Raw genomic sequence first — 72,089 nt, 5'->3', positions numbered from 1 at the left:
GAGTTTTGTGCTAAGCTAATTCAAGTTCCCTTTGACGTCACGAAGAACGTTTTAATGAGTAAAGATTCAATCTTTGATTGAAATTATCTCATTCAAGGTACCAATTATATCATTAGACCTATTATGTCACTGGACCATTTTGATGTACAGAGATTAAATCTTTGAAAGAAAATGAGAGTTTTGAGTTAAACATATTCGAGTTCCCTTTGACGTCACAAAGAGTGTTTTAATGAGTGAAAGTTGAATCTTTAAATGAAATTTCCTCAATCAAGGTACCTATTATGTCACTAGATCTATTTAATGTTTAAAGATTGAATTTTTGAAATAAAATGAGAGTTTTGAGTAAAATTCATTCGAGTTCCCTTCGACATTCTGAAGAGGGATTTTATGAGTAAAGGTTGAATCTTTGAGTGAAATTATCTCAATCAAGGTACCTATTATGTCACTAGACCTTTTTAACTTCTAAAGGTGAAATCTTTAAATGAAAATTAGAGTTCCGAGTTTAACTTATTCGAGTTCCCTATAAAGTTGCGAAGAGTGTTTTAATCCCTAAAAATTTAATCTTTGAAAGAAAATATCTCAATCAAGGTATTATGTCACTAGACCTTTTTAATCTTTAAAGATTGAATCTTTGAAAGAAAATTAGAGTTTTGAGTTAAACTTATTTGAGAGTACCCTTTGACGTCCAGAAGAGTGCTTTAATGAGTAAAGATTGAATCTTTAAAAGAAAATACATCAATCAAGGTACCTATTATACCACTCGACTATTATAATGTATAAAAATTGAATCACTGAAAGAAAATGAGAGTTTTCAGTTAAACTTATTCAAGTTCCGTTTGACGTCCCAAAGAGTGTTTTAATGAGTAGAGATTGAATCTTTGAATGAAAATACCTCAATCGAGGTATCTATTATGCCACTAGATCATTTTAATGTATAAAGATTAAATCTTTGAAAAAAATGAGAGTTTTTTGTTAAACTCGTTCGAGTTCCCTTTGACTTCACGAAGAGTGTTTTAATGAGTAAGGATTGAATCTTTGAATGAAATTACCTCAATCTAGGTACCTGTTATGTCCCTAGACATCTTTAATATATAAAAAATTGAATCTTTGAAAGAAAATGAGAGTTTTGAGTTAATCTTATTCGAGTTCACTTTGACGTCACGAAGGGTGTTTTAATGAGTAAAGATTGAATCTTTGAGTGAAATTACTTCAATCAAGGTACCTATTATGTCACTGGACCTCTTTAATGGTTCAAGATTGAATCTTTGAAAGAAAAGCGAGAGTTTTGAGTTAAACTTATTCGAGTTTCCTTCGGCATTCCGAAGACTGTTTTCATGAGTAAAGATTGAATCTTTGAAAGAAATTATCTCAATCAAGGTACCTATTTGTCACTAATTCTTTTTAACGTATAAAGATTGAATCTTTGAATGAAAATTAGAGTTTTGAGATTAACTTTTTCGAGTTCCATATAGAGTTGCGAAGAGTGCTTTAATGATAAAAGGAGGAATCTTTGAAAGAAAAATACCTCAATCAAGGTACATATTATGTCAGTATACCTTTTTAATCTATAAAGATTAAATCTTAGAAAGAAAATGAGAGTTTTGGGTCAAGCTTGTTTGAGTTCCCTTTGACGTCCAGAAGAGTGCTTTAATGAGAAAAGATTGAATCTTTGAATGAATGTACCTCAGTCAAGGTACTTATTACGTCACTGAACCATTGTATTACACAATTTCTAAATCTTTGAAAGAAAATGGGAGTTTTGAGTTAAACCTATTCGATTTTCTTTTGACGTTATAAAGAGTGTTTTAGAGAGTAAAGGCTGAATCTGTGATGAAATTACATCAATCAAGATAACTATTATGTCATCAGACCTTTTAATGTATAAGGATTGAATCCTTGAAAACAAATGAGAGTTTTGAGTTTAACTTTTTCAAATTCCATCTGAAGTCGCGAAGAGTGTTTTAATGACTAAAGATTGAATCCTTGTACGAGAATACCCCAATCAAGGTACCTATTATGTCACTAGACCATTTTAATGTATAAACATTAAAGCTTTGAATGAAATTACGTCAATGAAGGTACCCAATATGTCACTAGACCATTTGAATGTATAAAGATAAAATCTTTGAAAGAAAATTAGAGTTTTGAGTTCAACATATTCGAGTTCGCTATGACGTCACGAAGTGTGTTTTAATGAATAAAGATTGAATCTTTGAATGAAATTACCTCAATCAAGGTACCTATTATGTCACTAGGCCTTTTTAATGTATAAAGATTGAGTCATTGAAAGAAAATGAGAGTTTTGAGTTTAACATATTCGAGTTCCCTATAAAGTCGCGAAGAGTGTTTTAATGACTAAAGATTGAATCTTTGAATGAAAATGCCTCAATCAATGAACCTATTATGTCACTAGACCATTTTAATGTATAAATATTAAATCTTTAAAAGAAAATGAGAGTTTTGAGTTAAACTTATTTGAGTTCCCTTGGAGATCACGAAGAGTGTTTCAGTGAGAAAAGATTAAATCTTTGAATGATTACTTCAATCAAGGTATTAACTATGTCACTAGACCTTTTAATCGTATAAAGACTGAATCTTTGAAAAAAAATGAGAGCTTTGAGTTTAACTCGTTCAAGTTCCCTATGAAGTCGCGATGAGTGTTTTAAAGACTAAAGATAAATTTTTCGAATGAAAATGCCTCAATCAATGTGCCTATTATGTCACTAGACCATTTTGTAGTATAAAGGTTAAATCTTTGAAAGAAAATGAGAGTCTTTATTTAAACTAATTCGAATTCGCCTTGACGTAACGAAAAGTGTTTTAATGAGTAAAGATTGAGTCTTTGAATTGAATTACCTCAATTTGGGGACTTATTATGTCTCTAGACCATTTTAATGTATAAAGATTGAATCTTTTAAAGAAAATTTGAGTTTTGAGTTTAACTTATTCAAGCTCCTTAGGAAGTCGCGAACAGTGTTTCAACGACTGAAGATTAAATCTTTGTATGAAAAAACCCCAATCGAGGTGCCTTTTATGTCACTCCACCTTTTTAATGTATAAAGATTGAATCTTTGAAAGAAAATGTGAGAATTGAGTTAAACTTAATCGAGTTCCCATTGACGTCCCGAAGAGTGTTTTAAAGGGTAAAAAATGAATCTTTGAATGAAAATACTACAATCAAGGTACATATTATGTCAGTAGACCGTTTTAACGTAAAAAGATTAAATCTTTGAAAGAAAATGAGAGGTTTGTGCTAAGCTTATTCAAGTTCCCTTTGATGTCACGAAGAACGTTTTAATGAGTAAAGATTCAATCTTTGATTGAAATTATCTCATTCAAGGTACCAATTATGTCATTAGACCTATTATGTCACTGGACCATTTTAATGTACAGAGATTAAATCTTTGAAAGAAAATTAGAGTTTTGAGTTAAACATATTCGAGTTCCCTTTGACGTCACAAAGAGTGTTTTAATGAGTGAAAGTTGAATCTTTAAATGAAATTTCCTCAATCAAGGTACCTATTATGTCACTAGATCTATTTAATGTTTAAAGATTGAATTTTTGAAATAAAATGCGAGTTTTGAGTCAAATTCATTCGAGTTCCCTTCGACATTCCGAAGAGGGATTTTATGAGTAAAGGTTGAATCTTTGAATGAAATTATCTCAATCAAGGTACCTATTATGTCACTAGACCTTTTTAACTTCTAAAGGTGAAATCTTTGAATGAAAATTAGAGTTCCGAGTTTAACTTATTCGAGTTCCCTATGAAGTTGCGAAGAGTGTTTTAATCCCTAAAAATTTAATCGTTGAAAGAAAATATCTCAATCAAGGTACTTATTATGTCACTAGACCTTTTTAATCTATAAAGATTGAATCTTTGAAAGAAAATTAGAGTTTTGAGTTAAACTTTTTTGAGAGTACCCTTTGACGTCCAGAAGAGTGCTTTAATGAGTAAAGATTGAATCTTTAAAAGAAAATACATCAATCAAGGTACCTATTATACCACTCGACTATTATAATGTATAAAAATTGAATCACTGAAAGAAAATGAGAGTTTTTAGTTAAACTTATTCAAGTTCCGATTGACGTCCCGAAGAGTGTTTTAATGAGTAGAGATTGAATCTTTGAATGAAAATACCTCAATCGAGGTATCTATTATGCCACTAGACCATTTTAATGTATAAAGATTAAATCTTTGAAAAAAATGAGAGTTTTTGGTTAAACTCGTTCGAGTTCCCTTTGACTTCACGAAGAGTGTTTTAATGAGTAAGGATTGAATCTTTGAATGAAATTACCTCAATCTAGGTACCTGTTATGTCCCTAGAAATTTTTAATATATAAAGAATTGAATCTTTGAAAGAAAATGAAAGTTTTGAGTTAATCTTATTCGAGTTCGCTTTGACGTCACGAATAGTGTTTTAATGAGTAAAGATTGAATCTTTGAGTGAAATTACTTCAATCAAGGTACCTATTATGTCACTGGACCTCTTTAATGGTTCAAGATTGAATCTTTGAAAGAAATGCGAGAGTTTTGAGTTAAACTTATTCGAGTTTCCTTCGGCATTCCGAAGACTGTTTTCATGAGTAAAGATTGAATCTTTGAAAGACATTATCTCAATCAAGGTACCTATTATGTCACTAGTCCTTTTTAACGTATAAAGATTGAATCTTTGAATGAAAATTAGAGTTTTGAGATTAACTTTTTCGAGTTCCATATAGAGTTGCGAAGAGTGCTTTAATGATAAAAGGAGAAATCTTTGAAAGAAAAATACCTCAATGAAGGTACCTATTATGTCAGTATACCTTTTTAATCTATAAAGATTAAATCTTAGAAAGAAAATGAGAGTTTTGAGTTAAGCTTGTTTGGGTTCCCTTTGACGTCCAGAAGAGTGCTTTAATGAGAAAAGATTGAATCTTTGAATGCAAGTACCTCAGTCAAGGTACTTATTACGTCACTGAACCATTGTATTGCACAATTTCTAAATCTTTGAAAAAAAATGGGAGTTTTGAATTAAACCTATTCGATTTTCTTTTGACGTTATAAAGAGTGTTTTAGAGAGTAAAGACCGAATCTGTGATGAACTTACATCAATCAAGGTAACTATTACGTCATCAGACCTTTTAATGTATAAGGATTGAATCCTTGAAACCAAATGAGAGTTTTGAGTTTAACTTTTTCAAGTTCCATCTGAGTCGCGAAGAGTGTTTTAATGACAAAAGATTGAATCCTTGTACGAGAATACCCCAATCAAGGTACCTATTATGTCACTAGACCATTTTAATGTATAAACATTAAAGCTTTGAATTAAATTACGTCAATGAAGGTGCCCAATATGTCACTAGACCATTTGAATGTATAAAGATAAAATCTTTGAAAGAAAATTAGAGTTTTGAGTTCAACATATTCGAGTTCGCTTTGACGTCACGAAGTGTGTTTTAATGAATAAAGATTGAATCTTTGAATGAAATTACCTCAATCAAGGTACCTATTATGTCACTAGGCCTTTTTAATGTATAAATATTAAATCTTTAAAAGAAAATAAGAGTTTTGAGTTAAATTTATTTGAGTTCCCTTTGAAATCACGAAGAATGTTTCAGTGAGTAAAGATTGAATCTTTGAATAAAATTACTTCAATCAAGGTATTAACTATGTCACTAGACCTTTTAATAGTATAAAGACTGAATCTTTGAAAGAAAATGAGAGTTTTGAGTTTAACTCGTTCAAGTTCCCTATGAAGTCGCGATGAGTGTTTTAAAGACTCAAGATAAATTTTTTGAATGAAAATGCCTCAATCAGAGTGCCAATTATGTCGCTAGACCATTTTGTTGTATAAAGATTAAATCTTTGAAAGAAAATGAGAGTCTTTTTTTAAACTAATTCGAATTCGCCTTGACGTAACGAAAAGTGTTTTAATGAGTAAAGATTGAGTCTTTGAATTGAATTACCTCAATTTGGGGACTTATTATGTCCCTAGACCATTTTAATGTATAAAGATTGAATCTTTTAAAGAAAATTTGAGTTTTGAGTTTAACTTACTCAAGCTCCTTAGGAAGTCGCGAACAGTGTTTCAACGATTGAAGATTAAATCTTTGTATGAAAATACCCCAATCAAGGTGCCTTTTATGTCACTCCACCTTTTTAATGTATAATGATTGAATCTTTGAAAGAAAATGTGAGATTTGAGTTGAACTTAATCGAGTTCCCATTGACATCCCAAAGAGTGTTTTAATGAGTGAAAGTTGAATCTTTAAATGAAATTTCCTCAATCAAGGTACCTATTATGTCACTAGATCTATTTAATGTTTAAAGATTTAATTTTTGAAATAAAATGAGAATTTTGAGTCAAATTCATTCGAGTTCCCTTCGACATTCCGAAGAGGGATTTTATAAGTAAAGGTTGAATCTTTGAATGAAATTATCTCAATCAAGGTACCTACAATGTCACTAGACCTTTTTAACTTCTAAAGGTGAAATCTTTGAATGAAAATTAGAGTTCCGAGTTTAACTTATTTGAGTTCCCTATGAAGTTGCGAAGAGTGTTTTAATCCCTAAAGATTTATTCTTTGAAAGAAAATATCTCAATCAAGGTACCTATTATGTCACTAGACCTTTTTAATCTATAAAGATTGAATCTTTAAAAGAAAATTAGAGTTTTGAGTTAAACTTATTTGAGAGAACCCTTTGACGTCCAGAAGAATGGTTTAATGAGTAAAGACTGAATCTTTGAAAGAAAATAAATCAATCAAGGTACCTATTATACCACTCGACTATTACAATGTATAAAAATTGAATCATTGAAAGAAAATGAGAGTTTTTAGTTAAACTTATTCAAGTTCTGATTGACGTCCCGAAGAGTGTTTTAATGAGTAGAGATTGAATCTTTGAATAAAAATACCTCAATCGAGATATCTATTATGCCACTAGACCATTTTAATGTATAAAGATTAAATCTTTGAAGAAAATGAGAGCTTTTTGTTAAACTCGTTCGAGTTCTCTTTGACTTCACGAAGAGTGTTTTAATGAGTAAGGATTGAATCTTTGAATGAAATTACCTCAATCTAGGTACCTGTTATATCCCTAGACATTTTTAATATATAAAGATTTGAATCTTTGAAAGAAAATGAGAGTTTTGAGTTAATCTTATTCGAGTTCGCTTTGACTCGCTTTGACATCACGAATAGTGTTTTAATGAGTAAAGATTGAATCTTTGAGTGAAATCACTTCAATCAAGGTACCTATTATGTCACTGGACCTCTTTAATGGTTCTAGATTGAATCTTTGTAGGAAAAGCGAGAGTTTTGAGTTAAACTTATTCGAGTTTCCTTCGACGTTCCGAAGAGTGTTTTCATGAGTAAAGATTGAATCTTTGAAAGAAATTATCTCAATCAAGGTACCTATTATGTCACTAGTCCTTTTTAACGTATAAAGATTGAATCTTTGAATGAAAATTAGAGTTTTGAGATTAACTTTTTCGAGTTCCCTATAGAGTTGCGAAGAGTGCTTTAATGACAAAAGGAGGAATCTTTGAAAGAAAAATACCTCAATCAAGGTACTTATTATGTCAGTATACCTTTGTAATCTATAAAGATTAAATCTTAGAAAGAAAATGAGAGTTTTGAGTTAAGCTTGTTCGAGTTCCCTTTGACGTCCAGAAGAGTGCTTTAATGAGAAAAGATTGAATATTTGAATGAAAGTACCTCCGTCAAGGTACTTATTACGTCACTGAACCATTGTATTACACAATTTCTAAATCTCTGAAAGAAAATGGGAGTTTTGAGTTAAACCTATTCGAGTTTCTTTTGACGTTATAAAGAGTGTTTTAGAGAGTAAAGACTGAATCTGTGATGAAATTACATCAATCAAGGTAACTATTACGTCATCAGACCTTTTAATGTATAAAGATTGAATCCTTGAAAACAAATGAGTGTTTTGAGTTTAACTTTTTCAAATTCCATCTGAAGTCGCGAAGAGTGTTTTAATGACTAAAGATTGAATCTTTGTACGAGAATACCCCAATCAAGGTACCTATTATGTCACTAGACCATTTTAATGTATAAACATTAAAGCTTTGAATGAAATTACGTCAATGAAGGTACCCAATATGTCACTAGATCATTTGAATGTATAAAGATTAAATCTTTGAAAGAAAATTAGAGTTTTGAGTTCAACATATTCGAGTTCGCTTTGACGTCATGAAGTGTGTTTTAATGAATAAAGATTGAATCTTTGAATGAAATTACCTCAATCAAGGTACCTATTATGTCACTAGGCCTTTTTAATGTATAAAGATTGAGTCATTGAAAGGAAATGAGAGTTTTGAGTTTAACATATTCGAGTTCCCTATAAAGTCGCGAAGAGTGTTTGAATGACTAAAGTTTGAATCTTTGAATGAAAATGCCTCAATCAATGAACCTACTATGTCACTAGACTATTTTAATGTATAAATATTAAATCTTTAAAAGAAAATGAGAGTTTTGAGTTAAACTTATTTGAGTTCCCTTTGAGATCACGAAGAGTGTTTCAGTGAGTAAAGATTGAATCTTTGAATGAAATTACTTCAATCAAGGTATTAACTATGTCACTAGACCTTTTAATCGTATAAAGACTGAATCTTTGAAAGAAAATGAGAGCTTTTAGTTTAACTCGTTCAAGTTCCCTATGAAGTCGCGATAAGTGTTTTAAAGACTAAAGATAAATTTTTCGAACGAAAATACCTCAATCAATGTGCCTATTATGTCACTAGACCATTTTATTGTATAAAGATTAAATCTTTGAAAGAAAATGAGAGTCTTGATTTAAACTTATTCGAATTCGCTTTGACGTGACGAAGAGTGTTTTAATGAGTAAAGATTGAATCTTTGAGTGAAATTACTTCAATCAAGGTACCTATTATGTCACTGGACCTCTTTAATGGTTCAAGATTGAATCTTTGAAAGAAAAGCGAGAGTTTTGAGTTAAACATATTCGAGTTTCCTTCGACATTCCGAAGACTGTTTTCATGAGTAAAGATTGAATCTTTGAAAAAAATTATCTCAATCAAGGTACCTATTATGTCACTAGTCCTTTTTAACGTATAAAGATTGAATCTTTGAATGAAAATTAGGGTTTTGAGATTAACTTTTTCGTGTTCCCTATAGAGTTGCGAAGAGTGCTTTAATAACAAAAGGAGGAATCTTTGAAAGAAAAATACCTCAATCGAGATACCTATTATGTCAGTATACCTTTTTAATCTATAAAGATTAAATCTTAGAAAGAAAATGAGAGTTTTGAGTTAAGCTTGTTCGAGATCCCTTTAACGTCTAGAAGAGTGCTTTAATGAGAAAAGATTGAATCTTTGAATGAAAGTACCTCAGTCAAGGTACTTATTACGTCACTGAACCATTGTATTACACAATTTCTAAATCTTTGAAAGAAAATGGGAGTTTTGAGTTAAACCTATTCGAGTTTCTTTTGACGTTATAAAGAGTGTTTTAGAGAGTAAAGACTGAATCTGTGATAAAATTACATCAATCAAGGTAACCTATTATGTCACTAGGCCTTTTTAATGTATAAAGATTGAGTCATTGAAAGAAAATAAGAGTTTTGAGTTTAATATATTCGAGTTCCCTATAAAGTCGCGAAGAGTGTTTTAATGACTAAAGATTGAATCTTTGAATGAAAATGCCTCAATCAATGAACCTATTATGTCACTAGACCATTTTAATGTATAAATATTAAATCTTTAAAAGAAAATGAGAGTTTTGAGTTAAACTTATTTGATTTCCCTTTGAGATCACGAAGAGTGTTTCAGTGAGTAAAGATTGAATCTTTGAATGAAATTACTTCAATCAAGGTATTAACTATGTCACTAGACCTTTTAATCGTATAAAGACTGAATCTTTGAAAGAAAATGAGAGCTTTGAGTTTAACTCGTTCAAGTTCCCTATGAAGTCGCGATGAGTGTTTTAAAGGCTAAAGTTAAATTTTTCGAACGAAAATACCTCAATCAATGTGCCTATTATGTCACTAGACCATTTTATGGTATAAAGATTAAATCTTTGAAAGAAAATGAGAGTCTTGATTTAAACTTCTTCGAATTCGCTTTAACGTAACGAAGAGTGTTTTAATGAGTAAAAATTGAATCTTTGAGTGAAATTACTTCAATCAAGGTACCTATTATGTCACTGGACCTCTTTAATGGTTCAAGATTGAATCTTTGAAAGAAAAGCGAGAGTTTTGAGTTAAACTTATTCGAGTTTCCTTCGACATTCCGAAGACTGTTTTCATGAGTAAAGATTAAATCTTTGAAAGAAATTATCTCAATCAAGGTACCTATTATGTCACTAGTCCTTTTTAACGTATAAAGATTGAATCTTTGAATGAAAATTAGAGTTTTGAGATTAACTTTTTCGAGTTCCCTATAGAGTTGCGGAGAGTGCTTTAATGACAAAAGGAGGAATCTTTGAAAGAAAAATACGTCAATCAAGATACCTATTATGTCAGTATACCTTTTTAATCTATAAAGATTAAATCTTAGAAAGAAAATGAGAGTTTTGAGTTAAGCTTGTTCGAGGTCCCTTTGACGTCCAGAAGAGTGCTTTAATGAGAAAAGATTGAATCTTTGAATGAAAGTACCTCAGTTAAGGTACTTATTACGTCACTGAACCATTGTATTACACAATTTCTAAATCTTTGAAAGAAAATGGGAGTTTTGAGTTAAACCTATTCGAGTTTCTTTTGACGTTATAAAGAGTGTTTTAGAGAGTAAAGACTGAATCTGTGATGAAATTACATCAATCAAGGTAACTATTACGTCTTCAGACCTTTTAATGTATAAAGATTGAATCCTTGAAAACAAATGAGAGTTTTGAGTTTAACTTTTTCAAGTTCCATCTAAAGTTGCGAAGAGTGTTTTAATGACTAAAGATTGAATCTTTGTACGAGAATACCCCAATCAAGGTACCTATTATGTCACTAGACCATTTTAATGTATAAACATTAAAGTTATGAATGAAATTACGTCAATGATGGTACCCAATATGTCACTAGACCATTTAAATGTATAAAGATTAAATCTTTGAGAGAAAATTAGAGTTTTGAGTTCAACATATTCGAGTTCGCTTTGACGTCACGAAGTGTGTTTTAATGAATAAAGATTGAATCTTTGAATGAAATTACCTCAATCAAGGTACCTATTATGTCACTAGGCCTTTTTAATATATAAAGATTGAGTCATTGAAAGGAAATGAGAGTTTTGAGTTTAACATATTCGAGTTCCCTATAAAGTCGCGAAGAGTGTTTTAATGACTAAAGTTTGAATCTTTGAATGAAAATGCCTCAATCAATGAACCTATTATGTCACTAGACTATTTTAATGTATAAATATTAAATCTTTAAAAGAAAATGAGAGTTTTGAGTTAAACTTATTTGAGTTCCCTTTGAGATCACGAAGAGTGTTTCAGTGAGTAAAGATTGAATCTTTGAATGAAATTACTTCAATCAAGGTATTAACTATGTCACTAGACCTTTTAATCGTATAAAGACTGAATCTTTGAAAGAAAATGAGAGCTTTGAGTTTAACTCGTTCAAGTTCCCTATGAAGTCGCGATGAGTGTTTTAAAGACTAAAGATAAATTTTTCGAACGAAAATACCTCAATCAATGTGCCTATTATGTCACTAGACCATTTTATTGTATAAAGATTAAATCTTTGAAAGAAAATGAGAGTCTTGATTTAAACTTATTCGAATTCGCTTTGACGTGACGAAGAGTGTTTTAATGAGTAAAGATTGAATCTTTGAGTGAAATTACTTCAATCAAGGTACCTATTATGTCACTGGACCTCTTTAATGGTTCAAGATTGAATCTTTGAAAGAAAAGCGAGAGTTTTGAGTTAAACTTATTCGAGTTTCCTTCGACATTCCGAAGACTGTTTTCATGAGTAAAGATTGAATCTTTGAAAGAAATTATCTCAATCAAAGTACCTATTATGTCACTAGTCCTTTTTAACGTATAAAGATTGAATCTTTGAATGAAAATTAGGGTTTTGAGATTAACTTTTTCGTGTTCCCTATAGAGTTGCGAAGAGTGCTTTAATGACAAAAGGAGGAATCTTTGAAAGAAAAATACCTCAATCGAGATACCTATTATGTCAGTATACCTTTTTAATCTATAAAGATTAAATCTTAGAAAGAAAATGAGAGTTTTGAGTTAAGCTTGTTCGAGATCCCTTTGACGTCTAGAAGAGTGCTTTAATGAGAAAAGATTGAATCTTTGAATGAAAGTACCTCAGTCAAGGTACTTATTACGTCACTGAACCATTGTATTACACAATTTCTAAATCTTTGAAAGAAAATGGGAGTTTTGAGTTAAACCTATTCAAGTTTCTTTTGACGTTATAAAGAGTGTTTTAGAGAGTAAAGACTGAATCTGTGATGAAATTACATCAATCAAGGTAACCTATTATGTCACTAGGCCTTTTTAATGTATAAAGATTGAGTCATTGAAAGAAAATGAGAGTTTTGAGTTTAATATATTCGAGTTCCCTATAAAGTCGCGAAGAGTGTTTTAATGACTAAAGATTGAATCTTTGAATGAAAATGCCTCAATCAATGAACCTATTATGTCACTAGACCATTTTAATATATAAATATTAAATCTTTAAAAGAAAATGAGAGTTTTGAGTTAAACTTATTTGATTTCCCTTTGAGATCACGAAGAGTGTTTCAGTGAGTAAAGATTGAATCTTTGAATGAAATTACTTCAATCAAGGTATTAACTATGTCACTAGACCTTTTAATCGGATAAAGACTGAATCTTTGAAAGATAATGAGAGCTTTGAGTTTAACTCGTTCAAGTTCCCAATAAAGTCGCGATGAGTGTTTTAAAGACTAAAGATAAATTTTTCGAATGAAAATACCTCAATCTATGTGCCTATTATGTCACTAGACCATTTTATTGTATAAAGATTAAATATTTGAAAGAAAATGAGAGTCTTGATTTAAACTTATTCGAATTCGCTTCGACGTAACGAAGAGTGTTTTAATGAGTAAAGATTGAGTCTTGGAATTTAATTACCTCAATTTGGGGACTTATTATGTCTCTAGACCATTTTAATGTATAAAGATTGAATCTTTTAAAGAAAATTTGAGTTTTGAGTTTAACTTCTTCAAAGAAAATGAGAGTTTTAACGAAGTGTGTTTTAATGAATAAAGATTGAATCTTTGAATGAAATTACCTCAATCAAGGTACTTATTATGTCACTAGGCCTTTTTAATGTATAAAGATTGAGTCATTGAAAGAAAATGAGAGTTTTGAGTTTAACATATTCGAGTTCCCCATAAAGTCGCGAAGAGTGTTTTAATGACTAAAGATTGAATCTTTGAATGAAAATATCTCAATCAATGAACCTATTATGTCACTAGACCATTTTAATGTATAAATATTAAATCTTTAAAAGAAAATGAGAGTTTTGAGTAAAAATTGTTTGAGTTCCCTTTGAGATCACGAAGAGTGTTTCAGTGAGTAAAGATTGAATCTTTGAATGAAATTACTTCAATCAAGGTATTAACTATGTCACTAGACCTTTTAATCGTATAAAGACTGAATCTTTGAAAGAAAATGAGAGCTTTGAGTTTAACTCGTTCAAGTTCCCTATGAAGCCGCGATGAGTGTTTTAAAGACAAAAGATAAATTTTTCGAATGGAAATACCTCAATCAATATGCCTATTATGTCACTAGACCATTTTATTGTATAAAGATTAAATCTTTGAAAGAAAATGAGAGTCTTAATTTAAACTTATTCGAATTCGCTTTGACGTAACGAAGAGTGTTTTAATGAGTAAAGATTGAGTCTTTGAATTGAATTACCTCAATTTGGGGACTTATTATGTCTCTAGACCATTTTAAGGTAGAAAGATTGAATCTTTTAAAGAAAATTTGAGTTTTAAGTTTAACTTGTTCAAGCTCCCTAGGAAGTCGCGAACAGTGTTTCAATGACTGAAGATTAAATCTTTGTATGAAAATACCCCAATCAAGGTACCTTTTATGTCACTCCACCTTTTTAATGTATAAAGATTGAATCTTTGAAAGAAAATGTGAGATTTGAGTTAAACTTAATCGAGTTCCCATTGACGTCCCGAAGAGTGTTTTAAAGAGTAAAAAATGAATCTTTGAATGAAAATGCAACAATCAAAGTACATATTATGTCAGTAGACCGTTTTAACATAAAAAGATTAAATCTTTGAAAGAAAATGAGAGTTTTGTGCTAAGCTTATTCAAGTTCCCTTTGACGTCACGAAGAACGTTTTAATGAGTAAAGATTCAATCTTTGATTGAAATTACCTCATTCAAGGTACCAATTATGTCATTAGACCTATTATGTCACTGGACCATTTTAATGTACAGAGATTAAATCTTTGAAAGAAAATGAGAGTTTTGAGTGAAACATATTCGAGTTCCCTTTGACGTCACTAAGAGTGTTTTAACGAGTGAAAGTTGAATCTTTAAATGAAATTTCCTCAATCAAGGTACCTGTTATGTCACTAGATCTATTTAATGTTTAAAGATTGAATCTTTGAAATAAAATGAGAGTTTTGAGTCAAATTCATTCGAGTTCCCTTCGACATTCCGAATAGGGATTTTATGAGTAAAGGTTGAATCTTTGAATGAAATTATCTCAATCAAGGTACTTATTATGTCACTAGACCTTTTTAACTTATAAAGGTTAAATCTTTGAATAAAAATTAGAGTTCTGAGTTTAACTTATTCGAGTTCCCTATGAAGTTGCGAAGAGTGTTTTAATCCCTAAAGATTTAATCTTTGAAAGAAAATATCTCAATCAAGGTACCTGTTATGTCACTAGACCTTTTTAATCTATAAAAATTGAATCTTTGAAAGAAAATTAGAGTTTTGAGTTAAACTTATTTGAGAGTACCCTATGACGTCCAGAAGAGTGCTTTAATGAGGAAAGATTGAATCTTTGAAAGAAAATACATCAATCAAGGTACCTATTATACCACTCGACTATTACAATGTATAAAAATTGAATCAATGAAAGAAAATGAGAGTTTTTAGTTAAACTTATTCAAGTTCCGATTGACGTCCCGAAGAGTGTTTTAATGAGTAGAGATTGAATCTTTAAATGAAAATACCTCAATCGAGATATCTATTATGCCACTAGACCATTTTAATGTATAATGATTAAATCTTTGAAGAAAATGAGAGTTTTTTGTTAAACTCGTTCGAGTTCCCTTTAACTTCACGAAGAGTGTTTTAATGGGTAAGGATTGAATCTTTGAATGAAATTACGTCAATCTAGGTACCTGTTATGTCCCTAGACATTTTTAATATATAAAGAATGGAATCTTTGAAAGAAAATGAGAGTTTTGAGTTAATCTTATTTGAGTTCGCTTTGACGTCACGAATAGCGTTTTAATGAGTAAAGATTGAATCTTTGAGTGAAATTATTTCAATCAAGGTACCTATTATGTCACTGGACCTCTTTAATGGTTCAAGATTGAATCTTTGAAAGAAAAGCAAGAGTTTTGAGTAAAACTTATTCGAGTTTCCTTCGACGTTCCGAAGAGTGTTTTCATGAGTAAAGATTGAATCTTTGAAAGAAATTATCTCAATCAAGGTATCTATTATGTCACTAGTCCTTTTTAACGTATAAAGATTGAATCTTTGAATGAAAATTAGAGTTTTGAGATTAACTTTTTCGAGTTCCCTATAGAGTTGCGAAGAGTGCTTTAATGACAAAGGGAGGAATCTTTGAAAGAAAAATACCTCAATCAAGGTACCTATTATGTCAGTATACCTTTTTAATCTATAAAGATTAAATCTTAGAAAGAAAATGAGAGTTTTGAGTTAAGCTTGTTCGAGTTCCCTTTGACGTCCAGAAGAGTGCTTTAATGAGAAAAGATTGAATCTTTGAATGAAAGAACCTCAGTCAAGCTACTTATTACGTCACTGAACCATTGTATTACACAATTTCTAAATCTTTGAAAGAAAATGAGAGTTTTGAGTTAAACCTATTCGAGTTTCTTTTGACGTTATAAAGAGTGTTTTAGAGAGTAAAGATTGAATCTGTGATGAAATTACATCAATCGAGGTAACTATTACGTCATCAGACCTTTTAATGTATAAAGATTGAATCCTTGAAAACAAATGAGAGTTTTGAGTTTAACTTTTTCAAGTTCCATCTGAAGTCGCGAAGAGTGTTTTAATGACTAAAGATTGAATCCTTGTACGAGAATACCCCAATCAAGGTACCTATTATGTCAGTGGACCATTTTAATGTATAAACGTTAAAGCTTTGAATGAAATTACGTCAATGAAGGTACCCAATATGTCACTAGACCATTTGAATGTATAAAGATTAAATCTTTGGAAGAAAATTAGAGTTTTGAGTTCAACATATTCGAGTTCGCTTTGACGTCACGAAGTGTGTTTTAATGAATAAAGATTGAATCTTTATTCATTAAAACACACTTCGTGACGTCAAAGCGAACTCGAATCTTTGAATGAAATTACCTCAATCAAGGTACCTATTATGTCACTAGGCCTTTTTAATGTATAAAGATTGAGTCATTGAAAGAAAATGAGAGTTTTGAGTTTAACATATTCGAGTTCCCTATAAAGTCGCGAAGAGTGTTTTAATGACTAAAGATTGAATCTTTGAATGAAAATGCATCAATCAATGAACCTATTATGTCACTAGACCATTTTAATGTATAAATGTTAAATCTTTAAAAGAAAATGAGAGTTTTGAGTTAAACTTATTTGAATTCCCTTTGAGATCACGAAGAGTGTTTCAGTGAGTAAAGATTGAATCTTTGAATGAAATTACTTCAATCAAGGTATTAACTATCTCACTAGACCTTTTAATCGTATAAAGACTGAATCTTTGAAAGAAAATGAGAGCTTTGAGTTTAACTCGTTCAAGTTCCCAATGAAATCGCGATGAGTGTTTTAAAGACTAAAGATAAATTTTTCGAATGAAAATACCTCAATCAATGTGCCTATTATGTCACTAGACCATTTTATTATATAAAGATTAAATCTTTGAAAGAAAATGAGAGTCTTGATTTAAACTTATTCGAATTCGCTTTGACGTAACGAAGAGTGTTTTAATGAGTAAAGATTGAGTCCTTGAATTGAATTACCTCAATTTGGGGACTTATTATGTCACTAGACCATTTTATTGTATAAAGATTGAATCTTTTAAAGAAAATTTGAGTTTTGAGTATAACTTGTTCAAGCTCCCTAGGAAGTCGCGAACAGTGTTTCAATGACTGAAGATTAAATCTTTGTATGAAAATACCCCAATAAAGGTACCTTTTATGTCACTCCACCTTTTTAATGTATAAAGATTGAATCTTTGAAAGAAAATGTGAGATTTGAGTTAAACTTAATCGAGTTCCCATTGACGTCCCGAAGAGTGTTTTAAAGAGTAAAAAATGAATCTTTGAATGAAAATACAACAATCAAGGTACATATTATGTCAGTAGACCGTTTTAACGTAAAAAGATTAAATCTTTGAAAGCAAATGAGAGTTTTGTGCTAAGCTTATTCAAGTTTCCTTTAACGTCACGAAGAACGTTTTAATGAGTAAAGATTCAATCTTTGAATAAAATTACCTCATTCAAGGTACCAATTATGTCATTAGACCTATTATGTCGCTGGACCATTTTAATGTACAGAGATTAAATCTTTGAAAGAAAATGAGAGTTTTGAGTTAAATATATTCGAGTTCCCTTTGACGTCACAAAGAGTGTTTGAATGAGTGAAAGTTGAATCTTTAAATGAAATTTCCTCAATCAAGGTACATATTATGTCACCAGATCTATTTAATGTTTAAAGATTGAATCTTTGAAATAAAATGAGAGTTTTGAGTCAAATTCATTCGAGTTCCCTTCGACATTCCGAAGAGGGATTTTATGAGTAAAGGTTGAATCTTTGAATAAAATTATCTCAATCATCATCAAAAAGGGGGAGATTGTTGGCCTAAAGATTTTTATCTAAAGGTCAATCTTATGTTTTGATGATTACAAACCATTAATGATGTTTAAGTACTAATATTTTCATTGAGTGATATATAGTTAATCAATATTCAATCCTTAATGTTGAGTTAGAGAATCCATTCCAAATACTCAAGCTATGGATTCAAGGAAGCCTCAAAGTGCAAGAAATCAAAGAAAAACTCTGACTTCAAAGATCACACAAAGCATTTCAAAGAAACAAAGCAAGTCTTCATCAAGCCTAAACGATCATGTTCAAAGAATGAAGAAAAGGGTAGATAGGATGGTGAGAGCTTAAGATTTAATGTCAAAGTTTATTTGAATATATTTTGAAGCTCAATTTTAGGATCATGCATACTCATTCTAAATTCAGTTTTAAACTGCCTAAAATTTTCTCAATCTTTTTTTTTTAGCCGCCTCCATTTTAGAAAAAGAGCCTGCTCCATTTTTTTTAATGGAGCCGCCTCCATTTGAAATTGAGCCGCCTCCACTTCTTGCAAGGAGCCAGCTCCTTTAAGGGTTTTGAATTACAATGGCAATTTTTCTGCATTTAATTCTTCCAACTACTTCTAACAGCTATATTGAGGTGCGAATAAATATTTATACAGAGGTGTTGTCCAAAAAAAACTTCATTACACCGCTTGAAAGAATATTTTAAGCAGAGCATTCAAGAACATTCAATAGATATAAATTCCTTCTCTGAGCTTTCATTGAGTACTGCATTCTCTCATTCTAGATCTTGAGCTTCATTAATATTCTTATCTACTCTAGTTGTGAGCTTACACTTATACATCTATATTGAGAGAGAGATTCAATCTTGTATTTCAAATTACAAACTTTGCTACGATCTTGTAAGGGTTGGTGTGACCCAAAACGAAGTCTAGGAGAAGGGTGTTCTCCTAGCAAGGAAGAGAAGCAAGTCTTGCTTCAAATTGAAGGTTTGCTCTCCACCATTAAGGAGAAGCTTTAGTGAAATTGGGAAGTCTCAAGGGAGGACCTTGAGCCGAGGAGTAGGAGTTTCCGAACCTCGCTAAATTGCCGGGTCACTGTTTGCAATCTCTTATCTCTATCTCTCTTACTTATGCAATATACTGCTTGAATATTTCAATTGATTTGTGCTTAACAGTTTATTAGATTTAACAATTTTAAATTGCAAAAAAAATTGGCCCTTGACTCTATACACCCTTCCCCCCCCCCCCCCCCCCCCCCCCATAGAGTCAATTAGTGACTAACAAAATCTATTAATTATAAGTAATTCACAATTAAATCATAGAAGCATAAATACACACAGTCAAATAAATAACCCAATCTTGGCATTCCAACATCATATCAAATCAACAAGTATAATACGAAATATCAGTTAATTAAAATAAGACAATTAATCAAAACACCCAATTAAATCAAATAAATAATTTAAAATAAAATAAAAGTAATTAATCCTAATAAATAATTCTTTTAAAATATAAGGGTATTACACATCTCTCTCTGGATTGTCCAATAATCCATCTAAAAGTTCAGAGTTCTTTTCTGGCTTTAATTACTCCAATAAGATTGTGATGTCCTCATTTTTGGGAGTGGGAATTAGATCCTTGCCAATCAAACACTTGGGAGTTCCCCTCATCTCTACTGGCATTAAAGCTGCTGATTACAACATCTTGATTGATAAGATCACAGCAAGAGTCAATCACTGGGCATCCAAAAGTCTCTCTTATCCAGAAAGTTGGTGCTTATAAAATCAGTTCCTGTTTCCACACAAATGTACTGGTCTAGTATTTTCATTCTACCCTAGAAGGTGATTGATGATATCAACTCACTTCTAAGAAGGTTCCTATGGTCTGGTCCTGGCCTTAAGAAGATTGGTGCCAGAATTGCTTGGGGTTCAGTGTGCAAGCCCAAGGATGAGGGTGGGCTTGGGATCCCTAACTTGGAATTGGTCAATAAGGCAGCCATCATGAGGCATACATGGGAGCTCATTACTGGAAGTAACCAAAGAATTTGGGTACTGTAGTGCTGATCATATCTCTTAAAGGATAATAATTTTTGGACAAAGAATATCCCATAAATGTGCTCTTGGAGCTGGAGGAAAATACTTCAGCTTCAATAGAGGTCCCCTCATTGACGTCTTCAATGAAAAAATCATTCAAGCATTAGGATCTTCACTCACCACTAAAGTAAGCTCCTACATCCACTCCACAAATTGGGCATTTCCGCATCAACTAATCACTATTATTCCCGAGCTTACCTTGTTACAGCCACCAAGGCCAACTTCACAAGATAAAATCGTTTGGAAGGAGAGTCCCACTGGGGAATATTCACTCAAACCCACCATGTATGCCCTCTCACCAACCCATTCAGCTGTTCACTGGTCCAAGTTAGTATGGGACTCAATTGCAATTCCAAGACAGAAGTTGATATTATGGATTGCAGTACATAATTGGTTATCACCTTGGACAACAAGATCATGTCTAAAACTGAGCCCAAATCATGTCATCCCTACTCCTCCAAACCAGAATCTCATTCCCATTTATTTTTTGAATGTGAGTTCACTTCCCCAATATGGCAATTCATTCAGGACAGATGCAGATGCTACACAAGAAGTGATAACTGATCACAATTCATCATTTGGGCAAGTCAGCAAGAGCCCTAGAATTTTAATCTGTAAATTGGCCCTTGTAGCCATGGTGTATATCACATGGTAAGAGAGGAATAACAGGCTTTACAAGAACATACCTTCGTTGCAAGCAGCTGTTCTCAAATTGGTAGTGAACTCCATTGCCGGAATCCTCAAAGCTTCAAAAAAAAGAACCGATCTCAGTCCTTGCGAAAAAATGAAGCTTGGTTTCAGATCACCCAAGGCCACCTCCTCGACCACCTGACTAAGGAAATGGGGTGATCACCGCAATCGTTGATTACCCTATGTAACATAGGCCGGATTGTGGAAGGCATCCATTGCTAACTGCGAATGTGTAGTTACCAATTAAGTAGCAGTTTTAAGTAGTGTTCGTGGGTTCATGGCTTAGCCCTCTAGATCAAAATCCTCTCTTGCGCAACAGTAGGACTGGTCACAGCCAGTGAGTTAAAATTGTAAAAGTTAAAAATTAAAAAAGCAAAACTTTTGTATATACATACACACATACATACGAGACCAAATCAAAATCGACCAACTTTTTGCTCTTTTTTTTCTCTCTCTACACAAATATTTTCCTAACTTACAACTTATTGTATATCACAACATTTCCCTAACCTACATCCCAACTTTCTCCTTACCAACATCACACTTATTGTACAAATACATAAATAAACATATCTTAGTACAAATTGTATATCCCAACATTTTCCTAACCTACATCTCAACTTTTCCCTTACCAACATCTTAACTTTTTTCTTACCAACATCACACGATTCATTGCTTTATCTTGTTTGGATACACGTTAGAAAAATGTTGGGATACTAGTAAGGAGAAAGTTGTGATGTACGTTAGGAAAATATTGTGATGCAAGACCAACGTCCCAACAAAAAGAAGAAAAAAAAACGTCCCAACATTTTCCTAACAAGAGAAATAGATGAATAGTAGACCGTATTCTAAGAAAATATTGGGATGTACATTAAAAAATATTGGGATGTTGTTAAGGAGAAAGTTGGAATGTATAGATTTTGTATATATGCACTAAAAACTGACTTACTCTCTTTTGTCTTTTTTGACTAAGTGATGTGGCAAACTTTGTATGTATACACTAATACGTCTTCAGTAAAAATTGACTTACTTTCTTTTCTCTTTTTTGACTAATTGACGTGGCAAAATGGTATCCACATATCACTTATAGGCTGGGACATATTCCCCTGTTGCGCTGGAGAGGATTTTGATCCTAGGTCTTGGGTTGGGTTACATTTGCTTAAACTTTCCCAAAAAAAAAAATGTTTGGCTGAACTTTGGGAAAAAATAAATAATAATAATAATTTCAACCCAACTCATTAATTCGGATTAACCCGTCCCAATTGGACCCAATCTCCTTTGACCCAACAAGCGACCTCTCGACTCTCACCATTTCCTCTCTTGCGTTATCTACCTTATCTGAGCAATCGACAGACTATCCCAAACTCTCTTTCTCCTCTCTCTCCAAAACAATGGCGTCTCTGGCGCAGCAATTCGGTGGCCTGAAATGTTCACCACTCTCCACCTCTCGGCTCTCGAAACCCTTCAACAATCACTCTACAAAGCAAACCCAGAAGCCCAATTTGGTGAGAATAGTCTCGGCAGTGGCCATATCGAATGCACAGACCAAAGAGAGACAGAGACTCAAAGAGATGTTCGAACATGCCTACGAGAGGTGTCGTACGGTCCCACTCGAAGGCGTCTCCTTCACTGTCGATGACTTCCACTCCGCCCTCGACAAGTACGACTTCAATTCGGAACTTGGCACCAAGGTCTACTCTCTATATATATGTGCGTGTGTGTATGTAAATATATTCAGTTCAAAATTTCAAATATTATGCGAAATTAGAATGTATTCGTTGCTGGGTTTGAGCTAAAAATGTCTCTCAGACACACTTACAAACACTTTCCCATTGTATTTATCTTTATAATTTTCTGTTGAAAAAAATAGAGTTTGGTGCTAATGATGTGAATCAGTTGATGGGTTTCTTCAGAATTCGCTAGTGGCTATGTGCTATTAAACTCATAAAACTCATGTTTGCTATTAGCTGGTTTAAGTTAGTGACAATGTTTATCTGGATTTTAATTTTGTGAATGATTGATTAATTGGAGCTTTATACATGGAATCATATATAGATATGGTCAATCCAAGTTTTCAAATATTATGTAAAATTAGAATGTATTAGTTAATGGGTTTGAGCTTAAATGTCTCTCAGACGCACTTACAAACACTTTCCTATTCTATTTTTCTTTAGAATTTTCTATTAGAAAGACATAGAATTAGGTTCTATTGTTGTGAATCAGTTAATGGGTTTCTTCAGCATTCGCCCCTGAATTATGTGAAATTAGCTAGTGGTAATGTGCTATTTAAATTGATAATTTTTTTGTTTGCCATTATTGGGTTTAAGTTGGTGACTTTGAGGAAACGTTTTCCCGGGATTTTAATTTCATGAATGATTGATTAATTGGAGTTATTCAGGTCATGTATTTCTGGAGTTCGTTTGGTTGCTGGGAAAAAAGAAATGTAAAGGAAGAAGAGAAGTTTACAAGAGCCCTGCAAAATCCATGAAATTAACCCAGCTGAGCGTATTAGGGCTAGTTGGGCAAAGTTTTACAGATTGGAACAGATTAGTTTATGTTTATTTATGATTTTTTAACAGAAGTTCAACAGAGGCCCAAATGCACTTTATTTGTTATTCTTGGAAAAACAGTTATTTTCAACTGCTAGTACTTTTTAGAAATTTAATGGAAGGGTAATAATTTGATCTCCTTCTTATTGGATGTGTCCAATCTTGGAAGTATCTCCAAAATGCTTCGCCTACGTTTATCATAGATGGGTTTAGCTGCATGACATAGTTTCTTACTGAATCGTATATGATTTTGATCTTGTTTAGTTACATATCTTATGACCATTCAAATACTTTCTTTAGGTCAGAGGAACAGTATTCTGTACAGACAATAATGGAGCACTAGTTGACATTACGGCCAAATCTTCAGCATATTTACCTGTCCGAGAAGCATCCATTTACAATATTAAGCATGTTCAAGAGGCAGGCATAGTTCCTGGTTTGACTGAGGAGTTTGTAATTATTGGCGAAAATGAAGCTGATGATAGCCTAATCTTGAGCTTACGGTCAATCCAGTATGACCTTGCATGGGAACGATGTAGACAGCTTCAAGCTGAAGATGTTGTTGTCAAGGGTAAGGTGGGTATCTGCAAGGCAGAAACTATGACTTTATTTATTTATTTATTTTCCTTCATGTTTTGAATAAATTATAATACAAAGTTAAATTGGGCAAAGGTATAATACAAAGTTAATGAGTATTATTCTTGGTGATCCTAAGATCGTATGCTTGTTGATTTATTACACTGTTCAACTTTTGCTCATTGAGTCCCTTGTTATGACATTTTCCTGCTGTCAAAACTGATTGTCTTGTACTATTTGCATGCTAAAAGTTTATTGTTTGATGACTAGTTCTTCTCTCATTTCTTGAGAATGTATGCAGGTTGTTGGTGCAAACAAAGGTGGAATTGTGGCAGTGGTGGAGAGCCTCCGTGGGTTTGTTCCATTCTCACAGATATCAACGGTTAGTTCTTCAACATGATATGCACATTTCCATTAGTAATGCTTTTATAATTGAATTCAGCATTCCCCATGTGATTTTGTGCAACAAATCTGATAATCCTGTTTGTTACTTTGTTCACCAAAGCAACATTCTCCCTTATTTCATACAAAGCAATAACAAAGCCATGAATTATAGCCATATTATTTGTCAGTTCTATGTTATGATCTGACATGAACTTGGTTTTTCTCCTCAAAGTTTCGGGCATGTACGCATCACATTTGACAATTCATCTAGAGACTGATAGGCTTCTATTGTCAAGTGTTTCTGAAAGGCTTTTAAAAAAATATACATACATATATATATATATATAACGGAAGGTTTGTTTGTAATAGTAATAAATTATTTCCATCTCAATTATGAAGAAGATTGAATCCCTGATCTTCTGGGCCATTTTTGTCACTATATGCCCGGTCTGAAAAATGGCAGTGTTTTTTGTGAATGCAGGAAAGTATAATGCACATTTCTGGCAAATGATAGTCTCTGGTGTTTACGCTGAATAGAATAGAAGATGGTTGTATTCATCTTCTGCCCTTGTGATAGTATAATTTGAAACATACATGGACATATATATTATATTGAAGCTGAATGGCTGTAATGTTAACAATATACTGTGGACTTAATTGGCTTGAGTCTTTTAGCCTTGTTATAGAATATTGTTTTCCGATCCTTATGGACTAATATGATTTTGTTCTTTACTGTTCAATATTTGTAAGGATCTTTAAGCATATTGCAAAAGATGCGAGTAAGTTATTCAATAAGCTTGTGCGTTATTCTGAATGATTTCAGATTCGTAGTAATTGATTCTTTCATTCTCTTCTCTTCTTCTTCCCACAATTTTTGTGACAACTCATCACTTATTTGAGTTCCCTTCTTTTACTTTATATCTTGTTTTCCTATTCAACTTCTTAATTAATTTACTCCTGCTTTCCACTAAGTCTCATCTTATGTTGCATTTGGGAGCATGGAACCTGTCCCTTGGAATTGGAATGCGAGGAAAATTATTTAAAAGTTCCAACTTATTTTCTTCCAATTCCAAGGCACTAAATCCAAGTTACCAAACATAGGTTTAGTGTTATCTTGAATTCCAAAGTCATTATTATTGCTTCTTATTTGTATCAGAAATCAGTTGCAGAGGAGCTTCTTGAAAAGGAGATTCCTCTTAAGTTTGTGGAGGTGGATGAGGAACAGTCTAGGCTTGTCCTGAGTAACCGTAAAGCCATGGCTGACAGCCAGGCACAGCTTGGAATTGGATCAGTTGTCATTGGAACTGTCCAGAGCCTGAAACCATATGGTGCCTTCATCGACATTGGTGGAATAAATGGCCTTCTCCATGTTAGTCAGATCAGTCATGATCGTGTCTCAGACATTGCAACAGTACTTCAACCTGGCGACACACTCAAGGTATGCCTCAGCCTATGATATTTTATTTCAGTCATTGGTTGAAAATATCTGTTCATCCTTAGAAATTAATATTTGTATAATAAATCTCTTAATGTAGGTCATGATACTGAGCCATGATCGTGAGAGAGGCCGGGTGAGTCTGTCTACTAAGAAGTTAGAACCTACTCCCGGGGACATGATTCGGAATCCAAAGCTTGTTTTTGAGAAGGTAATTTTTAAGAGAAACTTTTTGTTTTTCTTTTTATCTTCTCTATTCTTGTTTTTATTTCTATGTTTTTTCTAGAGGTTTGACTAATATAAGTTGATGAAGATTTTGATATGACCAATATTTTGTAATTAGTCATCTAGATACACTTCAGTTCCTTTTTGATCTCCTATATATTACATGCTTCCTTCCCACCTTATGTGGGTAGAGAGATATAACTGTAAATGTTTTTGACTTTTTTTCCCTTGGATAGGCGGAGGAGATGGCCCAGACATTCAGGCAGAGAATAGCTCAAGCAGAAGCCATGGCTCGTGCTGACATGCTGAGATTCCAGCCTGAGGTATCTGTTCAGTTATTCCTTCAATTAATTTTCCCCCCCTCTCGGTGCAAATAAGAAAAGAGAGTTGCTGACAAGATATATATATATATATATATATATAAATAAATAAAAGTTGGTTTTGGCTCTCCATTCTATTGAACAAAGGTGGATCTTTCCAAGTAATGAATATAAAATTTATGTTGCTGCAATTGGTCTATTTCCCTCTTCGTTTATTTGCTACCTTTATCATAAATTTTGTTCAAATCACATTCACCCTCTCTCTAGCTATTTTACTTGTATCTCGTTCAGCAGTATCAGAAGTACAGATGACTAGTATGGTAGGGTCTATTGTCTTTTCATGTTTTATTCAGGTCAATTTATTGCAAGGGTATGCATCATATCAGATTCATAGCAGTGGGTATAGATTTTACTGGTTTGGTGACTAGGATTTATTCAATGTTATGATGATAATGCATCAGACTTCTATATCAACGTCTCAGCATTTCCATAAGTCATTACTATGTTTTTTTTTTTTATATTTTAACCTCATTACTAGGTTTGTGATTCTTGTTATGGATGTGTTTTATATAAAGTTAGTCCTTCTTGAAGAAACTAATTCAGTCTCTTTCCCTACTTTTGCAGAGTGGATTGACTCTTAACTCCGATGGGATATTAGGTCCGCTTACTACGGACTTGCCTGCAGAGGGCCTAGATTTAAGCGATATTCCTGCGGATGTAGATTCTTGATTGGAAGTTACATAATCTTTTTTTATGTTTTCTTTGTAGTTACATTTTTTTTTTCAAGGGTGGTTGGTAAAATCTCAAGTCATTGTGCTAAATAGACCACACCTTCATTCTTGTAATGATCTGTGCCTTGAGTTCTTACACTATATTTGCATGTGCTCATAGGGCTGACACAATATCAGGACAGTTACTGTACTTGTTCAAGTACCTCTGATTGTATCTTGGAATGCAACTTGCACCATCATGTGGTCTCAATGCAAAAATGATTCAAAATGTCTTACTGAAGCTGGCTCCTGCTGGCTGGCACACTAACCAGAGCATTGACTGAGCTTATGGCTTTCATTAATGGATTTTATAGACGTTAGGTGTTCTAGTTTAATGGTAAAGTATAAAGTATTTGCTAATATTGATCCTATGTGCACTGGTGGGACAGGTTGACCAAATAGAGAGAAGAACTTTTGACATTATTATCACAAAGGGATTATTATTTTTTGACTAGGAGTCATTTTTTGGTGTAATGGTAACTATTCGTGTAAGAGCAATGACTTGTGCAAATAATTTCAAAGATTAGGTTTATATCCAGTCTATTCCTTCTAGTGCCCTCGATCTGGATACTTTTCGATTGGAATATGCACCTGCATTGTTATGTAGAAATTAGTTATTCCCATATTTGAACAAATGCCTGTAAATCTGGAATTGATGATTTCATGTTTATCAGCTTGAGCTTCAAATAAGGAAAAGTACTTTAGAAATGCTTGCATGAAAATCCCAGTTGTGATTTTGTTTTGGGTAAATATCCCCGAAGTCATGTTGGAAGCAGGGAGAATAATGCAAAATATACAGCTCTGCTGTTGTCAAATTTTTACCCTAGTAAACTACTTTTGAGGAAAACCCAGTCCTTTATAACAGGGTAATAGGCTTCCTAGTTATTGAATCATTCTGCAAAAGGAGTTGGATACTAAGTTAGTCCAAAACTTTCAAATTTTATGTTTGATACTTTGGACCATGATATCCACAACACAAATAGTAATATATAGGTGTTGCCTGTAACAGAGATGCAGAAAGCTATCAACATCCAACTCCCCAACTAGGATCCAAATGTATTCAACAATGAAGAGTCAGAGATACAAGGTCCGAAAGACTGCATTTATATGAGTGAGACATCAACATCCGACTGCATTTATGTGAGTGTGGCATCATGACGGTAGTGCAAAAAAAAACAAAAAATCTCTATTACATGTGTATGTATTCAAAACAATAATTTTTGCCCATCCATACAATGACTTCTACATGAAACACATGGTTGTAGCCTTGCACTAAAAGATTCAGTATCAGAGACACCAATATCATTTTTCTTGTACAAAGGTGTCAATGTAAGGACCAGTTATGGAGACCGGTTTTCGAACTTCTGCTTTCTTCCTCTCATAAGATGACTAAGTTTCTTGTTTCTTGTTTGTTTTTTTGCCTTTCTTCTGTTTTTGCTTCAACTGAGTAAGCCCTGCAGCTGCGATTTTTACGTTGCCAATAATTGCAGCAACCAGCTCAGGATCTGTACATGCCTTCATCAGTTCCTTCTCTCTGTTTGTTGCTTCTGGCACGTGACCGAACAAGTTCATGGCCATTTTCGCAGCTGCATAGAAAATTATTAATGAAAAAGGGTCAAGCCAACAAGATAGTAGTTTAACGGTTCATAATATGGTCATGTATCAGTCACAATCTTACAAGAGTATGTAACATTGAGTGAATTTCCACAGCAGTAGTTGGAATTACTGAATTTCTTTCCATTAAGAAAATAAAATTGAAAACTACTACATCCAATAAAAAAAGATTTGGCCACAAAAGAGAAAACTATAAACAAGCAAGTAGTAAATTAATAAAGAAAAAAGAAAAAGAAAAAAAAAAAACTGAAAATTGAATAAATTAAATACCTTTTCCTCTCTTTGCCGTGCCAGGAATTATCTTAACACGATATTTGTATGATTGTACTGCACTATAAGGACCACAAACAGGCACAGCATATAGGAGAATATCATTAGGCAGTGGATTACCAGTCAAGTAATCCACGTCATTTAATTTCTCTTTCTCTTCTTCACCTATCTCATTAATGTCTTCTTCCTCCATGGCTATCTTGTCCATCTCATTAGCAGTATTATCCAAACTGCCGTTGGGATTATCCTTGAGTCCACCATTTGCATGATCATGCACAAGCACTTCGGGGTGTGCTTGACAATCTCGAGACAGATGACCTGGCTTTTTACATTTATAACATAATTTTGGAGCATCATCAAGGCCTGCCATTAGAAGCAAATGTATGTTAAAATTATACATATATTATTAAAAGGTAGCTTACTCTTGATCGTAACCAAAAAATAGAGAAAAACATAATCATGTATTGGCTAAACCTTTCACAAATAACAAAGACTTAATCCAACTAATGGAATTATCAGAGAGCTTGACCCACAAAATTAATGAAGATGATAACACCATGATCATTCACTCTAAAGACTGCATGGATACATGTTATTAAGAGCTTAAACAAGGAAACAGTCCATACAACCTGTAAAACCACCACCAACAAAGAGGTGAGACAAACATGGAGGTGAAATTATCAACTATTCTACTTTCGGCTCTAAAGATGCAAGAAATTTTCTCTTCTATTCTTGGAAAGTTTTTCTTAGACTCCAAACAACCCTGCCTCTTCTAGGCTTCTCTCCTTCTATTTATAGTAGTTTATATTCTACCTAAAGCTATTTGCTTGGTTTCCGGGTTGGGCCTCGATGGGCCTGACTCTTCTTTTTGGGATTTATTCCTTGAGGATCCATTTCCTTATTAGATACGATTGGGCCGAGTTTGATTTAATTTAAACCTATTGGGCTAAAATGGCCCAATGGGTTTTTGGTCTTTCATCTGCCCCCTAATTTCGCTCTATTATTTAGGGCGAAATTAATGAATGATGATGATGGTAAAACTGGCGGTTGAGTGTGATGGCGTGGGGGAGCGTGGACGGCTGGCGCACGTATCTGCGCTTCAGGTCTTGTGCTATCCTTATTACTTCGTCCCTGATATGCCTGCGTCACCCCCCTAATAAGCTTGATGTGACTCCATGTTTCTTTCTCTTCTGCCATTTTCAGCTTCGCACCCTTTTTCTGAGTTTAGTCAACAAGCTTCCTTCCGGCGAGGGTTTAGGATTTCCGGCTTATTGTCTTCTCGACAACAATTCCTTCTGTTTCGTGCTCCTTCTCCATCCTTCAAGGTTAGTTTTATTCTATTCTTCTTTTTCCACCAAAGTTTTTTCCTTCTTTCTTTTTTGTTGGCATCTCCTAGTCTCTACTTTTTCTTCCCGCCGTTGAGTGTTATTCTTTAAACATGGTGTTCGACCTTGACGCTCTTCGCGTTTGTTGCAATATTCCTGATGATGTTACCACTCGGCTATACTTAAACGAGGAGGGTGCTAGTTCCGGTAGGGGCCTTGCCGGCGGTGAGATTTTATTCACCGCGTCCCAGCTATGTGTACTTATGTTTCCTCTCCACCCAATGTTTCATTCCATCCTCATGAAATTAGGACTTGCTACATTGCAAGTAAACCCAAATTTTTATAGGATAGTGTCTACTTTGATCCTTCTGAATCAAGCTAGGGGTTACAGCTAGGTGTGTTTGATCTTCTATTCTGTTACAAGGTCGTTAGGATTAGTAAGACCGGCGTTTGGTATCATTTCCATCCAATTACCGATCAAAAAATCTGTAACGACAATCCTGACTCGGACAAAAATTAGAAAAAAACATCTTATCGCTGTTGGGGATAATTAGAAGTCCCCTCAGTCAGTTCGGATGAACATTCCTAGGAAGTTTGGGATTTGCACTTTGCTTGTTTATTCCCCTTACAAACATCACAAATATGAGTGCACATGTCCCACTTGCCTTCCTCTTTTCTATGACTTTCTTGCTCATCATTTGGGGCTTTCTGCAGATCTTTTAGACTTTGAGCTGTGCAGGACGAGGCTTAAGGTCTTGAGGGAGTCCGTTTGGAACGACATCCCTTCCCTCAATTCTTTCTTAACTGAAAAAGGTTTGAAGAGTATTGCCATTGAAGGTTCAGAGATGGAGGACACTCAGATTCTTACCTTTAGGAGGTCAAGGAGGACTGCTCAGGCAGGTACTTAGGCTTCTGGGGACCATCAGGCTCGTCCGGACCCGAATCCTGTTTCTACTACTTTGCCATCTCCCTCTGTCTCGGATACATCCCGAGAGAAAAGGGCGGCGAATAGAGATGCTGAAGAAGGTGAAGAGTCTCATGTTTTGAGGTGTAGGGTGACTCCTATCCAAAGGAACCAGGGGATTGTGATAAGGGACCCCTAACCGACTGATCCTTCACCGGATGCCAGTGCCTCCGGACCTCCTGCTACTCCTCTCACCCCTTGGAGGCATCTCTTTATGAGGGATGATAGGATTGCTATGTCAATGGAGGACACCATGTTCAAGGATGGGCCCACTGCCCTGGCCTATTACAAAAATATGTGGACTCCCAAGGACTTGGAAGCTTAGGCCCGACTTAGTAGGGAGGAGACGTTCTCCCGGATTCCAATGGGTGGTGTTGAGGTATTTTTTCTATTGTCCTTCCTTCTCCCCCAGTTGTGTACTTTTTTCTAAAAATTAGCTCATCACTTATTCACTTGACTTCTTAGATGCCTCTGCTGGTCTTGCAGACTCTCTTTGGGATCGCTGCCATGCAGATGACGATCGAGTAGGGTGACAGGAGGATTATTAGGCTCTGCTCCAAGGTGAAAAAGGCTGAGGAAGATTTGCAGAGCACTGAGGCTCAAGCAAAGGCAGCTAAAGAGAAATGTGTTGCTGCCGAAAGTGAGCGTGCTGAGATGGTCGGCCAATTAGAGGTCGAACGAGGGGCTCGGCTTGCTCTGGAGCATAAAATTTATGAATTGGTTGGGGAGAGGGCCTATCTTCTGGAGCTCATTGGCAGGGTGGAAAATAGAAAGAAAGCTATGCACGAACAGATTTCCCGAATTGGGGCCATTCATTATGCCAATGGCTACAGGGATGGGTTCATGGACCATACCAATCCGTCCAACCCTGGCAAAGCGTACAACGGTCCTGAGGATTGTGATAGTGATATGAAGATCGATCCTCCCGACTTCTACAAGGATCCCTCTCCTGATGAGGTTGAAGGGGTCTTCACTGAGTGCAAGAATGTTGTTGCAGCTACAACTGGCCCTCTAACTCTGCCTCCTTCCTCCTCTGACAAGGGTGGGCTTACTCTAGCTCTTGTTACTTCTGGCTCTAGCCCCGAGGCAGCAGTTGAATTGGACTCTCTCTCTCTCATGAGGAGAATATTGGAGAGAATGCATAGATAGCTGGCCATTGTCATTTTTCACTCTCTTTTTTTTTTTGTGAATGAAGTAAAAGAAAAAACGCCTTGTACACTTTTGAACAATTAATGTTAGATATTTTTGTCAATTTCCTTTTTGCTTTGCTTTCCTTATTTTAGAAATTTCTCCTAGTGTTTTGCAATCGGCCACTCTTGCCATTTGCCACTTTACTTTTATTTTGAGAAATTTTTCCAAGTGTTTGGCGATCGGCCACTCTTGCCATTTGCCGCTTCACTTTTATTTTTTAGAAATTTCTGTAAGTGTTTGGCGATCGGCCACTCTTGCCATTTGCCACTTTACTTTTATTTTTTTGAAATTTCTCCAAGTGTTTGGCGATCGGCCACTCTTGCCATTTGCCACTTTACTTTTATTTTGAGAAATTTTTCTAAGTGTTTGGCAATCGGCCACTATTGCCATTTGCCACTTTACTTTTATTTTTCAGAAATTTCTGTAAGGTGTTTGGTGATCGGGCACTCTTGCCATTTTGCCACTTTACTTTTATTTTGAGAAATTTTCAAAGTGTTTGGTGATCGGCCACGCTTGCCATTTTGCCACTTTACTTTTATTTTGAGAAATTTTTGGAAGTGTTTGGTGATCGACCCCTCTTGCCATTTGCCACTTCACTTTTGATATCATGCACAAACGGTTCAGTAAGCTTCTCTTTTTCAACAATGTTTCTTTTTCATAGCTTTCAACATCATTTCCGTACATTCATATAGATCTAACCGCAAGGAAAACTAAATAAAAATCAAGAGATAATGCAACTCTATTGGTAATAACTCTTTAGATAGGTTGCATTCCATGGTTTGTCAACTTACCTTCCAGCTAATGTCGTCTCCAAGCTCTATGCCCCCTTCCCCACGACTTCTGTAATTTTGTAAGGCCCTTCCCATGGAGATTTCATTTTTTGGGATAATGCCCCACTACCCTCTTCAGTACCAATTCCCCGAGGGCGAAGTTTTTGTGCCTTGCCTTTTTGTTGTGGCTGTTCACGAGTGTTTGTTGGTATAAAGCAATTCTGATTGCTGCCGAATCCCTTTTTTCCTCTATCAGATCGAGATTAAATTCTAGCATTCCATTGTTCTCCTCTTTATTCCATATCAAACTCCGTGCAGCTGGCACCGCTTGTTCAGTCGGTATTACGGCATCCGCGCCATAGGCCATGGCGAATGGACTCTCCCCAGTTGGTCTTCTTGGCGTTCGATATGCCCATAGGACGTTCGGGAGTTCGTCTAGCCATTTGCCTTTCTTGTCCTCCAGCTTTTTCTTTATACAATCGAAAATTGTCCTATTTGTGATCTCAGCTTGTCCATTTCCCTGTGGGTGGCTTACTGCAGCTAGTTTCTGATTGATCCCATGCTCATCGAGCAACTTCCTCACATGTCGGTTGTCCAAATTCGTACCGTTGTCCATGACGATCAACCTGGGAACTCCAAACTGGCAAATTATGTTGTTCCGTACGAAGCGCCTCACTTGCGTATGCTTTATACTAGGATAGGGTTTTGTCTCCACCCATTTGATGAAGTAATCTGCAGCGAGCAGGACATACTTGTTTTATGATCTTGTCTTTAGCAGTGGCCTAACCAAATCCATCCCCCAATTTGCGAAAGGCCATAGGTTGGCCATTACATGCAGGTTCTTAGGAGGTTGGTGAATTAGTGGCCTGAACCTTTGGAATTTGTCACATCTTCTGAAGTACTTTTCTGCACCTCGTGACATATGTGGCCAGAAATAGCCTTGGGTCATGGCTTTGCGCGCCAAGGATCTGCCCCCTGTGTGATTGTCGCGCACCCCTTCATGAATTGTGCGTAGGACTTGCCTAGCTTCCGATGGGGTGACACACTTTATGTGTGGGCCTGAGAAGAATCTTCGATAAAGCTGGTGATGAAGGATTGCATATTTTGTTGCACTGGCTCTTATCTTCTTTGCCTCGTCTCTCTATTCGGGCAACACGCCATCTCCTATATATGACATGATCAGGTCAATCCAACTAGCCTCATACAGTATTACACACTTTCATATGGTCAAAGCCGGATACCTATGCAAGGATGGACGGTTGGTGCAACGTGTCTACCGGTATTTCCCTAGTCAATGTTTCGCCAAAGCCAAATGCATTGTAAGCGAGTCGATTGGCTTCAAGGTTCTCTTTCCTTGGTATCTACGTGAATTTGATCTGATTGAATCCTTTCGCTTCTCGTTCGACAACCAAACGGTAGGCTTCCATCGTGCTATCCTTGGTGCTATTTTCTCCTACTTGCTTCACTATCAGCTGTGAGTCACTGAAGACACATAGATTCTTGACCTTGAGCTCTTTGGCCAATCTTAGCCCTGCCAGCAATGCTTCGTACTTGGCTTCGTTGTTTATGGCCTCAAATTTGAACTTTATTGCCTAGCGCAGGCTTATGCCCTCGGGAGTCTGAAGTTCGACACCTATGCCTTCTCCCATTTGGTTAGACGATCCGTCAACATAAAGTTTCCCATAAAGTTTCCATTGTGGCTCCTCTATGACCTCTTCAACATCTTCTACATCACATTCTAATAGGAAATCCGTTATCGCCTGGCCGTCCAGGGTTCATATGTGATGTCGAAGGAACTTAACTCGATCGCCCATTTTGTTATTCGACCTAACGGATCGGGCTTGTGCAGAATGATTTTGATTGGGTAAGTCGTAAGGACTACGATCGAATGAGATTCAAAATAGTGCTGGAGCTTCCGTTTGGCATTCATCAATGCCAGTATCACTGGTTATGCTTTTGAATATCTCTTCTCGGTGTCAGCCATTGTCTTGCTTGTGTAAAATACGCGATACTGCCTCCGTTCCTCCTCTCTGATTAAAGCGGCACTTGTTGCGGATTTGGACATTGCAAAATAAAGATACAAGCATTCGTCCTGCCTCAGGGCTGATAGGATCGGCAGTCTCTGCATGTATTCTTTCAGTTTGGATAAAGCTTGTTGTTGCTCAAGCCCCTATGTCTGCTTCCCGTTAGTTCTGATTGTGTCGAAGAATGGCTTGCATCTATCTGATAACCTTGAGATGAACATGCTTAGCGCAGCTATTCTTCCTGTGAGAGTCTGGACGTCCTTGAGGGTCTTTGGTTCCTCGCTTTGTATCAGTGTTTTTGCCTACGCAGGGCTTACTTCGATACCTCGGCTATTAACAATATGACCAAAAAACTGCCTAGAGTCAACCTCGAATGAACATTTGAATGGATTTAACCTCATGCCGTGCCTTCGGAGTGTGTCGAACACCTCTTGCATGTGTGCGATGTGATCTTCCTTCCTCTTGCTTTTTACAACCATGTCATCAATGTGGGCCTCTACTATCCTACCCATCTGGTCTTTAAAAACTTTGTTGATCAACCTCTGGTATGTGGCCCCCCATTCTTCAGACCGAATGACATCACCTTGTAGCAATAGGTCCCTCGTTTTGTCACGAAGTCTTTTCCTCATCGTCCGGGTGCATGGGGATCTGATTGTAGCCCGAATTCGCAAAGAAGGTCAAACCACCCAGTGGTTGCATCTACCATTTGGTCAATCTTTGGCAGGGGGAAACTGTCCTTGGGCATGCTTTGTTCAAATTAGTGAAATCAACGCAAACCCTTAATTTCCCGTTCTTCTTTTGGACAACAACTACGTTAGAAAGCCATTGGGGGTAGTACACCTCTCTTATGAATCCTGCTTCGAGCAATTTATCAACCTCTTATGCTATAATCTTATTCCGCTCTAGTGCGAACCTCCTTTGCCTCTATCGGACAGGTTTGAAGTGTGGACCAACGTTCAAACAGTGGCAGGAAAGGGACAGTTTGGCTCCTGGCATATCTAAGTGACTCCAAGTGAATATGTCTAAGTTCCTAGTCAGAGTTTTAATCAGATGTTGTTTCTCTTCTACACTTTTCATTGATCTTATCCTCGTGGTCTTCGCATGTGTCAAGGGATCAATATGCACATCCTTTTGCAGTTCGTCCGTGAGGATCGGCACCTCCGCCTCAGGCTTGACCTCCTCTCTGTCGGGCAGAGGGCTCGGTAATTGCTATTTGGGACTTACAAGGTAGGCAACCGCCTTGCCCTTCTTGCTGAATTTGAGTGTCACCACATAACATTCCTTGGCCGCCACCTGGTCCCATGGATATCGATTACCTCGTTCCTGTCTGGACTTAGACAACTCATGACTTGGTGCAGTGGGACACCTTGGACTCAGTGGATCCACCCTCGCCCCATTAAGAGGTTGTCAGAGGGGTGAACATCTACTATAACCAAATTTTGCTTCAGGTTTCTTTGTGCAGCGCAAACTAGTAGTTCCACAACTCCAATGGGCTCCACCCTCTTTCCATCAAACCCCACCAGAGGGTTCCCTGTAAGCCAGACTTGTTTTGGGTCTATCATCAACTGTTTGAATGCCACCTTCGTTATGATGTTGGCACTGCTTCCTGGATCTATTAAAACTCTTTTGCCTAGGCAGTTTGACACCATCAAGCTAATTATCAATGGATCCTCATGTGAAGTTTGAACTCTGTGAAGATCAGTTTTATCAAATTTGATCAAAAGCCATGTTGCTTTCCTAGCGAACTGTATTGACGCTCCTGAGCCTTCTCATTTTGTGAACCTTCCTAAGGCGCGTAAGGTGGACTTCTTTTGTCTCGTCATCAGCTTCTGGTCGGCCATGAATCGCATTAATAACCCGGACCGGTTGTGTGTCCTGATGGTGCACCCTCTGATTGGCCCTCGACTGCTCTGTTGGGCGAACCTGCTCCTTGGTTTGTAAATAGTTGGCCAACTCGCCCCTTGCAATTAACATTTCAACCTGTCTCCTTAGATTTCTGCACTCGTTCATCTGATGCCCAAAATCATTGTGGAATGCGCAATGCTTCGATTGGTCCCGTTGCTCAAGTGGTTGTTTGATAGGCTGAGGCAGTCAGAACATTCCTTTATTTTCCTGGTATAGCTTTGCCAGAGTGCCCCTGAGTAGGGCTGCAAATGAGCCGAGCCGAGCCGAGCTTTAGGCTGTTCGGGCTCGGCTCGTTTGTTTATGGGATCAGCTCGGGCTCGGCTCGTGACGAGCTCAAAACTTTGAGCTCGGGCTCGGGCTCGTCTTGATTTTAAAAGCTCGGGCTCAACTCGTTTAACAAAAAAAAAAAAATTCAAAATTAATTAGTATTCTACAGGCCACAATACCTTTTTCCATTGCTTTATCAATTATCACATAAGCAAAAAGAAAAAGGGAAAAAAAAAAAAAAAAGGTGCAGTAGTGCAAGCTTTAATGTTTCAAGAACAAATTAAGAGTAAATTTCGAAAAAAGAAAAAAGGACAAAATTGAGCATGAGTGCATTATGCATTTTCTATGAAAATACAACACATCAAAAAGTTATAAATTCCCATGATAATAATATCTATAGAACCACTGAAACATTGTATATATTAAGTAGAAAAAGAAATCACAGAGGAAAATAAGTAGGAGATAAATTAATTTAGCTACCTGTGGCCATTGAGCATTAGTCTCCATAAATTTAGAAGAAGCAGAAGAAAAGGCTAAACAAAATTGTTTGCAACTGCCTAAAGAATGTTTTGAGGTTGTCCAAATCCATGGGATTAAAGTGAAAATAAAGTTTTGCCAAAAAATTAATTGATGTAGTACCTAATTGATGGCGAGGACAGAGGATGGCCCACGATGATGACGAGGATGGAGGGACAGCGGCACAGACGACTGCGGGAAACGGACGACGTCCACGGCGAAGACAGAGGACCGCGGCCGACGATGACGATGACAGACGATGCGTTCAGATCTGAGAGAGAGAGTTATGGCGATTGAGTTTATTAGAGAGAGACAGAGAGGTAGTTGTGTAGATGGAAGGGTTGTCGTCGCCGGTGGAGTTGATTCGTAACTCATGAGTGAGTGATAGAGAGAGAGAGACTGACGATGTTGTGGAGAAGAGGCAGATCTAAATGGTGGGGTGTAGTTTTAGGGTTTTTTGATATCTTACAAAATCAACGGATGAGATGGGTTCTAATTTAATGGGTGAGACGAAATCTTATTTGGGCTATGGATCTGTGGTGGATTTTCTTTGGGCTAGTGAGCTATAATGCTTGGGCCATATTAATGTAAAATATGAGCTGGGCCAAACTTAAAAATAATATGGACTAAATATTTTAAATGTACAATAAAAACAAATGGGCCTGATATATATAGAATGGGCCTGATATATATAACGAGCCTGATACGAGCTTTATTCACGAGCCTTAACGAGCCCATATTCACGAGCCTATGCGAGCCGAGCCCAACGTTGCTCAGGCTCGGCTCGTTTAGTAAACGAGCCTAGAAATTGGGCTCGAGCTCAGCTCGTTTGCTTAATGAACGAGCCCGAGCCGAGCCCGAGCTGTTCATGAACAACTCGGTTCATTTGCAGCCCTACCCCTGAGTGGGGTAATCTTTTCATCTTCGCGCTGCCTCTTTTCAGCCCTCCAAGGCGTTGTCCGTGGCTGAGCAACTAGGGCCCTAGGGATGGTCATTTTGGCCTTAGACTTGCATTCCACTGCGACCATTGTCATTTTTCTTGTGTTGACCGCTTCATCTTCCTCTAGCTGTATGTAACCTTGCGCCCTCGTACTGAGTTCATCCATAGTTTTTGGCGCCCTGTTCACCAAAGACGTGTGGAACTGAGTTCCTCTGATCGTCGCCAACTTGAATGCTTGCACTGCTGAGGATGGATGGCAATCCACCACCATACTCATTTCTAGGTTGAATCTGGTGAGGAAAGCCTGGAGCCATTTGCCCTCGTGTTGTTGCATAGTGAACAAACATGAGATGTCTTTCTCTATCCGGCGATTGCCATATTACTAACCTATGAACAGATCGCAAAGCCTCCGGAAACTTCCGATCGATCCCTTTGGAAAATGCTTAAACCAACTGAGCGTTGGTCCAGTTAGGCTCGTTGGGAAGACTTTGCACATTAGGCCTCATCCTTGGTATCTAGGGTCATCTTCAGCTGGATCTAGTACACATGCTCGGTTGGATCTTTAGTTCCGTCAAATAACGTGAACGTCGACATTGTTAACTTCCTCGGCTTTGGAGATCGAAGGATCTCTTCTATGAAGGGTGAATCGATCGTCCGAGCAAACGTTCTAGCCACCTCATTGTTTGTTAAGGGGGCCTTTTGGTCCTACTGCTCTCCGGTGGCCCTCTGAGTGTGAGTGCTCACATCTAACTAGTGCATTTCGTCGAACGTCTTATCTGCCGTTGATTCTTTCGGCCATGAAGGAACAACCCCGACACGCTCCATCTCATCCTCCGACCCTGGCCTCCTGTGCAATGGGTCAGTATGGATAGACCCCACTCTTTCCGCCCGCCAATTGACATTTGTCATCTCCACCCTCTATTGGCAGTCGAGGGGGTGGTGGTTCTTCCCTTCGCTCCATCTTGGATCTGAACTCAGCATTCTCTCGTCGTAGAGTTTCGATGATCTACATCAACTCATCATGCCTAATTTGCTCGCTCTCATCCCGCTGATGGGAGCTTCTTTCTCCAATCATGGTTCCCAATCGGAGTTGAGTCATAGTTCAACGTGGAACCCGCTGGATCTTCCTCTCGCTTCCCACAGACGGCGCCAGATGAAGATGCAAGAAATTCTCTTCTATTCTTGGAAAGTTTTTCTTACACTCCAAACAACTCTGCCTCTTCTAGGCTTCTCTCCTTCTATTTATAGTAGTTTATATTGTACCCTAGGCTATTTGCTTGGCTTCCAAGTTGGGCCTGACTCTTTTTTTGGGCTTTATTCCTTGAGGATCCGTTTCTTTCTGAGATACGATTGGGCCAAGTTTGATTTCATTTAAACCTGTTGGGCTAAAATAGCCCATTGGTTTTTGGTCCTTTCAGGCACATAACAAGGTATATAAAGATTAAGCAACAAATCGGTCATTTGAATTTCCATATGTTATAGCTTAAAACATACCCTTAACAACTTCCGATCCTTTGCCAACAGCTGCCTTTTCATTTTGTGAGTCCTTATCCTTCTTTTGCACTCTTCCGGCAGACTGTAAATTATTATTGTCAGTAATCAAGTGATATAAAGGTGACAACAAAAAGGAAATTGGGCATGAACATTTGGTTCTTCACAGACCTTATAGAAGTATTTCTAAGAATAATATCATATCCTTAAACATATTGTTAATATACAACAAGACTACAAGATGACAAGATCTCCTTATTCAGCAATAGCACTTACTATATTAAGAAATTGGGCAAAGGGAAGAAATTTAAACAAATATTCCAACAGAGATGACCAAAAACATGAGAGACATTGAAACTCATCTACCAGCATTAGCATTCACAGGTTCAAAAGAAGAAAATGAACTAATATTTGAGCAAGTGCTTATTCAAAGCATGATAGCTATGGAAACACACCAACTAGAGTATATAACTAATAACAAGAAGTGGAGCAACAAAGACCAAGAAGAAACTGCAGGTTAATGCGTGTTTTATATATATAACATTTTTCCCTTTGCTGCAAGAAACACGACAACCAATATATGAGTATCAAATTTTTTTCATAATATAACTATATAAGTACAATTCATAAGGATCTTTTTAATCCAATAACTTCACTACGTGACATGAATCCACATAATATAATATTTTCAAAAATTAAGCACAAGTTTCTTATATACTTCATCAAATTTCAGATTTATAGATTTGATAATTATAAATAAAATTGACTGAAGGATTCCATTACAAACAGAAATAATCCCATCACATAGATGGTTACCTGGGACAATGACTTGTATCAAAATAATTCTACCATTGCCCACTCATTCAGTTATCTTCAAATTACTTTGTTCCTAAGATATCATTTAAAGTATATTGTTTTTCAGGGGAAAAATTTTGATAAAACAATGCTTTTGGTGGTTGACACACTCAAATTAGTATTACGAAGGCCTGGATAACATTGTCAAGAGAGGAAATTTGTTCAAAATATTTCAACCAACGACTCATTTCTCAACAAGCAAAGCCTATCGTGGTCAAGTACCTCTGATCTTTCCAGGAAACATAATGTTAACCAATTTCAGTTCCTCCGAGGGAAGCAGCAGATTGTAACAATAATCTAAATATTTTTCAGAAAATTGAAACCTTGAAGGAACATATTAGATTGTAAAGAGAGACCATAAATCCATATAGCAATATAGCCATAGATATATAATATAATATATATATATATATATATATATAGAGAGAGAGAGAGAGAGAGAGAGATTATGTAAGAGAGGTAGGAGCAAGATATCCGAGCTGGTCCAGCAACCAATAAAATGTAACAGTGAGGTACTCACAGCCAGTAAAGTCATACGGATGCTCCTTTCTTCCTCATCTTGGTCTGCATATTTCTCTTTCATCTTCTTGAGTTTACTCCTCTGCCCACGGCTTTGTTTTCCACCACCACCTGGCCTTGAATTTACAACATTTTCTTCAGACTGATTGACACTATAATTATCATCTTCTACCTCTTCTTTTTCATGTTCAACAATCACATCACCAGTACTTTTCTCTTCTTTTTCATGTTCAATGATAGCACCTACAGTACTATTTTTCTGGCCTTTCTTGAGCTTTCTTCTTTCAGCTTTTGAGATATAAGGTTTCTCTCTTGCAGTTGCCTTCTTCTCTTCATGATTATGTTCCTCTGCCGAAACTATTTGAGAAGCTTGGTGCCCATACTTTTTACCAGATGCAGTAGAAGATCCAAGCTCAAGAGCCTTGTCGATGAGATCTTCAAGTTGTGGGGAGACAGAAGAAACACTTTCTCCAGCAATTACAGATACATTCTCATTATCAATACCATTTAAGGTAGTTCTATCTTCGATAGGAAATTCAGCTTTCACATCAGAAGTACCCAAGTCACTAACAGAGCTAACTTCAGATGGTGAGCCCCCTGATACTGATTTAGTATGATCTATTGATGAATTTAGGTTGCTTTGTGACTCTAATGTATGTCTTTCATCTGAGATTTCCTTCTCTGAATCAGAATCAGATATTTCTTCCACAGGTCCACTTTCTTCAATGTCATTTATCCCTTCCTCCTCACCTCTTACCCTCCTTTCATTCAAATGAGATCCCAAAGAACTCTCATCCAAACGGAATAATATCCCAAAGCCCATAATAAGAGGGTGTGGAGGAAGAAAGTTCTTCTTCCCGCGGATCATAAAACTCCCAACTGTAAGATATTCCCCCGTAGGAGCAGTCTTACTGACCTGGTGAGGATATACCCACCAAGCACTAGTGACAATCTTTGAATCCCATGCCTGGCTGTGGCAAACCTACATTGCAATATAAATTAGAAAGTTAAATTCTCCACGAACATGCAATAAATCAAAATGAGCAAGAAAATTATAAAAAGATAACCAGCTTACAGTGAAACATCCTGCTTGGTTCAAAGTGAGAGGGGGTACAGGGTGTTCAGGCTTGTGATTTTTTATCACAGTGCTAGAAGCTCCATGGAGATCTGCATGGACATACCTGTTGTCATCAGATCAGCAATATGAGCACAAAACATACTACTGGAAAAGTACTAATCAAATTTCCTAGCCAATATAAACATGCTAAGTCATGACAAAGCAGAATTCATGTCAATCTAGCTAAAGCCATTGCAGCATAATGTAAGAGATGCAGGCATACAATCACCACAAGCTGTTAGTGTGAATGGTATTTCCTCTAACTCCTAAGGTGGAGTTGGTTCCGAGCCCTGGTTTAAATAATTAAAAATAAATAAAATGCCCACATGACATGGAAAAGGCAAAGGTGGGTTTAGACCTTAGGGCTTTCAGATCTTATATTATGAGGGAAAAAAATATAAATAAAAGGTTAAGGGGATCTCAAGTATCATTATTCGTATATTATGTTATCCTCTCTATTAACTACCATCTACTCTAAAAGCTTAAACTGTTAGAGGATGTAACTTAAATATATAAATCTTTCAACACGCCCCCTCACGTGTGGCCTTCTTTTGGTCTAATACGTGTTTTTTTCAATTTTTTAAATTTGGGTGACAGTAAGGTTTGAACTTGTTAGCAGATATGATAGCCACTATTTACGAAATAACTTACCGTATTACTAGAGATTTGATTATGTTATAGGATATGCCATAGAATATACTATGATTTGATTTAGATTTAATTTTATTTCCTTTCTTGTAATATGAGCATGTGCTCTATTTTATTTATAAATACTAGAGCTGTGAATGAATGATTCATCTCATTCAAGCCTTTACACAATTCTCTCCTTCTTCTTCTTTTTATATTTCTTCTTGGTATCAGAGCCAACACCTTTCAGCAGCCTTGATACTTGTGCGACAACCATCTTAGGTTGGTTGTGACGTCATGTGACGTTGCCTACACATGTTTTTTTGTGTTGCTGTTTTGTGACCGAAAACAAATATTTTTAAGTTTTACAATTTCTTTTTTACTCTTTTAGAGTTGGGTAAATTGGGATCGTTGGTCTCCAACACCTAGAAGGACTTGGGTAAAATTTGTTGAGTCTGCAAAGAGGTTCTAGATATTAAGAAGGAGGTTGTCCGGCTGTAAGCGGGCAGTGCTCCTTAAAAAAGTCTGTATTTGGAGCTTTCGAGAATGGTCTGAGGAGACATTGTTATTGTTTATGGTCTGAGGAGACCCTTTGATTTATTAACAAAATTTGTGGTGTTTTTGGAGTTGTTTATTGTCATGTGACAGATTATAGCAGATTTAAGGTCATCGACTGTTAATTCTCTTGGCTCAAGTTCTGTGGTTGGTGGTGCCATTTTTCCCACCAACTCATCAGAAAATCCAGGACTTCAAATCACCACAGTGAAGTTGGATGGCTCCAACTATTTGATTTGGGCACAATCTGCCAAGATGTTCATTGGTGGCAAAGGCAATATAGGCTATATTACTGGTTCTAAGAAAGAGCCAGCTGAGTCGGAGAAGACATATCCACAGTGGTTTGCAGATAATGCTATGGTTATGTCTTTGCTAGTCAATTCGATGCAACCAAGCATAGCCATTGGCTATATGTTTATGAAGACTGCTAAGCAGATTTGGGATACAGTGCAATGCACTTATTCTCAGAGGCAGAATAATGCACGGATTTTCCAGTTGGGGCGAGACATCACCAGGATTTCTCAGGGTAACTTGACAGTTTCAGGTTACATTACCAAGCTTTGTGCTATTTGGGAGGAGATGTCATATTATGATTCCTTCCACTCTTGGAAGGATCCAGATGATGCAGTTTTATATGCAGGGATTGTGGAGAAGAATCGAGTGTTTCAGTTTCTTGTCGGGTTGAACGACGAGTTTAAGTATGCTCGTGTTCATTTATTGGGCTTATCTTCATTCCCTACTCTTGAGGATGCGTACTCCTATGTGTTGTCACATGAGAGCCGTCGGACTCATCCATTAGGTTTTGCTTGTATTGATCGTTCAGTTATGGCAGTTAGGGTTCCCAACCTTTCAGGAACTGCACCATCCCAGTCAGTTCAGAGGTCTACCACCGGTCCTCCTCTGGGACGACAACGTGGGAGATGTGACCATTGTGGAAAAATTGGTCACATCAAATCTCGTTGTTATGCACTATATAGATGCCCACCGCAATAGAAACAACATTCTCGATCCTCTGCACATTCTATTACATAACCAGTCTCATTGTCAACTCCTGACAATTCTGCCTCTCTATCTTCTGCCACAGTTAGCTTGACTCAAGCTGATTTGGACAAGTTCAAACAATTCTTCAATCAAATGGAGGTATCATCTCAGCCAACCTCCACTTATGCCCACTCAGGTACTATTGCGTCTGCACATAGCGTAACTACATCTTCGACACCATGGATCATTGATTCTGGTGTTTCAGACAATATGACTAGTATGTCCCCATTCTTCCAATCTTATAGTATCAGCTATGGCCATCACAAGGTACGCCTTACAAATGGCACTCCATCTTCCATTGCTGGAAGGGTCACATATCAGTTACTCCTTTATTAACTGTTAGATACACTTCATGTTCCACAATTGACTACAAATCTTATTTCTGTTAGTGGAGTTACTAAATTAAATTGTAGTGTAACGTTCTTTCCCTCTCACTGTTTTTTTCAGGATCTAGTGTCGAAACGGACGATTGGCAATGGGCGTGAAGTGGATGGCCTATACCTATTGGATGCTCCTTTGTTACCTCAACCACATTCAGTTTCATTATCTAATTCTGTTTCTTCTTGTTAAAAGAAAAATAAAAGTTGAAGAGAGAAATTATAACATGAACAACAAAAGAAGATAATATGGTTCAGCCACTAGGGCTTACATCCATGACACACAAAGCCCAAAAGGTTACATTTCTTTCATTACACTCTCTCTTAATCTTTGTATACAAAGATCACCTCTATTTATAGGTGAAAGAATATAAGTGATAAATATAGAAAATACATTGATGGAAGATTTTTAAAATCAATCCCATTAATCACTCCAATCAATAGCTAAAATCTCTCCTATGATATTCTCATATCAAATATTTTGTAAAGGAATAATTTAAGGGTTTCTATAATAATATTTTCCAACACCCCCTCTCAAGTTGGTACACGGAGATTTTAACTCAAGTGTCCAACTTGAAACTAAATATGAAGTTATCAAGAGTATGAGACGAGTAAATCTGAGACGAGTTGATCCGAAGATCTGAGACGAGACGAGTTGATCTGGAGATCCGAGACGAGTTGATTTGAAGATCCAAAACGAGTAGAGTATAGAGTAGGGTATGATAAACCTGCTCTGATACCATATTGAAAGAAAAATAAAAGTTGAAGAGAGAAATTATAACATGAATAACACAGGAAGATAATGTGGTTCAACCACTAGGGCTTACATCCATGACACACAAAGCCCAAACGGTTAACATCTCTTTCATTACATTCTCTCTTAATCTTTGTATACAAAGATCACCTCTATTTATAGGTGAAAGAACGTCTAATAAAGCTCAGCTTATGCATTAGCGCATGCATTTAGGACATATTTCTTTTGGTTATTTAAAACATTTGTTTCCTTCCTTATTTTGTTCGTTCCAATTATCCTGCTAGTAGTAATAAATCTATTTTAACAACTTTTGATCTTGTTCATTCAGATGTGTGGCGTCCTTGCCCAGTTACTTCTAGCCTTGGATTTCGATATTTTGTGTTGTGATCATAGTCGTGTTATATGGGTTTATCTTATGAAAACCAAAAATAAGGTGTACAGCATTTTTAAAAATTTATTTACAATGGTTCAAACTCAATATGGTTGTACCACTAAAAAATTCAAATCTGACTAGGGTAAGGAGTACACTTATGGGGAGGTACAGCGGTTATGTACAGAATTTGGGATTGAGCAGATGTCTAATGTTAAAACCCCTCAACAGAATGGTCGTTCTGAGAGAAAGAATCGTCACATCCTTAACTTAGCCAGAGCAATCTACATTCACATGAATGTTGCCCAGTCATTTTAGGGAGATGTAGTTCTTACAACTGTCTACATCATTAATAGAACTCCTTCTAGAGTTCTTAACTTTGCAGCCCCAGTCTCAATCTTGCACCCCAATTCATCTCTTTTTTTTTATTCCTCCGCAAGTCTTCGGATGTGTGTGCTTTGTTCAGCCGTTGGGGCAGACTCGTACAAAGCTTGACCCCAAGGCTTTGAAGTGTGTGTTTTTGGGCTATTCTCACTCTTGAAAAAGTTATAGATATTACCATCCTCCCAGTCGTCGGCGGTTTATATCCATGGATGTTTCTTACTTTGAGCATACACCATACTATAGTGGTTCAGTTGGTTCTCAAAGTGAATGGTTCCCATTGAATACAATTGATGATCACCTTCTTCCGTCTTCAACTCCTCTACCTTCGCCTATTTCGTCTTCTATTATTCCTTCTCGTGATACCCCTCAAGCAGGGAGAATTGTTCCTTTTCCACAGGTTTATAGTCGGAGACAACAGGTACAAGCTTCTACTCCCACGATCGACTACCTTGTTCCTTCGGCACCAACTCCGCCGTCTCAAGCCATTGTTTCACTTGATGATCGCTTTATTGCTCTTCGGAAGGGTAAACATTCTTGTATTTACCCAATTTCTAATTTTGTCTCTAATTGTGCTCTCTCACCCTCCAATCGGAGTTTTCTTGTTTCTGTTGCCTCGGTTCCTCTTCCTTCTAGTGTTGCAGATGCACTAGCACAACCTCAATGGCATGATGCTATGACAGAAGAACTACAAGCACTTGAGAAAAATCATACTTGGGACATGGTTCCGCTTCCTAGTGGATGAAAGGTTGTGGGTTGTCGTTGGGTGTTTACAGTTAAGCATAATCCAGAGGGTCAGTTGCTCGTTACAAGGCCCGATTAGTTGCCGAGGGTTATGCTTAGAGTTATGGCATAGATTATCAAGAGACTTTTGCCCCAGTTGCCAAGATGAATACCATCCGTGTATTATTTTCCATTGTTGCGATTCGATCTTAGCCTCTATTTCAGTTAAATGTCAAGAATGGCTTTCTCAATGGTGATTTGCAAGAGGAGGTATATATGGTTCCCCCTCTGGGCTTTCATTCTCCTGCTTATTCCTGTGTGGTCTATCGTCTTCGTCGCTCCCAGTATGGCCTCAAGCAGTCTCCTCGAACTTGGTTTGATCGCTTTGGCACTGCCATGCTCAAGTTTGGTTTCCATCAGAGTGCAGCTGATCACACCTTGTTCTTACGTCATTCAAGCAGTAAGACAATATCGCTCATTGTGTATGTCGATGATATCGTTCTTATCGAAGATGATACTACCGGAAATACCGAGGTTTAGAGTTATCTTGGCCGTCAGTTTAAGATTAAAGATCTTGGTCCCCTTCGGTACTTCTTGGGCATTAAGGTGGCTCGCTCGAAGGTTGGTATTTTCATCTCTTAACGCAAGTATGTTCTTGACTTGCTTTCTGCTTCTGGTCAGCTTGGCGCTCATCCTACTGATACTCCGATTGAGTCGAATCATCGGTTGGCTGATTCTGAGGGGGAGTTGTTATCGAATGTTGTTGGGAAGCCTATATATTCATCCATTACTCGACCTGACATTGCTTATGCTGTGAGTGTCGTGAGTCAATTCATGCACTCTCCTCACTTATCAAAAAAAAATTCATGCACTCTCCTCGTACCCCACACCTTAATGAGGCTATTCGGATCCTTCACTACTTAAAAGGGTGTTCGGGCCGTGGTATTTTGTTTGCCAATCATGGTCACTTACGTGTTGAGGCTTGGACAAATGCTGATTATGCATGATCAGTTTCAGATAGGAGGTCAACTTCGGGCTATTATATACCACTATTGGTGGCAACTTAGTAACTTGGTGCAGTAAGACGCAGGATGTTATCTTACTTATCAAAAAAATAAAATAAAAAAGACACAGGGTGTTATCTTACTTATCAAAAAAATAAAAAATAAGACACAGGATGTTATCTCTCAATCTAGTGCAGAGGCAGAGTATAGGGCTATGGCTCTTGGAGTATGTGAGTTGCTATGGTTGAAAACCTTGACGACAAATCTGTGCCTTCCAGTGTCGCCATTCTCACTTTACTGCGACAACGAGTCTGCCATTAGCATAGCAGCAAATCCTGTTCAGCATGACAGGACTAAGCATATAGAGGTGGACCGTCACTTTATTCGAGAGAAGATCGTCTCTGGTCAAATTTGCACTCCATTTGTCACAAGCTCTCAGAGCTTACATTCTTACAAAGGGCGTCGGTAAAATTGTGTTTGAGAATGCATTGTCCAAGTTGGGCGTTTCAGATATCCACACACCAACTTCAGGGGGAGTGTTAGCAGATATGATAGCCAAGATTTATGAAATGACTTACTGTATTAGTAGAGATTTGATTATGCTATAGAATATGCCATATGCTACAGAATACGCCATAGAATATGCTGTGATTTGATTTAGATTTGATTTTATTTCCTTTCTTGTAATATGAGCATGTGCTTTTTTTATCTATAAATACTAGAGCTGTAAATAAGTGATTCATCTCATTCAAGCCTTTACACAATTCTCTCCTTGTTCTTCTTTTTATATTTCTTCTGAACTCGATACCTTTGACTCTGATACCATGCTAACTACCATCTACTCTAAAAGCTTAAGCTGTTAGAGAGGGTGTAACTTAAATATATAAATTCTTCAACACTCTCACTTTGCATAAAAAGCAAGAAAACACTAGCACATTTGTGAACATTGAAATCATGGAAGCGAATGGACAAAGCTTTAACATCAAGAAGGAACATAAAAATGAATCAGAGAGGAAAAAAAATTAGATATGACATCTATATTTCACACTTTAATTACCTAAAACTCTTCTTCCCTAGACAAATCCTGAACTAAGGTTAGTTGATATTTGTTTCACAACATGGGGATAAATCCCTTCTGTTGCTGTAAATGATCAAGCACAAAAGAAAACATAAGTAAAGATAAATTCCTAGAGAGAGTCCTTTCTCAATGATGTCAGTTGATAAAAGAAGAAAGATTCATTAATCTAAGATCATCATCCCTCTGCAATTTCAGATATCATCCCAGTAAATTGTTGATGTTTGGATCACTTTCAAATGTTGAACAAAACTAAGTTTTGAAAATATGGATAACTATTATAGTTTTTTCAGAAAATTCTTCTAAAAGAATAATTCATAACTATTATTAGTGTTACACCTCTGCACATCTTTAATATTGCCAGATCGTATTGCTGTGGAACATACTAGAGTTCCAGGAAAATTATAAAACTATATCGATACCCACTTACAGATCTCCTTTTGACATATAACGCTTGACTATCATCTCATTTTGCTGAGCATCACGTCCACTAATAACCAAATAATTTTCGCTGCTGACGAACCAATCAAATTTCTCAAACCAGTGAACTTTGCGCATATGTGTAATTGCAGCGACAGTTTTTTCCTGTATATTTAAAATGAAAACGAATTAAGCATTGAACCAATTAAAGATAATTTGTCTAAGATCAACATAACAGTTGAAAAATCAACCATTAGTAGAAATAGTTATACGCAGGGTAGTCATTCAATCTTTACTTCTTATTTTTTACTTTTATTTTTTTGCGGGCAGCTAGTCAGTCATTCAAGTGATGTAAATCGAAGTCAGTGATCATAAAATCTGGTATAATGCCAATCAGGGACATCATTTGCTCCACTGAGATCCATCCTGTAACACTTCAACTCTATAGGGACATCTTAAGTGGAAACATAGATTGTAATAATATCAAACAAGGTGATGTGAAGTATGTATCTTTTTACTTCCTAGAGTATGCAGTGTAACATAACTCTTCTGCATTGTGATTCATACAATACACTATAAAAAAGGTAGATGGTGGAAAGTCAACCACTTTGCTGCTAACATTCACAGCACCAAAAGAACTGGTAACTAAGAACTTTTTGCAGCTCTCCCCAATTTTGTAGAAAAGAAAGCTGTATAATGTATATTATTTCATTTTATTGTTAATTGATTTATTGACTGGACTTCTCAGCTTCTCATATTTCTAATTTCTTTGCGAGAAAAGTGATTTGTAAGTCTTGATCTTCCACTATCTTTCGAAGCCCTTCAATAGCCTGAGACTGTTGCAAGTTGTCGAAAAATGAAGATACTCTAGGAACCTAATGAATGGAGCTCTCCAATGGTCTTTATCCTCTGCCGAATCACTTTCTTTGAGGAATATCTATTTGAATTCCATCTTGCACCTATCACAAGTCAGAAAGTCGATCCAGTTCCTGCTGCAGGCAAACTCAATCCAAAGGAAGAATCCACGCATAGTCACCAGTCACGGGAACACTTTGGTCTCCTTACCGTGGAGGTCTCATCAATAGAGAATGGATATGCTGAAAGGCGTGGCAAGAAAGGGGTCCAGTCTAGAAAGGGTTGTTTGGGGATTAGTGGGTCTACAAGCAAAAGTAAAGAGCCTCGCCTAAAGTACCAGACCCGGAGCTGAGAACAAGAGAGAAAGCGCAACTTCTCATTCAAAGCATGAACGTTGTCAGGTCACTTAGAGCCAGAAGAGATAGGAGTATCCTGGCTGAGCCTGAAGATAATATGGGCAAATCTAGGTAGGTCGGTTAAGCATCTCGCTGGGCTAGACTTTCTATGACCAGAATCTCTCATCAAGGAGTGGTTGAATAGTTTCTAGATGGCCCTTCCCACATGTACAGCCAAAGTTTCGAGATTTTGCGGGGTGGTGGAAAAGTTTTGCTCTCCATGCAGACTCTAAAGAAATGAAATCTCTGGAAGGTCTAGTTTGGCTTCATTCTGTGCATGGGCTATTTAGAAAGCTCTCAATTAACCCCTTTGACATTGTAAAGCCCATAAGTGGACCTATACACTACAAATGAGATGGTTAAGCCACAAAGGCCCCAACATCACGAACATCTCAGACAGCCAACGAAGCCGGAATCTCAACAGATCCAACAATTTTATGTTTGTTTTCTACGTACTAAACCTTGAAGTGACTATGATAGGATGACAACTGCTACAAGAATTGCAGGATATGGTGATGTACGAAAATTTATTTTCCATAAGAGTCAAATTACTACAAGTAAACTGGCCATTAATAAATATATTAAATGTGATAAGATAGTGGAAAGAAACTTTTGCTTTAGAATTTTTGCATAACTGATGCATCAGCACACATTGACCAGGGACAACAAAATTTACACCTAAATCTGCAACTACCTGTGAAAGCTGGAGACGAGTCTTTCTCTCAGCAGCTTTGAAGGCTTTTTCATGAGCTGTAACAGTTTTTTCCTGTTTGCTCTCCTGTCTTTTCTTCAATTCATACCATCGCCGAGCATTGGCATGAGCTGAAAGTGCCAGATCAACTTCTACCTAAAAGTGGAAAACAACAATGAAATATTAACCATAAGGTTTCTGGTCAAAATACTATGCGGCTTTTTATTTAGTTAGGTAAGTGGGAGCTTATCGTTAACAGTAAATTAGTAGCAACAGCAGTAAACTGTTTCAAAGAAATATCGATATACTATCCCCCACCCCCAAACAAAAAAAACAAAAAGACATAAAGGCCAAGCATCAGTTGTTTCCAAAGGTGATCTATGGTTGTTTGACATCTTGAAGAAAGACAACAATATTGGAAATGCAAATGCATGCATGTGATTGACTTCATGCATGTGAAATATACTCCAATCTAGAACAGACAGAAAAATAAAAGCCATGCCTGCACATGATTGACTTCATGTATGAGGAATATATATGCTTATAAGGAAGCGGAATGAATATGTGTTTAAGCATAGTTGATTGAAGCTTTGTCACTTCAGTCTAGAACAGATAGAAAAACAAAAGCCAAAACTAGAACTTCAAGTAACACCTTGTCCACAGGTTGTGTCTTTTCATCATCGTCCATTTCATCGAGATTGTTGCTCAACAGCAGTGTCATACAGTTTCTTTCAAGATGGAGCTTGTCAATGAGACCAGCCACGGGATTTCCAGATTTCTTCTCCTCTTTCACCATTCGAGCTAGATCTTCCCAACTCATACCATTGGCAAGAGCTACACGAACAGCTAAAATAGCAGCATCCACATCTTCTAAATTATATTCTATCAATTCTGCCATTCTAATACTACGATCAACTTCTTTCTTCAATGTGTGCACACGATTTTCCTAAAGCATAAAACAGAAAAAATTCATAATTAACAGAAAAACTCAATGATTGAAATATATTCTTGTAAAATCAGTAAAATCAACTCCAAAAAATCAATACAGATCCTGAAATATCTAAAACTTTTGACAAAATATCAATACAAATTCAAGAGCCTAGTCTAGACTTATAGCATAACTGTCGGGCCATAGCTTGAACGTCAAGACAAGTAATACAATATCTTACTAAGGATGCTTTGCCTACATTTCAAGGTGAATGCTATCAAAATCTACACAAAAATGTGGCTCCTGCCATCCCATTCAACATCATCAATACAATTGCATAATGAAAAACCCCACTTTATATTTTTCTGGCTTTGAAAAGAATAAAGGGAAAACCCCACAGTGGAAGCTGTTGTGACTATTTGCCTATATTGTTTGGGCCTTTGGCTGCTACTGAATAAAATCTAACCAGTTGAGCCCATTATGAAATAGAATTTCATCGTGTATAAACCATAAAAGCAAATCAAAATTGTCCAATAACTAATAAAATCACACCATGTCAATTTTAAAAAAAGGATCAAGACCCACCACTTAATTAATCCCATTCCAAATCAGCAAAAGAAAGCAGAGAAACAGGGAGGTTAGGGAATTACAATCTAATGTTTACCCTCTAGCAGATGCAAAATGTTAATGAATCAACAATTACTATAATTTAATGAGCTCTAAGACTTCTATTCACATCTTTACATCTTCTCCTACAATCAATTTTTGTCCTTTTCTCTTCTTGCACATGCCAAATTGTTTTTCATGGGGCCCACAAAGATGACTCCGGGAATTAAAAAAACCTGCATAATGAGCTCAACTAGTGTATAGGGATTGGCCCAACTGTTATAAATCCCTGTTCAACGCACATACTCTCACATTGACATGAGCAGAACCCAATCGGGAAACCTAGAGTGAAAGGGCAATGAACCTCAAGTGATGAAAAATCAAAATTAGTCTTCAAAATGTAATAGATATGCTTGCGTCCTTGAAAATGTAATTCAGTCAAAACTTACAAAAAAAAAAGCTAGAAAGCAAAATGCAATTCCTATGAGTTAAGGACTGATAACAATTTAGAGTCTTTCTCAATTCAAAGAAAACATTATAAAATGAAAGACCTGATCCGTGCGAATTTTGCTAAGTTTCTGCATGGCTGAGCCCTCTTTTGCCTTTTGCTGTTGTTCAGACCGTTGAGTCTCAATTTTACTGTAAAACTCATCCAAAGCAGCATCAAATGTCTCAAATTTCACAGAATCCCTAGACTTGAACTGGTTCAGCAATAGGGGGCAGAATTCATCATAGATCTGCAAAATAGGTCACTTAAATAAAATAATGCCATGCAACAGAAAATCAAAATCATATATCACCCTTTCCGTCTTTCATACATACATATGGCACTAAAGCCCATCAAACGAAAGAAAAAGATTCAGCTGCAGTTCAAACAAACAAAAAATATTACAAGGAATAATAGAAGTAACCTGGTCTGAAGTTCCTGGCTCTGATGAGGTGCAGTTCTTCTTCCCCACAATTTTCTGTTGCATTAAAATGTAGCCTTCTGGAACTCTATCACCTGATATAATGTCCTCTAGCCAATCCTCAAATTTTATAACAGCCTGAGCCAGAGCCTGAATGACATCATCATCTAATTTGAAATCCTCAGCAACTTTTGTACTTGGAACCAAACCAGCATCTAGAATGATATGTTCAGATAGTGCAGGCCCGTAACCCAATATCTCCCCAAGAACAACCTTCAATGTGGCTTGCTTGGCACGGGCACCATCATTTGCATTTTTATTAGACTCGGATGATTTCGCACCTTTACGGCTACCTTGCTTTCCTTTTAGTTCATTAGACACATTATTTCCAGGTTCAGTACCCTCTATATCTTTATTTTTATCAGGTTCTTTTGAGGATGTAAGAGCTGCCTGCAACTTTGTCATGGTAGTTCGTTCAAAAACTCGACAAATTTCCACTGGGTAACGATGTCGTGACATAATTGCAAAGCCTTTATCATCATCCCTGTTATTGACAAGTTATCATCATCTACCTAGCTTGCAGAAATGTGAGCCATAAAACAGAACTATCTGGAGAAAGAGCAAGATGCTCCTTAAGTTATTATGGAGTAGAAAAAAAGATGGTCTCTACCATATTGTCAAAGGATTCAGTTCACGTGACAAACAGCAAGATACGTGTAATAGCGGAAAAGCCAATAGATGTACATGGTTCTTTCTCATCTTCATGGATGCTTCAAACACTTAAAATCTAATCTAAACAAAAGTAAAAAATTTGGAGTGACGGAATTGCAGCTCTTAACTCTTGTATGTTTTAGCTTTGCCTAAGCTATATTTGGACACTTCATTTCACTTCTAAACACCATTGCAGTCACATTCAAGTGGTTGCTCGTCGTTTAGGCCGATGTCACTGAAGCTAAAGACTGGCACGTATTTATTACCATGCTCATCTTGTATTGTTGTATTGGCATGTAATGAATGCCAACACCTAAATAGGACACTTATTGGTTTCAATTAAGAAATCTAACAGATTAACAGTAATGAGTTGCAACGAATTATTAAAATTGTTTTATGCGGCAACCGAAAGATCTCTATAAATCAAACATTCAGCAATCATCTAACCGTGCAGTTTAGTTGCATATGCTATGTGATGTTGGCATATACTTTGTGATGTTGTGGCCTGAATTCTGTTTAGGGATTTCGGCCTGAATCTTTTTGATCCGTTTTTCTCTTGCGGGTCTTGGACCCTGTTTGGGACTTCCCTGTAGCCCGGCATATAAGGGCATTTAGGGTTTGGAGTGGGAAACGAAAGTACACTGAAAACCACAGGAAAGTGAGTGTGCGAGAGAGCTAGGGTTTGGGGGCTGAAACTTGTAATTTCTTATTTTTCACATAGTGAAATCTCTCGCTGGACCGTCACCTTGGATATAGGCTTGCCTAACCACGTAAATCTTTGTGTTTGATGGAGATCAATTTCAGCAATCTTTAAAGGTGTATAAACGGCGCAAAAAAAGGAGGATTCTAAGACTTGAGCTGGCATAGGCTAGATGATGTGGGTCCACATGGAGTCTTAAATAATTGGAAGTTCTGGTCAATTTTTATTTACTATTATTATGCTATTAAGTTAGCATTGACTGCCTCAATAATGGGGTAATCCAAGAGTCAAGTATTGACTACCTCAATTATGGGGTAGTAAACTTGGTGAGGGAGTGAATGAATGAATAAAAATATCTTATGAAAATCTTTGTGGGTGATTCACAAAATATGAGGGTGTGAGGCCTTCTCCAGGTGTGATGGCTAGACTTGTTGATGAGATTCCAATAGGTTTTTGTTATTTTCAAATCCTTTCTCTCTACTAACACATCTTGAACCATAGCTCTGTTTAACTAAATTTTCAGCCAATAACTATTATTTATTTCAACTGTTCGAGGCTAACCAACGGGTCAGTGGCCCAGCAGTACCAAGCCCCTACTTCTCAAAGGGAGGTCAAGGGCTCAAGCCTCAGTGGAGGCATGGGTGTGTGAGTATCAACTAAGAAAATAAAATAAAATAAAATAAAATAAAATAAATAAAACTATTCAAGGCTACTCTTGTCCTACATTAGGGTTTTTTGTGTGTTGTGTTTACTTTTCCGTCGTGATTCTTGATTGTGTTCTTGGTTTGTGGTGTTTTTCATAACATACTCTTCTTTGTAAGGAATAAAAATAGAAGACTCGCCATTGATGCTGCCACTAATACTAAAGGCCCTATGTGTCTTATGTTGTGTAGCTAGGCAAGCTAAAAAAAAGAGTCAGAGGCTGAGCGAGAATATTTTTTAGGAGAGAGTGAACTACTCAATTTATATGCTTTTTCTTTTATATTACAAAATTTTCAATAATTAAATAAACTTGTATGCTACTGTAAGGCCTCTTATAAAATAAAATTAATCAAGTTGCTCTAACTTTTATATGCTCCACAATCAAAATAATATTAGATATATCTTGATGTTTAAACTACTCCAAAAAATTTAAACCAAAAGCACTTGAGATTAGTGTTATCAAAGGCCCAAGGCGCACGAAGGCGCTAGAGGTCCTTTGGAGCCAAGGCACAAGGTGCAAGGCAAGGCGCACGCCTGAGTGAAGTGAGGTGCACAATTGAAAAATTAAATTACCATTAAAGCATATTAATATTTCATATTAAAGGTGCAAATGTTGTCAAAAGCGCACCTCGACGCACAACAGGCGCAAGTGTTGAGCCTGCGAGAGCCTGGAGCCTAGGCGCGCCTTTAACAACACTGCTTGAGATTCATTGATGATGTATGAGGTTTGATGGAAATTGAAAGTTCATGAAATTGAGTAAAACATGGAAGGTGGTTATGGGAAAAGGTAAATTCTGGACAGAAAGTTGATCATTTTCTAAAATGAAATTCATGGTTTGAGTCATAATGTAAAGTTAGAAACCCAGATCTGGTGGTTATTATGTAAAAGTGAAAAATTGAGATGGCTCATGCCTCATGTGTAAATAGGAAGGCCTGATTGGGGGCCGGATATTAAGCGTTTGGAGGTAGAGCAACATAAAAAAATAAAAATAATAAAAATAAAAACATATCAATCTTTGGAGGTCCCAAAGCAAGCCCTTATACTCGGAGGGTTTGGTGTAGGGTGTATAGCTGGATCTAAATGTTGGATAGGTAAGCAACCTGTAGTAAAAGAGTAGTAGTTATGAACCTTTTTGCCCATCACTCTTTCGACACTTTATTTACACTTCTAAGGTTGGCCAAACATTTACAACTCTGGGAAAAACTAACAACCAGCATGATGTGCCATGCTGAAAGAACATGGTCAATGTTTTGATGGTGCTCAGTGAACGAGTACCATGAGGACAACAACAGTTTTATTTTTCTACTATGCAATCTAGCTAGTTGAAACATGAAACATGCAAGCACATGTGAATGTATGCATACAATAATATATAAATTCCAATACAGATGTGACATTGACATGTACACTGCCGTGCAAAACCAATTGAAAATAAATAATGGATCACCAACCTGTGCGACCGGAGAAGAGTCAGGACCGTGACCTCAGAATCAGTGAGGATAATATTTCCTTGGGCATATAACTCCAATATGACATAGTGTGCATTAGCACCCAATCCAAATTGAAAGAGAATTATCTGAAAACAAGGTAAATTAGAAAGGGAAAAAATAAAAATAAAAATAAAACATAACAATAAGGTAAACAAATAATCTAACAATAAAGCCAACAAACTTATACACAGAGAAGAATCCAGAAGATCATACCCGATCATATCCAAGTTGTCGCACATCCTCAAGCCTTCTTGTGCGTATATGCTTCCTCAATTTGAGAGTAAACCCGGAAGGAGTGTTACTTTTGTCCCTACAAACAATCAAGGGCCAAACTTTTAGTATTAAAATGGGTCACATTACTATTCATAATTCTTCTTTTTGTTTTCTTTTTCTTTTTCTTCTCCTGGTTTACTATTTTCCATCAGAATAAACTTCTTCATTTTTTAATTTTTTTATTTTGGCATTATTACCAATGCAAAATTCAACTCAATGCAACAAAGCCATATGAATGTACAATTTTTTTGCATTATTCCTGTGGGTCACAAATTTTTTATTTTTTTTATTGACAGGGTGAGGGGTTTGATGGAGGTGGAATTCGTAATTCTTTGCCAATTAATATGAATGCTCAAATTTCTTTCCACTTTTTAAAGTTCCTGGGCAATTAAATAGAGTCTCTAAAGCTTTGAAATGAGAAGCTTACCGAACATAATCTGTGGTATGCAATCTGACACCACTTTCCATCAACAACAAAACCTTCTCGCTCTCCCCAGATTCAGTAACTCCACTACTGTTCATAAGCTTAAACACGTATGTCTGCAACCAATTCGTGAATATACCCAAAATATATCAACACAAGCCCATTAAATTCATCTTACACAAAATTAATCACTCAGCTAACCAATTTAACAAACAGCTGGTTGTCGACAAAAATATAAAAACACACACACATAAACACACATCTATACATATATATATTCACATAATATAATCATATATGTATAGATTGATTACCTTAGGAGAGAGATCATAGACGTTGGAACAACGCATTCCGATTAATCGTCGCAGACACTTGACCTCTGCGGCCACATCGGCCGTGTTCATTCGAACCTTCACCATTTTCTGTGTTTCTCTCTGTCGTGCTGTTCTGTTAGGTTTCTTTTGAGATTTCTCGAGGAAGAAGGCGATTCAATTCCATTTATATGTGTGTATAATATATATATATATTTACAACGACACGCGAGGTTGACAGCCATATACAACTTGACCCTTTTTTTTTGTTTTTTTTTTTTTTTTTTTTTTATGAAGACACCCTCAAGTTGTAAACTTGAACAATGACACTCCAAATATGATGAAAGTACTTCATATTCTTTTTATCACATAAAATGACCAAATTACCTTCATCTAAAAAAATTCTTTCTTCTTCCAATTTTTCGATCCTCCCATTCATTCCAGCCAATATACACAACCACTACTCACCCGGCACCACCATTCACGACCATCGCAATCTCCACAACCACCATCTTCTTCTCCATTCCACCACCATGACACAAACCTAACACCTCAAAATTACACACATATATCTATGGTCGAGCCATCCAAACCCAACACATATAAATCACACAAACCCAACACACATAGATCACACCACCCAAAAAAAAAAAAAAGAGATCGCCTCAAAAGAGATCTCGCAGCGAGCAAGGAGAAGCCCTCACCGGCCAATCCCTCACCAGCCACCACGAGTCCTCTACGGCTGAGCCATCCACAGTCAATCCAACTCCTAACTCGTCTCACCCACCTCCGCCTTTCAGCCACTGCTCTCTGCATCGACAACACCACTGGCGTCTGCCACCTCACCCTCGACTGATACCCAGCACACCAACCCTGCTCACAAATCCAAGATCCTCCTCAACCTTCTCCGATCTCTGCCGTCCATCGCAGCCGCCGCCGATCTCACTTTTTGTCGCTGTTGATATTCTCTACCGAGTTGAGTAAACAACAGAGATAACTTCTCTGCCGATTGCAGGTCCCTCTCTGCCACCGCCTATCTCTCTCTCACTGTTATTTTAATCTGCCATCGGTAATTAAACAAAGTTTTCTGGTAACCCATCTCAGTTATTCTATAGTTCTTGATCTGACAACTCTAATGGAAACACCATCATCAACAAGAAGGATCACCAGATCACAAGCCTGTGTGTGTGAGATAGAGAGAAAATTTGGTTTTGGTACGGATTGGGGGTTTGAGGGTGTGGAAGAAGATGAGGGCGATTGAGCAGTGTGTGTGTGTGTGTGTGTGAGAGAGAGAGAGAGAGAGATAAGATGAGATACGATGAGAGGATAGTTGAGGTGAGGATTAAAATATTCTTAGGGCATATTAGACATTTCATGTAACTTAAAGGTTGTGTCTAGCTCTGTTTTTTTTAAATGAGGTGTCATTATTCAAGTTTGCAACCTTAGGGGGTGTCTTTGTCCAAAAAATGATTAAGTTGTATATGGCTATCAATATGGGAAACCTCAGGGGGTGCTGTTGTAATTAACCCTAAAACTTAATATAATATGTTTAGAAGAGTTTCTCAAATAATCTATTTATTATGAGTTTTTTAATTAAAAGAGATAAAGTGCTTACATATTACTAGTTTTTTAATAAATAAAATTTAATTAGACAAAAAAATATTCTATTAAAATAAAAAAAATAAGAATTTCTATAAAACTCAAATTACTTATTTATTATGAGAAAATATTTAAAGAAAATAAAATTAAAAGTTTCAAAGAAATATTTAAAAGGGCGAATTGCAAAAAATCCCCCTCAACTTTCACTCGTTTGCAAAAAACACCCATTATGAATATATCTATCAATTAACCCCCTCAACTATCATGAGGGGGTTATTTTAACTAACCTCTGTTAGAGTGATTGTGTGATAAAATTTTCAGACGAAATTACCTTTAAAATCAAAACAATACATTAGTATTACTAAAGTACCCATCAATCACTTTATTTTTATTTTTTTAACTGCATAAAACACTAAAATGAGGCCTCTTATTATGAAACGAGGCCTTTGATTTTTTCTTTCGTAATGTTCTTGCATTTGGAATATATATAGTAATATGGTACTTATTTATCAAATGTCAACTTAAATTGATTTTGGTGAAAAAAAAAAAAAAAAAAACTTGTACCATGATTTTTTATAAAATAAGATAAAGAAAGAGATATAAATATAAGAGATCCAAAAATATCAGTACTATATTTTTTATAAAATTTAAAAGTAGAAATTTATAAGATTCTAAAAAATTATGGATATAACATATCCAAAAAAAATCCAGTGGCATCCACCATAATATGAAAACAAATCCCCCCTCCCCCACCCCCAAAACACATTTCACTCTTGTTTTTTTATTTTATATTTTTTTTTTATAGTCAAAAGATATTTCACTTAAATAACAAATATTTGTTTGGACTATCTTTAATTATATATTTATTTCAACATCATAAATCTTAATCACAATACTTTTCTATTAAATTGTGATATGCTACACACACACACACATATATAAATGGAAAAAGCCACTTCCTCCTAATTATGATATGATTTTGCAACATAGTCTGATAAATTTCTACTTTTAAATTTTATAAAAAAATCATAGTACTGATATTTTTGGATCTCTCGTATATATCTCTTTCTTTATCTTATTTACAAAAAATTATGATACAAAGTTTTTTTTTTCTTCACCAAAATCAATTTATGTTGACATTTAATAAATAACTACTATATTACTATATATATTCCAAATGCAAGAACATTTCGAAAGAAAAAATCAAAGGCCTTGTTTCAAAATCAGAGGCCTCGTTTTAGTGTTTTATGCCATTAAAAAAAAGTGAGTGGTGGATACTTTAGTAATACTAATGTTTTGTTTTGATTTAAAGGGTAATTTCATCCGAAAATTTTATCACACCATCACTGAAGAAGATGTTTCATGTTAAGGGTAATTTTGTCTGAAAATTTTCCTCACACAATCACTTTAATAGAAGTTAGTTAAAATGACCCCCTTATGATAGTTGAGGGGGATTAATTGCTAAAAATATTTATAAGGGGGGTTTTTCGCAAACGGGTAAAAGTCGAGGGGGGTTTTTTGCAATTCACCATATTTAAAAAAAAAAAAAATATTAAAAAGAAAATTTAAGTAGACAAGAAAATATTTAAAGAAAATTAATTTTTATAAATTCTATCACAAATTACTTATTTTATTTTTTATAAAGTTTTATCATATATAACCTATGCATTTTGGATCACGCTTGTAGTGTGCATATTTTTTTTAGTTTATAATTTGTGTCTTTATAACTGGTATTGAGAAGGCAGCAATAGTTGTTGTTGACCCAGTAAGTTTAACTTGAATTGTTAATTTTTTTTCTTTACTTTTTCATTTTAGAAGCATTATTATTATTATTATTATTATTATTATTATTATTATTTTCCATTTGCTTTTGTTTTTGTATTTTTTTTTTTTGTTTTTCTCTTTCTAGTTGATGTTTAGAAGTAGTTGATTTGTTTTATTTTTATTTTTCTCTTTCTAATTGATGTTTATAAGTGGTTGATTTGGTTAGTTTACTTTGAATTGTGATTTGTTTTCTTCATTTTTATTTTTATTTTTGGTTAATTCTTAATTTATTATTATTTTGAGTTGTTATTGTAATTTTTTTCTTTACTTTTTATTTTTCAGAAGTATCATTCTTCTTTTTCCTTTAGTTTTTATTTTTATTTTACTCTTTGTAAGTTTACTTTGGATTATGATTTTATTAATTTATTTTTTGGTTCATTCTAAATTTATTTTTATTTTGAGTCGTTATTGTTATTTTTTTCTTTACTTTTTTGTTTTTCAAACTTATCGTTTTTCTTTTTTCATTTAGTTTTTATTTTTATTTTACTCTTTGTAATTTTACTTTGGATTGTAATTTTTTTCTCTAGTTTTATTTTTTTATTTTTGATCCATTCTTAATTTAATAATTTGAGTCGCGTTTCAATGTTTTTTTGAGTTTGGGTTGGACTTGATTTTGATTTCAATTTGTTGCTAAAATTTTTTGATATGTTAATTTTTTTATTTTCAATTTTTGTTATTATTAGTTTTGGTTCAATCTTAATTTATTGTTTTGAGTATTATTGTTATGTAAAAATTTTGAATTTTTTTCCATTTTTTATTTTTTTATTTTTGGTGTTTTCTTAAATATAAAAATATTTATTAATTAATATAAAAAAAAATTATAAGAGTTTATAGAAAACTCTAACACAAATTATCTATTTTTTATGAGTTTTTATTTATTAATTAATATAAGATGTTTATAAGAGTTTCTATATATAATGACCCGATCATTTTACTTCCTTTCTTTTTTCTAAAATTTTACGGATAAATTTTTTCCGTAGAATTTTCTTTTCTGAGTTCCGTTACTCATCACTTAGTGTCGTCTCGAGTGCTCGGAAATGGTTTCTAAGACTATTTCCTTTGAATTGACAAGTTCCTTTTGATGAGCGCTGAAAAGTGCGTATTTAAACCCCTTAAGCTTAAACATTCTAGTACCTTTATCTATCTTACTTTACCGTTTTAGATTGATTTCAAATTATTTATATTTTCAGGCACTTATCCTGAAAATAAGCTAACTCAGCCAAATAAGAGCTTAATTGAAGCAATTCTGGGATTAAACAAAGAAAGGAGCAAAGTGGAGAAAAGAAAGAAGAAAATGAAGCCAAAGGTGGGAAGCAGCAAAGTTCGATCGATCCAACTTCAAGGTTCGATCGATCGAACACTAATCGATCCCAGTATTTCATGATAGATCCAAACCTTGACCCAAAGCATAAGTCCAAAGTTCGATCGATCCAACACCATCCTTCGATCGATCGAACACTTTTGTTCTTATTCAAATAATTGATCTTATCCACAGCTGTACCATCCATTAACCACTTTTGTCCTATTCCCCAAAAATATCTCTCAAAATATCTCAGATTTGTCTTTTCCCAAAAAGCTCAACCAGTTGGATTGATCAACTCTCAGTTCGATAGATCTCAGCCAAGTTCGATTAATCCAAGTCCAAGGTTCGATCGATCGAACTTCCTCCAGTGCGAAAAAGTTAAAAAGCCAGCTTATTCAATCCGTCCTCTATCCAATCATTAGAGAATATTCTTTGCACGACCGTAGCTCATTTGGTGTGTCACTTAATCTACCTATAAAAGGAATATGATGCACTTTTTGAGAAAGAGGAGATTTTAGCATTTGGTAGATACAATTTTAGAGGTTATTCTTAGTGTAGAAGAAAAGAGGAGGAGGCTAGAGACACCATTGGAGTTCTTCATCAATAAGGAGCAGATTTCAACCATGGAGTTAGCCCTTGAGGGTTGGAGCAACATCATCATGAGTGGCTAGACATCCCTTTGGGGCTAGAGTTAGCCCCAAACATGCTTTCTATATCTTAATTTTGTGTATTATTGAGGGATTAGTGTTATAATTAATGTTTTGACACTTAGATATATATAGATCTTGTTTATTCAATGATTTATGTGGTTTAATACTTCCAATTGATCATTTCATTCTATCCATATGTCTATATATGCTAGAATAGATGTTCATGTGCTTGTCTCTAGATTTTGTGTTATTAATGCATGTCTATGTGCATTGATGCTATAGATTTAGAAATTGTCAAAACATAGTACTTAAAAGAATGCTCTTGTGATTTTCTTGATGGTTCATACTTATTCCTTGATGGATTGTGCCTCTCCCCTAGTTAATTTTTATGCTAGTAGTGTAGATGTAGTGTAGTTGTAGCGTAGTGTTAAATGGGAGGACAATCCATGTTTGTTGTTTGATGATCCAAGCTTTTGAATGCAAGTAGCATATGTCTCTAACCTTGTGTTGTATTTGGATTGTGAGCTTAATGAAAGGATTAATGACTTGTTTTGATCTATTATGCCTTTCACATGTTGTTTAGACAATATATGTTTCATTGCTTAGATATATTATGCCTTTCACATGATGTTTAGACAATACATGCTTAACTAGTCATCCTTACTTGTTGAATCAACCAAACACACACACACACCAATATTGCAACACACCATTTGCCCTCATTAGTCACTTGTCAACGGTATAGAAATGCATTGCTTGGTGGTGATCTCTAAACCCCAAGACTCTTCTCTTTCTTACTTACTCTTAGTTGCATTCTTTTGTTATTACTTAATTCAATTTAGTTGCTTTCTAATCAACCAACCAACCAATTGTTTGATCACTCGACCTACTAGCCCTAATAGCGATTCCACAACCTTGTCCGACCCTCACAATCCCTTGGGACGATCCCTACTCGCCCTAGCTATATTTATAGTGAAAGGTAGTAGTGGCTTCTATAAATGTAAAACTCTTGACCCTCGCCTTAAATTTCACACTCTCAAACTTGGTGGTAGTGCAGCCTCCGTTCATCACCTTTAAGGACCGAATCATTTTCACGTTTTCATTCTTTTGACACTATTCATTTTTCGTCTTTTTTCCATTTATCACTTTATTGACAGAACCTCACTTTTCGTGTTCGGAGTTGAGTTTTGACTTCATGAGTTTTCATTCCAGTTGATTTCCTCGAAACCCGTAACTTTACTTTTGGAGAAAAGTTCGCAGGTTGTTTCTTTCTCCTGCAGGGGCGTGGATGAAAGGATTCTTCAGAAACATTGATGTTTTTGAGGTATTTTTCATAAATATCTTTTGAAGATATTTTATTTCATGGGTTTTTAAGGAAATATCTTTTGGAAGATATTTTCATTCTGGGCCAATTTTGCAGTTATCCTTTCTTAGAGGGGTTATTGTGCAATTAACGAAAGTTATTGCAAAATGCCTCATTTTAAACCTAGATTCTCGTATGGGATTCATTTTCACATTTCGTCAAGTCGTATACTTTTAGATTTTCCTTCCGGTCGTTTACCCAGTTTTAGGGTTTTCGACCCCGATTAGTGCCGAACTTGTTCGGGGCATATATTTCTGAACAGGACTTGGTTTTCGACACCGTTTCTTTCGTTATTCATTTTTTTTTTGGTTCTTTTTTTATTCACGGTGTTTTACCATTTGTGCAAATTCTACTTTTTCGGACCCGGCGGGACCAGTTCGGGGCACTTTTTGAGATTTCTATAAATAGGGGATCAAGAAAAATTAATTAGAATTTTTCCTCTTCTTCTCCAACATTTCAGATCATCCATGGCAGCCCCTTGGGCTGCCACCCTTCTTTCTTCTTTTCCACCTTCTTCCCCTTTGTAAAATGCCGTAGTGCCATAGCGTTTATCGTAGATCTTGGCGAGGCGGTCCTTTCCCCCTCATTAGAAGCCGATTCCGAGTATTTTTGAGTCGAGTTTTGAGTTCGGATTTGGATTTTGGTGGTACCTCAAAGGTGATTGTTGTTTCCCTCGTAGTTCCCGACAAAACCTAGAAGTATCGTTAGATTCAGAGCGGTTTTCTTTCGGTGGGGATTTGTGATTTCATCACAAAATGAGGTAGGGGATATCTTAGGCTTATATAATTGTTGTATTGATTGTTTTATAAGTTTATACAACTTGTATGCAAGGCTATATATTTTATCTAGAATTTAATTTAATTATTTTCTTTATATAAGATTTAATTCTCATGATTGTATATAGCTTGGAATTAAAATGTGGCATACTATTAAATTAAGCTTTGATATGTTCATTAACATATGTTAAATTGGGAGCATGTGAATAAGTATTGAAACTTTTATTTAATCTTTCACTTTTATGAAAATTTAATTCACATGGTTGTAATTAGCATGGAATCAACTTCTAATGTGATATTAAATTAGGCCTTGGTATGTTCTTTAACATAGGTGAATTTGAGAATATTCGGAGTAGTTTTAAAATCTAGAGAAAATTAATTAATGAGATTAATTAATTTTATTTTAAGTGTTCTAAGCACTAAATTAGATTTTTAACTTGATATTGTTGATGAGCTTGGCATGTTCTATCATATATATTAAATTGACAATATTTGAATAAGTTTTGAGATTTTTAATTTAATTATTTTCTTTGTATGGAATTTAATTTACATGGTTGTACCTAGCAAGGAATAAACTTGCAATGTGATATTAAATTAGGCCTTAATATGTTCATTAATGATGCGAGCGAGTGTGTGCACAAAATAATGCACAACACTTTAGGTTTAGAAATAATGTCAAGTGGGCATCATATTTTATAATTTATAAACTACTAAACACTTATACTATGTAGTATGAAGGTCGGGATTGTCCCAAGAGATCTAAACAATTATAGGTTTTTAGAATTGAATTATACTTTAGTGCTTATGTGATTGCTAAAAAGGGTTTTGTTTTGTGATTAGAACTAATTTAACTTAAGTGACTGCAATAAAATAAAGGAGTTTAAAAGATTGGAAAGAGACTTAGGGTGTATGATTCATCACTAAGCACATTTTCTAACTCACTAACTTTCACTAATTGGGGAAATAATTAAATGTAATTCTAATGTAGCTAACATTTGCAAAGAAAAGTATGAATCATCAATTTCAAGCTTGAATTAACTACTTAATGACAATTAAACTAGGTGTAGTATAATTCATCAATCCAAAGCATGACTCATCAATTCAAGTTACAATTTTAACATACATCAATCAAGAAGGTAATGCAATTGTGATAAAGAGCATGGAATTCAAACACAAGTATGGATGGTCTACTTACCTAATAATTAAATTACAATTAAACTAATTAAACTAATTAAACATGAACTTAAACAATTAATTAGACAATGAATTAACCTAATTGTGTAGTACCATCCATCAAGTAAAAACAATTTCCATCAAATTGAAGCACAGCTACAACTAATTGAATTTCCATCAAATTGAATTTATTCAATAACATTCAAAGTCTATATAAAAATTACACAATTTACATCCCCAAAATAGTAAAAGAGAGAGAAGTTATGTTACATGCTTAGGGTTTATCCAACCCTAAATAGAAGAATTAACCACTCATGGTTGATGGAGTTGAAGACAGAACAATTTACATCTTTGGATTCATCATCTCTGAGCTTTTTCTTCCAAACCCTAGCCCGTTCTTCTGTTTCTCCTCTTTTTCGTTTTCCAGAGAGAATATCGATATCTACAAAAATAAAATGTAATAATAAAATAAATAAAAACTCCCCTAAAAAACTAATGGGTATTGGTTTCCTTAAAACTAACCCTTATTGGAGACCAATAAGTTACAAAATAAGCCCAAAACAAGAAAATCCCGTAGCCAAGTAAACATCAATCCCGTAATGCTGCCAGGGGCTGGGGGATCGATCCCCCAAGGGCATTTTTAGTTCTGTGAACAGTGGTGATCGATCCCCCAATGTTGGAAATTCCCTTTAAGCCTTATTTAGGTCCATTTTGGCCCCGGGCTAATTGGTTTGCTTTTTAATATTTGGGAACATCATCAAAGGCCCGAAAAAGGTAAAATTGACCGCTTTTGAAGAATAAGCACACTATACGAACAATGGTTGCGGCCTCTTTTTGCCATTTTCTAAACTTTTTCCAACTGTCTTTGCTTGACTCCAAAAAGGCTTTAATGAACTGAAATTAGTCCGTTTGAACCTTATTGACCTGAAATTGACAAAAACATAAATTAGAACTAAAACATGAAAGTAAGATAGATGCAAGGACTAAAACACCCTAGCTTACGTGCTGAAATGTGCAACATTTAAGCACTTATTACACCCCCAAACTTAGATATTGCTAGTCCCTAGCAATGAACTACAATATTGAAATAAAACAAACATATATACAACTATGAACTAATAAAGTAAATAAAGATAACACCACTTTCGTAGGGACCACGGTTGTCTTTAGCATATGCAACAAGCCGTTTAAACCCCTAGGTTACCTCTAGTGGACGAGTGAAGTCTCGTGAGGATTTCCAGAAATGGTACCTACAAACATCAACAGCTCTTTCTTACTTGAGAAGCAACGACACACATCAAACAAGTGTTGAAAGTAGACTACTTCAAGTATGCAAATGTTTGCCATTTCTAAGCTATTCTCAACATTTCAACATCATGTAAACAAAAATGGTCCTCCACACATCAAGCAAGTTAATCATGCAAATTGAATCAATTCTATCATTCTTTTTAAGTGAACTGGCATCAAAATGTGTTGCTATCCTAGCAAATCAAAGTAATAGCATAGCCTTACCCTCAAACTAGCATACAGATATAGTACTAGACATCAAGACATTGAATGAACCTTGTTATTCAATCAAATATATATATTTTAATTAATTTCATTTTTTTTTTCACCTTTGGTGGATGCTTTTTTTTTTTGGTTCCTATTTCTATTTCTCACCTTTGGCGAGTGATTTTGCTCACTTTTGGTGAGTGCTTTTATTTCTTTTCTTTGCAAGGTCATTTTATCAAGAATGAAAGCTTTCAAAGCATATTACCTCAATTGGGATAAACCAAAATAATAATCAACTAAGCATGTACCCTATAAATTGAATGCTAGTGTGTACAAATGCTAGTGTAGAATTCTAGAATACTTTCAAAGCATTTTCAACCAACAAGATGATATGTACCACAAAAGCAAACATGATGTCAAAAATTGAAATTTACCCCTAAATGACGTCCGAGAGCATACAAGAAGTACTAGACTCTAACAACTTGCTTTTCAAAGGCACTATGCTTCAAAAGTTCGAAATCATTGCCAAACATATCTCAAATCTCATCATGCATTTAAAGCTTAACTTAAAATAGAATGAATCATGATGACCTTACCCCCAACTTAAACTGTACATTGTCCTCAATGTGCAATGAGAACAATGAAAAATGATGGAAAGAGTATACCGTGATGGCAAAGACTATAAAGTCTGGCAATGATCTAGTAAGAAAGATGTCTTCCCCAAACTTGGATGCAAAAACCTAGCTATATAACCATACTAGCAACTCACATCAAATATCACATGGGATAAGCAATGCATACAGTCCAAAACAATATATAACACGATGCAAAGAGATATGAGATGAAACCCTTGATAAAAGATGAAAACATGCATAACCAAGCATAAGGGCATACCGGTAACACATATTTTTGATTTTTTTTGCTATATTTTTTGTTTTTTAGTTTTTTTGTTTTTGTTTTTTTGTTTAAAGAAACAAAGAAAAAGAACATGTATATACAACCTACAAAATAAAAAATGGGCTAAGTTTAACGTCTCTAGTAAGACGGAATGATACTTGGCAATTTTTATTATATATATATATATTTTTTTTTAAAAACACATGAATATAAGCAACAAAAGCCAAAAATAATCATCCATGTATATATCTATAACAAAAACATCAATACAAAACATATATGAATGAATTAAACCAAAATATATCATTAAAACCCAGAATTACAGGTTCACAAAATAGCCAGCTCTAAATCACAAAAATCTGGCTATAGCCACATAAAATCCCATCCACCCAAAATAGAAAAATCTGAACAACATAAAATAGACACAAGAAATCATGCATCAGGCGGTAATGTGGAAGAGCTTGGGACACTCGATGAAACAATCTCAAGAAGATCCTGTAGCATGTGCTGGGTAGTGGTGTGCTGCTGTATAAGCTCAGCATGCTCGACTTGATGCTGCACTTGAGAGTTGGCCAACTCAGTCCTTAACTGTACCACCATGGCATTGAACTTTGTCCGAGTTACCCCCGTAGAATCCTCTGCATTTGGTGACACAGCTTGTGCTATCTCATAACTAGCACCACCAGCAATCTGCTCCTCGGACCTCCCAACAACATCCTCAGTCATGGCATCCACATCTTCTCTATCACCTGCTGCCATGCCATCACTTTCCTTCTTGTCACTAGGCATATGAGAAAGGCTTAAGTTCCACTGTGCTAGCCTAAAAGTCACCCGTGGAGCCTCAGAGATCTCATCATTATTAACCAGGAAGCGCCGAAGGACAAGGAGCTGGGTAATAAGATACAGAAATGGAAGTATCAATTTTTTTTGCATTCGGATCCCCATTCGCCACTAAATGCTTCCAATACTTATGCATCTGGTTAAAGATGAGAGCTAAAATAGAAAACCATGCTCCAGTGTGGGTAACATACAACGCTATCAAGAACTCTCTCCCCCGCTGTACCTTGTGACCTATTGGATGAACATTTCGGCACTTGATCGAAAAACCACATAGCCTTAGGTAGTGAGGACTTGCTGGCACAATTCTTCTTCTTCTTGTCACCATACTTCTCGGTATACATATCCTTAACAATAGAATATGTAGTAGGTTTTTCTGGGAAATTGCTAAAACGTAGCTCCCCATTCTCTACTAGCAAGTCAGTGGGGCACAAATGCGGACACCCCAGTACTTGGGCTATGTCCAATACACCAAAGTGAATTCGGACACCATCAATGGTTGTAGCTAATATTGCCGACGCATCGCTAAACCATTCCATATTCTGATAAAACAGGCACACAATACAGGGATATGCAACCTCTGCAGCTGGTTTAAAAAGGCTGGACAAATGCCTCCTTTCAAATTCTAACACTGCCCATTCAGTCGTGTCATTGTGGCGAAACGTACCGTCAATGTCGAAGGTAGTCTCAAAATCCAGACGTTTGTTGCGCCATGCGACTTTGGGAGTCTCTTTGGAGGGTTTGAAACGTTTGGAAGAAGAAACACGAGTCATTTCTTAAAGAGTGAAATAGATGGGAATTAGTTCAGGCTTTGTAGTAATCAGTTTTTAGACTAGCAACACCCACTTTGTAATGAACTACAAATTCAACCAAATGCAACAACCCTACTGCAATCACAAACCAAAATCTACAAATTAACTAACAAAATTCAACAATCAAACTTTCTCAATCAACAATTTAACTACAAATAATTAACTAAATGAAGCACCCATGCACAATCCAAATTCAACAACAACCACAACCCAACGCCCAATTCGGCCACTGTGAATTTTTTTCTGTAATTATTAATTCAAATTTTTGTAAACTATCA

The 72,089-nt window shown here is 35.8% G+C and overlaps 2 protein-coding genes across 2 annotated transcripts; one reads left to right on the top strand and one right to left on the bottom strand.

Moving 5' to 3' along the window:
- The first annotated feature begins 22,035 nt into the window (after window positions 1-22,035).
- Window positions 22,036-27,009, top strand: LOC132285961 (small ribosomal subunit protein bS1c). The gene is made up of 7 exons (XM_059788237.1): window positions 22,036-22,425; window positions 23,584-23,859; window positions 24,161-24,241; window positions 25,400-25,681; window positions 25,779-25,889; window positions 26,140-26,226; window positions 26,848-27,009. The coding sequence occupies exons 1-7, from the start codon at window positions 22,126-22,128 to the stop codon at window positions 26,950-26,952; spliced, it is 1,242 nt and encodes a 413-aa protein (XP_059644220.1). The 5' UTR covers window positions 22,036-22,125; the 3' UTR covers window positions 26,953-27,009.
- A 1,006-nt stretch (window positions 27,010-28,015) lies between these two features.
- Window positions 28,016-59,275, bottom strand: LOC132285867 (uncharacterized). Its single transcript, XM_059788130.1, has 14 exons — window positions 59,087-59,275; window positions 58,776-58,888; window positions 58,289-58,385; window positions 58,037-58,161; window positions 54,475-55,015; window positions 54,115-54,300; window positions 52,682-52,975; window positions 52,033-52,185; window positions 50,099-50,253; window positions 42,720-42,825; window positions 41,646-42,626; window positions 40,274-40,355; window positions 28,878-29,240; window positions 28,016-28,579 (listed from the first exon to the last, which is right to left on the bottom strand). The coding sequence occupies exons 1-14, from the start codon at window positions 59,189-59,191 to the stop codon at window positions 28,383-28,385; spliced, it is 3,498 nt and encodes a 1,165-aa protein (XP_059644113.1). The 5' UTR covers window positions 59,192-59,275; the 3' UTR covers window positions 28,016-28,382.
- Between the last annotated feature and the right edge of the window lie 12,814 nt (window positions 59,276-72,089).

This window comes from Cornus florida, unplaced genomic scaffold (genome assembly GCF_030987335.1).
Source record: "Cornus florida cultivar Cherokee Brave unplaced genomic scaffold, ASM3098733v1 CherokeeBrave_3.0.0_Hap2_Chr01, whole genome shotgun sequence".
NCBI classification, from domain to species: domain Eukaryota; kingdom Viridiplantae; phylum Streptophyta; class Magnoliopsida; order Cornales; family Cornaceae; genus Cornus; species Cornus florida.
This window is presented reverse-complemented; position numbering and strand designations above follow the sequence as displayed.

Excerpts from the sequence above, each read along its gene's own strand:
- LOC132285867 (XM_059788130.1), bottom strand. The coding sequence starts at position 59,191 with ATGGTGAAGGTTCGAATGAACACGGCCGATGTGGCCGCAGAGGTCAAG. Across the intron at positions 52,186-52,681 it reads AGACACAACCTGTGGACAAG|GTAGAAGTTGATCTGGCACT; the intron begins GTGTTACTTGAA and ends TTCCACTTTTAG. Across the intron at positions 42,627-42,719 it reads ACCAAGCAGGATGTTTCACT|GTTTGCCACAGCCAGGCATG; the intron begins GTAAGCTGGTTA and ends ATTGCAATGTAG.
- LOC132285961 (XM_059788237.1), top strand. The coding sequence starts at position 22,126 with ATGGCGTCTCTGGCGCAGCAATTCGGTGGCCTGAAATGTTCACCACTC. Across the intron at positions 23,860-24,160 it reads ATGTTGTTGTCAAGGGTAAG|GTTGTTGGTGCAAACAAAGG; the intron begins GTGGGTATCTGC and ends GAATGTATGCAG. Across the intron at positions 25,890-26,139 it reads CAAAGCTTGTTTTTGAGAAG|GCGGAGGAGATGGCCCAGAC; the intron begins GTAATTTTTAAG and ends TCCCTTGGATAG.